Raw genomic sequence first — 72089 nt, 5'->3', positions numbered from 1 at the left:
GCAGAATAAAAACAGGGAGCAGAAAAACAGAGCAAGAGAAGGAAGAAAGAGAAGAGAATACCTGATCAATCTTCGGTAAAGATTATAAAGGGAGAATATCTTGAATATAAATGCAGATTGATCCTAACCCTATCTCCTATTTATAATGATGATCTGCAGGATTGTCACATCTATGACGTAAGGGTTGCAACGGCTAGTTCGAGATTAACGGCTAGTTATCCGAGTCGTTCGTTGCAGATAAGATCAAAGCAAAATATAACTCATTTATTTACAAAATCACTCCTTATATTTTGGGGGCAATTGTTAGGGCTGGATTTTTACAATACATGATCCTTACGTGTGATCCTAACCAGTGATCCTTGTTTCTTTGGCAGATAGTGATCCTCAGCAGAGTTCCAGGATCAGGATCACGGACCATCATAGGATCCTCATGCTAACAGTTGCTTTCGTTGAACTTAATGTCATTTTGCAGGAATGTCTAGCAGGATCCGCTCTTAGCATCACGATCAAAGGACGCGTCTTTACAATTATAGCATGTGCTTAATCGGAGATGAACGTTGCAAAGGATATGGAAACTTGGCATAATTTAAGGGCGACAATTTAGGCTAGATTTGCTTTTATTTCTAAAGGGGTAATGAGCTGATTATTAGTCTTTTTACCTAAAATAGGTCACCTACACTTGTATATATAACACTCTTCCCCATTCGGAAGAACACACAACACATTTCTCACACGCTTAGACACTCGAAAATATAGTGATCCTTGTACTCAGCTCATTATCATCCAAAGTTGTAACCATTTTTCTTATATTGGAGTTTGGTGATCGGTAGTTGCCATCACCCGAGGTTTTTTATGCCGGAGATCATACATTGATCAAGGGCTTTTTCCTCGTATAAATCATTGTGTCTTTGCATACTTCATACTGAAGTGATCCTTTACTTTTTCAATAAACCAAGCATCATACCCCGTTTACATAAAGTTTGGTTGCATTATCTTTGTGTGATTTTTGACCAAAACATATATATATATATATAGAAAGTGTAATGTACAAAAGGGTTAATCATACTTCACGTACGCTAATATGTTGGCCGTCAGATCTGTTTGATTATATCGCAATTAAGATTTAACCATTAAGGGCAAATTAGACATTTTTCATTCTTGACACAGGGTAATTCAGACATTTACTAAGAACAAGGAAATTACACGAGTTCGTTATCTCCAGCATCCCGGTAATTACGATCCGTATCAGTTTCAATTAATTTCCATTTTTCAAATTATCAAATTAGCGGTTATTGGTGGGCGAGTAGGGTTTCATCACTTATTGTTTGTAATGGATCCACAGAGTAGTAATGCTCGAAACATATATGATATCGAATTTGAAGATGCTGAGGTCGATACCGGTCATGATGATGCAGAGCAATATAGGAATCCGACATATAGGAATCCGACATCAGACAACAACGTTCTTTTAGACGATCAGACTAGTAAGTTGTAAATTAAATGGTTTCAATTTTCCACAATTCAACCAAATTATCGTTGTATGATGTGTTGTTTTTGATCTGCATCATTTTGACAATTATTAGTTTTCTTAAATGTATTTTTAATCACGCGTGTTTGTTTGAATTCAAGAGAAGTATACTTTACTGGATGTTTTTTCTTTGTGCGGTATTAGATTTTGAAGCGTTATTATGTTGGATGCGTTATTTATATTTGATGCGTTTTTTTTTTCATGCAAGTTTGTTATTTTTTGTTTCAATTTACGTGATTTTTGTTCTTTCCCTGTATCCTTATAATTTTTTTGTTGTCATTTTTAAAATGTGTAGATGAAAGATTGTATATCCCAGAGGTAGCTTCATCATGTGTTCCTGTTATTGGAATGGAATTCTCTTCCATAGAACAAGCATATGTTTTTTATCAGACATATGCCAAGAAGGCAGGGTTCTCCGCTCGAAAAGGAGGTGAACATCATGTTGGTGGTATTATCAAGACTAAATATTTTGTGTGTTCAAAGGAGGGGCATAAACCACAGGAATTTGACGATCCTTATTCGAAGTTGTCTAAGCCATATAAACGTAGGAACAGACCGACTATTCGAACCGGCTATAAAGCTCAAATTAAGCTTTGTTCGACGGATGGGGTGTTGTATAAGGTTGATAAGTTTGTTCAGTCGCATAATCATTCATTCGTGTGCCCCAAAGATATGCATTTATTACCAGCTTATAGACATCTTTCTGAGACACAAGAAGAGATGATATGGGAGCTTGGTACATTGAATCTTGGGCCAGTGAAAGCCTTTAATATAATGAGACAAAGATACGGAGGGTTTGAAAATGTAGGCGCAACTAAAGACGATTGCAAGAATTTTAGAGCTAGGATACATAGCTATATCGGGGAGTATGATGCAGATATGGTTATCAATAGGTTGACCGATAAAAAGCAGTTTATGGTTGATTATTCATTCTTTCATTCGGTCGATGAAAACAAACGATTAAGTGGCCTGTTTTGGGCCGATGGGTTGTGCAAACGTAACTATGCTGAGTTTGGAGATGTCATATCGTTTGATGCTACACTTAAAACCAATAAGTTATTCATCACTTCAATGTTATTCCTGTTATTTTTTTTATAATCTTCTTGTTTTTTTTATTCATTTTTCAATCCACATTTTGAAGGTATAAAATGGTTTTTGTACCTTTTACTGGTATTGATAATCACTGTCGGAATCTGACGCTTGGAGCCGGGTTGCTAGCATCCGAAAGCATTGAATCATACAAGTGGCTTTTACAATCATTTTTCAACTCTTTTGGTAAGCAGCCGAAGGTGGTTGTCACTGATCAGGATCCCGCGATGAAACAAGCTATCGAAGCAGATAAGAGTAGGCACAGATTATGTATGTGGCACATAATGAAGAAACTTGCTGATAAGGTTAGGTTCAAATACAATCTGCGTGATTATTATTACAACTGGCGTAATAATTATATTGATTTCTTATTTTCATTTGCCCAGAGTAAAAAAAAATTCATCATGCGTTATTATGTTCTACACTCATTTTTTTATTGCCCTTGTTCAATAAATTCCAATTCTTTGTTTTAATAGGTCGGACATGAGTTGTGCAATAACAAAGAGTTTAAGAGACGTATGTGTGACATTGTATGGACATATTCGATTGCGCCAGAAACGTTTGAGAGAGACTGGAAGCTGATAATGATTGAATTCGGTCTAACTGAGAATAAGTGGATTGATGATATGTTTGGCATGAGATCTTCGTGGATTCCAGCTTTCTATCGTCATGAGCCCATGTCTGGGCTTATGCGGACCACTTCTAGATCAGAGAGCGAAAGCCATTTTTTCTGTCAAGTGGCGAATTCTCAACTTACCCTTGTTGAGTTCTTTAACCATTTTGATGGTGCAATGGACATTCAAAGATTCAACCATCGGAAGAATGACCATATATCTAGAAATACAATCCCAGATAACTTTTCTGAATCTACTCTAGAGGATGATGCTATGAAAATTTACACCAGGTCAATTTTCGCTGATCAACAGGCAGAGTTACAAGGAACACTGTCCGAGTGCCTTCCTATGGAGACTAAAATTGAGGAACCTTTTTTGAAGATAAGTATGAAGGATTGGAAAGCTCACGGCGACGGTTTATTAGAGGTAATACTATCTAGACTAGCTAATATGCGTTATTGCTTAACCATGTGTCCTTTTTTATTTTATTTTTATTATTTTTTTGTTTAGGTTTGTTTCAAGAAGGGGGAGGATGTAATTGCATCATGCACTTGTCGTAGGTTTGAACAATATGGATTGTTGTGCAAACATATATATTTTGTGTTCAAGATGTTCAAAGTGAAGGAAATTCCCAACAAGTACGTTATGAGAAGATGGACTAAAGACGTGGTACCGAATGATCTTAATAATACATTTGATATTAGTGTTGACGATAATGATGCGCATAAAAAGGCCAAAGAGGTTGGGTATGAGATTATGCAGACCGGAGAGTATCTTATTGGTAACCTGATGAAAGATTTCGATCATCTACTTATAGTCAGGGATCGGATGAGGGAGATGAAAGAAATGGTTGATGAACTTCGCATAACCAAGCCCATCGACCCTAAGTTTGATAGATATTCAAGGTTAATTGGTTACGAGAAACCAAACACTGACGCTCCACCTACAGTCCATGTGCCAACCGGTATTAGAAACAAAGGACGCGGTTCACATAAGCGGATTAAATCAAAAAAAGAGAAAATTATTAGTCTAAAAGGCAAGAGAAGTCGGACATGCAGTGTTTGCAATATCAAAGGTCATGACATTCGAACCTGCGAGGTGTTAAAGGGTAAAGCTACTGCTGCTGATAAGGATGCCAATAAGGAGGGGAGGAAATGAAGAGCAATTCAGTTAGAGAAGGATCCTGGTTTAGTTGACGAAGAGGACGAGGAGGTTGAAACTGGTGACGAAGAGGAGTATGAGGAGTTTGACGAAGCAGAAGATAGTGATTTTGAATGCGAAGACGAGTAATTTTTGAACAACATAAACATTCCATATTTCATGATTTTGTTAAGACAGAACTTTATGTAATCTATGACATTCACATCATTTTTACCATGATATGCGTGATTAAATATCTCAATTGATTCCTTTTTACCCCTTTTGTGTGATTAATCATAACTATACACAGGACTATTTGAAATGGAGATATCAAGTGACCATTAAACCCCTATCTTTTACAATTTTTTTAGATAACCTGTTTTAACCCTTGTTCACAGCGATCGCCACCCAAAACATACCCAAACACTGATTCTCATCATCATAACTAGCGTCATTAAAAAGGCACATACGTGATAATAATTAACATGCACTTTTTCATATCAATATTGCTAAAACAACATTCAAAAAGTCTGAAATCATGTGATAAATAAGCTCTGGATGGATGATTTACCAAAATATACCCACATATGAGTTCAATACACATAAAACTACCATTGTTCAAAATACCAACAACACATTAGGTCATCCCAAAAATCAACAAAATAGTGTATTAATCAGCCATACCACCTAGTTCGGTGACAATATCTTCCCAACCTCCTTCTCAGACGTCTCCATCTTCTCTTCAACGGTCTCCACTGCATCTTTCAGATATGAGTATACCAAGTTATCTGCAGATGCTTGATCCTGCATCAGTTGTATGCCTTTCTCCCTCAACAAAGGCTTTGGTTCTTCCAGCAGCTTTCCCCACACTTCCTGGTTTTTTTTGTTGTTCTAAGAGCCTTCCCTGCACATCCAGAATACTGTTACAAGAGTTAACATTAGAAGCAAGTTCTGTTAACCTGCGGGTATTCAAGAGCTCCTTGATTGCTTCGCTTGCGGGATCTGTCGACATTGTTGTGTTTGAAGAGAGGTGATATATATATTTTTTTGCATATGTCTAATAGGGGGGGGGGTGGGGGGGTGAATCATATATGTATATAGATTGTTAATTAATTTGGTAGTTGAGAGATATTTTGGTAAGTAAAATTTAAAATTTTACATAATTACTAGTCATATCGAGTTAACAGTCTAGTCTAGTTGTAGGTTTCATTATTTGGAGTAATAAATATATTATATATCAAGTTGTATCCTGATAATGTTGCCTAATTATTTAATTCATGCGTCATTTTTTATTTCATGCGTGATAATTTGTATCATGCGTGATTTTTTGTTACATAACATATGTACTTGTACTGGACCAAGAAAACTACAAAAAAAAAAAAACAGCTGTCATGGTTAATAATTTTAGTTTGTCCTCTTGCTTTGCAATTTCCTTTTATATATCGTTGGAAAACCGTTCAATTATTATCTTAAAAATATGGCAGATTCTTGTAATTCATCCTATGGTTCTTCTTCGTCATCTGGTATGCGTGCTTATCTCAAAAAGAGGATCGAGGATCAAATAGCTGAAGACAAGTCTTGTAAAGACTTGTTGGAAACTAACATTTATAGGGTCAGAGAAAACATGAAAATGAGAGAAGAGATTTTCAATTTGTTGTCTGGTATGTCAGATTCAAGTGTCAAAGAGGTGGCTATGATGTTTATGGTTGATCTTGGCAAGCGGGATGAGAAACAGTTAAAACAGCTTGCGGATGCAATATCCGTCTTAGGATGCTCTATGGACACGAAGATCCAGTTTTTGGAGACTTATTTCTGATGGTTATTATGTATCATCAATCATCTGGGTAGTGAAATCATGTCTATCTAAGTGTTTTATTTTTTGTATGAAATTTGTGTGTTGAATAATTTTAAAAGTGACTCAACCGACTGCATTTCTGCTTCTGTCACTTCATCAGTTTCATCAGCGGATGTGGTCGGAGGCTTTTCTTTACCATAGACGTCAGGGTTTATCTTTACAAGCTCATTTAACATCGACTCGGTTATTGTATTCTGTCTCTGTGCTTGTTGCTGACTGCACTCTGCCAAATTTACAGGTTGGTCCATGTTGTTTACCACATCTGCTTGTGTCACTGTTTTTATGTTCGAGTAGGTTAATTTTTTGTAATCACAAGTTAGAAAACTCTAATTTTTTTTTAGTAATGATCATATTTTTGTTACCTTCTGTCGTCTGCCTGTATACGCCTGGTTCGATGGTTTGTAAGGTAGCTAGGCATGAGTCTGAAATACCCCCATCATCAAATGTCATATTATGAACATCATCACATCCTATAAAATCACAAACGTTTTGGTTATTATTAAACATAAGTTCCTGTAAATATTAATAAATAACACAAATTCTTATCTACCTTTATCGTTTCCTGTGTTTTCATGTTCCAATGTTGCATCTCCATCGCCTCCTAACTCTTGAATTGTTTCGCCACCCTGTCCAACTTTGTTTTGAAACGCCTCATCACCTTCAGAGCTTACTTCATCAGTTCTCGGAACTGTATTTTTAACCGCATCATCCCATCTTTTACACATTTCCATAATTTCAACATCCCAGAAACACTTTTCCTTTACCCCCTTAACGAGATTATTCATTTCCGTAACCAGAGAAATGTATTTATTTATATTCTTGTCCATTGTTTTCAACAACAGCTGCAGAATTGGAGTTTCATCAAGTTCATGCGTGATTATCAGTCTAAGAAGCTAATTTTCATTTTTTTAATAGCATGCGTGATTATCAGGCTATTTGTTACTCCTAATAAATTAGACCAACAGCTTAAACTAGTGGGTAGTAAATACCATTAGAAGCCCATTGCACTTTTTATGGCATCAAGACTTATGCTAATGGGCCTCTTCTGTGCCAGTCATATATATTTTGGGCTTAGTTCAGACTTATGTCAGCCCAAACCAGCAGCAGCATACGTTCATGTTTTGAAACCCCAACTGTTCAAAATTAGAAGCCCCAAACCATGCGTTATTAATTTGTTAAAATAACATGCGTTATTAATTTTTTAAAATTGCGTGATTTTTTATAGATGTGTTTTTTCTAGATGTACATGTACAGTAGTTATTTTTCTAACATCATAAACAAGTATTATAGCATGTGTTATTCATAGTAACACAAACAAAAATCCAGTTTACCTTTTTTTTTTTGAGGCTTCCCACGCAGCATGATCATAGATCACCCCGGTTAGTTGAACCGGAGTGTTGCAGTAGTCAGGCTCTTTTTGCGTTTGTGTCCCTATATCCATTTCATCTAAATTCAAATCTGAAATATGTTCATTAGGATTCCAGCCCTCAAACCAATCTGTAGTTGATGGTATGTAACCTTCGTCAATCGGATCTTCCCCAGCCAGGTTTCCAGCCAGGTTTCTTCTTTTGTAGACCTGTGTGGTATCCACTGGTGGTATTATGAACTCATCCGTATCTGCCATAGGCTGATCTGATGTATCGAATTCGGTGAGGTTTTCTTGTACCGCAGCTGCCTCGTGTAGCGGGATGTTGTCAGCGAAAAGGTCCGTGAATAGCGTCGAAGTGTTTTGTTTTACGATTTCGAATGGTGTTGTCGGAGTCTCTTCATTTTGATGATCATCGCCATTGATGCCCGAGGCAGTAACATGTTGTTGATCCTGGCGATTATCATTTGTTTCTTCGTCTTTCTCAACTTCATCACAATCTTCAACATTTAGCGGCCCATTGTTGTATAAATATTCTTCCACGTCGTCGATCATACCAGATGTTACATACTGTATGACAGGCATTTTGACAGCTTCATCGAAAATTTTGTGTCTTTTGTTGAAATAATGGCTGTATAGAAGCTGCATATTGTTTTTTGAAAAAAACCAAATTACTACTATCAATAGTGTATTTAGCATAAGTTTTAAAGATGTCTACATAACATACCGTTAGAAATGCAACTGGTCCATTGTATTGTGAGTCAAACTTTTTCCAACCTTGTCTAGTTCGTTTCAGCGATTCTAAAACAAAGGAGCACCAATCCAGCTTTGAAATGTCTTCCTCTTTGTCAATTGCAAGTAGAAAACTTTGTTTAACAGTTGTTGACTTTGTTATCTCTACAAACAAAGTGTTCCAGTAGGCTAGGAAATTTAACTTGAATAATCTTCCGCCATTGGTTTGTTTTTTCATAGTTTTTGCAAGTAATGTATGAGTAATTTTGTTGGTGTCTGGCCACTGGTTTTTGAACTCATCAATGGTTGTTTCTGCGCCTTGAGTAGCAGTATTTTTTTCCACTATCGCTCCTTTCCTAGGCTTATTTTTTTCTCGTACTATAACATTCCCCTTTGTAATACCAAACACGTCATGTACTGAATCTCGGGTGATTTCTATCTTTGCTCGTCATAGTTTCGTACGAGCCAATACCCTAAACGTGTGCTTATATGATAAAGCTTTATATCAAGGACATCACCAAATCCAATGCTCTTCACATCCGCTACCTGCGCTTCAGTAAAGTGTTTAACTGTATCCAAGAAACCTGAAAGACTACACCGTAGGCTTATTACATCATGATGATAATCATAGTACGGTCTTGGTTCTGTCCTAATTGGTTCTGCATCGGTAATCTTCTGTTTCCTCTTTCTAGGATCCATCTGCTTTTCGTCTTTCGATGGTTTCTTTTTTACTGGCTCAAAGTCATCATCATCTTGGTCAGTTGAAGTATTTGGCCTTTTTTTTGTGTTTTCACCCCTTTTGACTATCAAGTCTTTAATCGGTACTTCAAAGTCACCATCATCATCATCATCTTGTAGACTTAATTTTGTTTGCTTTTTATTTACCTTTAAATTGCGAGGTTGCTTTGTCATCATCGGCTGAATCAGGGGCTCAAAATCATCATCATCATCAGCAACCCCTACATTCATATTTCAATACAAAAATTAAATCAAGCAAAGATTCATGCTAATGCCGCTTGTTAGCTCAAGTCACAGGATGTGCACTTTACATTTCTTTTCACTGATTTCCCCACAGAATGCATACTACCATTTGCATCTGTTTCCTAATAAAAATTCCTTATTTAAACTAATAAAATCCCTAATTTCACAATTTAACCTAATACCGCTAGTTCATATCAAAGAATCAACATATGTAATATCAATCATGTTAATGCCGCTTGTTAGCTCAAAATCTCCAATTTCACAATTAGATCAGAAGCCCCAATATCAAAAATTCCATATTTTAACTAGTAAAATTCCCAATTTCACAATGTAACCTAATACAAAATTCCTTATTTAAACTAATAAAATCCCCAATTTCACAATTTAACCTAATACCGCTAGTTCATATCAAAGAATCAACATATGTAATATCAATCATGCTAATGCTGCTTGTTAGCTCAAAATCTCCAATTTCACAATTAGATCAGAAGCCCCAATATCAAAAATTCCATATTTTAACTAGTAAAATTCCCATTTTCACAATGTAACCTAATACTGCTAGTTCATTTAAAAGAATCAACATCATCTAATGTCAATCCTGCTAATACCGCTACTACATATCATTGAATCAACAAAAAATTACGCTTCTTCATATCAAATAACGCTAGTTACCCAAACCGGATTTTTTCTAGAAGAAACTTCAATCAACATCAAACCTGGATTTATGCCGCTACTGTGCACCGTCTTCACCAGATCGTTTCTTTTCTTGCTCCGTCTTTCTCGTTTAGCTTGTTCACCATACAATGAAACCGCCGATTAGTTCAACTAAAAAGTTGTGACTGAATAACAAAATAAACGGGATTAGAAGATGATTTAATTGATACCTCTTAATGCCGTATTCGTCATTCTCACTTGAAATCGATGGTTGTTTGTTGTTCACCATTGTCGTTCGTCTTTCTCCGTCGGTCGTAATCGTCTTGAAACTCACCGTAATTTTTGGTGTTCAAATATGGTTTTTTGATTAGATACTGAGATTTAGCCGGGTATATAGGTATAGGAAATTGACCATTTTAACCTTTGGTTACCGTAATTACTAGACCTGGCAAATGGGTCGGGTCGGGTCATGGGTCAAAACGGGTTCGGGTCAAAACAGGTCAATTATAAAAAAGGGTTGATTTGGTTCGGGTCGAAACGGGTCCGGGTCAGAACGGGTTTCGGGTCGGGTCGGGTCCGGGTCAGAACGGGTTTCGGGTCAGATCGGGTCTTTTTTTTTAAATGTTTTATCACTTGTTTCAGCAAATAATCAGCCGCAAACAACCTGTTTTATCACTTGATGCAGACCAAATTAGAACAAAATACACGAAACTCAGATCTGTGCAGTACGGACTGATTTCAAATAACAGCGTATGGACTGAACAACAACAGATCTGCAGTCAACGATTTCTGCAGCGGCTGATTTCGATCAAACAAACAACCAGTTTCAATCCCTTATCGCTGTTTTCGATCAAACAAACCTTGAACAGATAATCAGCGAAACGGATCCGTCGAACAGATTCTGCGGAAAACTGTCGATTCTACAAGTGTAAATGCAGTGTAAATGACTGGATTCTGCGCAAAACGACAAATTTTGGTGAATGAAGGTTCTGTTCAGCAGCTGATGTTTCTAATTCGTGTGAAATGTCACAGATTTGCGCAGACTATCAAAGATTTATCCGTGCCTTCGTTTCAAAAACAATCAGTGCGAATCATGTCTATGTAGATCTGGGAATAATGTGACTTGTCAAACCATGCGAATCAGCAATCAGATTTAATTCAAACTTATGCATATTCTGTATCAGATCTGTGCAGACTCGTTGAACTGATTCATCCAACTGTGCAGACTCAAAACAATTCGAACAGAACTGATCCGTAACAGTACGGGTCGAAACGATACGCGTCGAAACGGTCTGGGTCAAAACGGTACGGGTCGAAACGGTACGGGTCGAAATGGTACGCGTCGAAACAGTACGCGTCGAAACGGTACGGGTCGAAACGGTACGCATCGAAACGGTACGCGTCGAAATGGTACGGGTCGAAACGCTTCTCGTCGAAACGGTACGCGTCGAAACGGTTCGAGTCGAAACGGTACGGGTCGAAACGGTACGCGTCGAAACGGTACGCGTCGAAACGGTACGGGTCGAAACGGTACGCGTCGAAACGGTACGCGTCGAAACGGTTCGCGTCGAAACGCTTCTCGTCGAAACGGTACGCGTCGAAACGGTTCGGGTCGAAACAGTACGGGTCGAAACGGTATGCGTCGAAACGGTTCGGGTCGAAACGGTACGCATCGAAACGGTTCGGGTCGAAACAGTACGGGTCGAAACGGTACGCGTCGAAACGCTTCTCGTCGGAACGGTACGCGTCGAAACGGTAAGCGTCGAAACGGTACGCGTCGAAACAGTACGCGTCGAAACGGTTCGCGTCGAAACCCGTGCGAAAACTCGTGTCGGCCCAAAACTCGTTGCGATCCGAAACCCGTCCCATGCAGAGACCCGTGTCGGCCCGAAACCGACCTGAACCGGCCCCGTTCCGATCTAAAACCTGTGTCATGCCGAAACCCGTCTCGGCCCGAAACTCAATTTTAACTGAACCCGTTCCGATCCATAATCCGTTTCGTGCCGTAACCCGTCTCGTGCGGTGTAACGCTCCGCGTTTTCATAACTTTTCTAATTTGGAAATCGAGTTTTAAAAGTTTATTTTTAGAAGCTTGCCTCTTTCAAAATTTTAATCCGTTGTATCATCGAAAATCTTTTATCGTTATTTTAATTTCGTTATAAATATTGTTATTTATAAATTGTTTAGTTAATTAAATTAAGTAATTTACAATTTAAAGAGTTTATTTTTATAAAAATCTAGTTAGTCTCGTTAAACTTTAAAGTTAGAAAAGATATAAACTAACCTAGTTAGTTAATTGTAAAGTTATATTCTTTTAAAAACATTATGACATAAACTTTAAAGGGACCATTGGGTTAAAACCTAGTATTTAACTTGAGCTAACCCTAATTGCCAGCCGCTCCACACATATTTTCCCTCCTGTTGATCTCGTTGTCTGCTGCTAACACACTCCACTCACACAAAAAATGGAGATCAGAGTCCATCAAACCCACTTAGCATCAACCGATTAATCCCTCCTTCTCTGTCATCTTGTCGGTCACCGGAGCCGACTCTCCGAGGCACTCCGACGACGGTGAACAACCACACTCCACTACACACCTCCCTCCCTCCTCTTTCACACCGGTGAACGAACAACCGGCCACCATCATCGGTGGCGGCGCTCGGTGACGGCAACAGGATCACCACAGCGGTGACGCTGTGGTGGGTGGCATGTAGTTGATGGTCGTGGTTACGGGCAGTGGCATGCGGCGGCGATGGTAGGGAGAGACATGGAGAGAAGGACGCGGAGACGGAGGAACGACGACGGCTTTGGCACCGTCGTCTGCGGCGGCGGCGACAACCGTTCACAGGTTCGAGTCCCGTTCGACTTCCGTCATCTCCGGTCATCATCTGTTCCGGTTCAGGTTAGTTGATTCAGCTTTCGCTTCGATTTTTTTTTGTTCGATTCAGTTTCCGTTCAGTTTATCGCTCAGTTCATCAGGTTCGAGTTCCGGCCGACGCCAAGCAACTCCGGCCGACATCAGTTCGAGTCTCGGCTCAGCTTTGTTCTCGATTCAGTTCAGGTTAGCTTTGGGTTCAAGTTTTGTTTTGAGTTTACTCGTTTCAACTTCCGCTCAGTTTTGATTTGGGGTTGTAATTGGCTCGTGTCTAGGCTCATGGTTCGGTTCAACAAGACAGCTGCGGGTCAGACTCGGTCTCGGGTTCAGTCAACAGCAGCCAGCTTGGTCAACTGCTGGTCAACTGTCGGGCCATCGGGTTCGACGCGAGACTTGAACAAATGTGGCAAAAAATATAAACTGTATGGTTTTGCACTAATTATTATTTTTATAACGTAACCGTGTTAAATGTAAATTGTTTATAAAAATTTTCATAGAAGTACATATAAATACTCATTGTCTTACTATTGTTGAATTTTGACTAGAACATTGACGACTTGTATTGTCGGGATCGTCCAAAAACATAGGAAACTCTGCCCAATTTTCGTTAAAATATATATATCTATACTTTTTAGACGAGCCACTAATGGAAGCGTATCGAATTCAAATAACTTTTATAACTATAATTATAACCGTATATTTATTTGACAATACTTCTTTAATATTTTCGATAGACTTAATTTAAAACTTTTTACATAAACTATAAATAAGATACATACGTGTATAAATATATATTTATATCAACTGGCTATACTTCGTGTCTCACTTCCAACCCTCCGTCATAATTCCTTTTACTCATGTACCATCGTTTGCCCTTATAGGGTTACCTTGGTGTTCCATCCTCTTAATCTCATACACTCGCCAACGATTGGATAATCGGAAGACTTAGCAATTATGTGAGTATACTCGTATTTTTCCCTTTTTACTTTTACCACTTTTGGGGTGTAACATGTTTACTTATCAAAAACTTAAACATGAACATTTTGCTTAAACACATGAACATTCCTATAACATGCTTGTATACGTGATGGCTTGATACTTTAAACTTGGGTGATTCTTATGTGTTGAACTTATCATTAACTTCGTACGAGCCTAACCGTGACATATGTAGCGCTATAGGATTAACGACCCGCCCTTTATCATCGGTAATGTCATGAGCATATTGCATTTCCTTGGTTTGATATGTTAGACACATGCCATATTTAAATGTTTATCTTGAATCACATGCTTGCTATGAGGAATCGTTTAAAACTTATCTTTTGCTATGTATGTATCAAACTTGTATACTCGCCTTTGCTTTTGCATTGAAGTATTTTAAACATGTTACAGGTTGATGAGGATGATGCTAAGAAAAGAAGTAGCGTTGATGCCTAGATACACATATAGACGTTAGGGTTTAATATGTTGTATCAATTTTGTTATGTTGTCATGTTATTTTTGTTAAACTTGTTGTATTTGAATTTCTTGTAATGTTGACAATTTATCTTATGAAATGAAATCGGATTATTTAAATACTTGTCACAATTATTAGCGTTATGATGTCTCGAGCAATCTTCACACTTCGTCTCATCCCGATGTTTCCGCCATTGGTTGGGGTGTGACATGCGGATACTTGTGCCGGCTCGAAACCCATTCCGACCCTAAACCTACCGCGTTTCTTTAAGACACTAACCCACATTGACCCAATTTTTTAATGTTGTCGACCCGTTTTGACCCGAAAATAACAAGATGGAATTTCAAGTGACCCATTGTGACCCATTTAGTTAAAATATCTTACCCAAACCAACCCATAAAATTTTAGAAGCAACCCAAACTGACTCACTTGAAAGGCTTTGGGTCAAGATTGCCCCCTCTAGTAATTACGCTTTAAACCGGCTTTTAAACTTTTATTTAATCACGCTTTTAATCCCTTGATCCTACGGTCAGGATTGTCACGTATGTAATGTACGATTACTAATAATGTAGGTTAACCGCTCTCTCTCTCTCTCTCTCTCTCTATATATATATATATATATATATATATATATATATATATATATATATATATAGTGGAGAGTTCAAATGAGAAGAAATTACAAATTAAGAATAAAAAGAATAAAGGGTACAAAGGTAATTTGAACAAATCATTTAATGAGTCTATCATTTATTTATGTTATTCAAATTAATGAACCTTAATTATTTAATTAGATATCCTACAAAATAGTTTTGCACCTTACACAATAAAAACAATCATGCACATGATCCTACATATTCAACGTCTCCTACACCATAAAAACAATGTTTCCTACACCATAAAGATAATGTTTTGGTGTAAGGTACAAAATGTGTAGGACCCCAACATTTTTAAATAATTTTGCGACTATAATAAATATGTGTAGGACACAACACTTTTAAATAGTTTTGTCATTTCTAATAAAATTGGTGTATTAATGGTGATGAAGGAGAAAATTATGGTGGCATTAATAAGATTTGAGTAACTCTTTATAATATTTATTAATATTCTACATAAAAATGTCTATCCTACCCTTATTAATTAAAGCATTAATTAAAAATAGATAAAAATTATATCTTGATTCACAACCATTGATCAAAAAAATATAGGGCCTAGATTAATTTATTTTTCTTCTTATAAGAAGATTCTTCTCAAATGAAACTCCCCATATATATATATATATATATATATATATATATATATATAATTTACTTGACCCATAACCATAATAAATAACATAAAATCAGTTACTCTGAGATGATTCACAGTAATAACTTCATTTTATTGTTTGTTTATCAAGTAGTAAAACAAACTGATTTATTCATTTACTATAAAATAGGTAAACATGATAAGTAAGAGTTTTTAAATGATAAATAAACTGAGTCCGCGCTTGCCTAAGCTCAAGCTTGGCTCATTTCAAGCTGTATATCTAAAGTCTCGAGCTCGACTCGTTTATTATTTATTAAGTATTTAATTATATTTATCTTATATGTTATGAGTAACTAACATATATTATTTAGAAACTGATAATAATGTGATGGGTGGAATATTAGGCCTTCACTTTAGGTTTGCTTTGTATTTGTAGTTTAAAGATCTGGACAACTGAGTGTTGTCATGGGCGGATCTAGACCACTTTTGTGGGTTCCTAGGAACCCATTCGATTTAGAAAAAATTGGGAAAATTTAGTGAGAACCTCATATGATTTGGAAAAAATAGTTAGAATCTCTATCAAAAGGAACCTAGTGAAAAAAGTTCTTAGATCCGCCACTGAGTGTTGTGTAACAATGGGTCTAGCTAGATGTTTTTTTTTTTCCTTTTTGTAATGTGGTTATGCATGCATGGTGATTTTTATGTAATAGCTTAAAAAGATTTATACATCATATATGATAAGAATAACATATAATTGGGCAATATCACATAGATGATAAATCATAATATTGGTATATAGCCAAATTAACACAGTAAAAATTTAAGTTCAGATTTTAATTTCAGCGCATTCCGCGAATCAAACGCACATTTAGAGCTTCTAATTTACAAAGCATCATCTAAACAAATTAGTGTTTAACTTGTTTTTAGTCAACTAATTTGAGGATTCTAGTAAATATAATTAGATTTCTAAGGGACTTAATTAAATTTTATAACTTCTTTAACGGTGAGTGAGAGGCTTAAAAATTACTAGGTAATTATGTGGAAATAATATTGGAGGAAGTCAAGCATGTAAATTGGTCACTTTGTACATATTTGCAAATTGTGACCAAGTTCATGTAAGGTTTTTGTACTTGAATATTAATAACTCTCATGAAGGTCAAAACACAACAAAACATTGACACATGTAACAATATGAAGGAAAATGGGAGATGTGATAAAGTCTAAACCTTTATTTCTTCTAACTTCTGGGAATGATCCTGATTAACTGGATCTGTCTTTCTGTTTATGTGTATACCTAATCTAATCCAACACATAGAACATTGTTCAAACATCATCATTAATGTTGGATCCCACATTTCTTGAACAAGTACAAACTACTAATGAGTTTTAGTAAAACAAATGTCTTCTTGATGATATTGTTAGTGTTACTTTAGGTGTGTTAGAATGGCTAAGGAACATGTCGGATCGCCAAAGTATCACTTAATGGAAGCAAGAAAGGGTCATGTCACGCGTTTGTTAGCCGTTAGTGGACTCTTCACCTTATTCTACATATTGGGGGCTTGGCAAAGCAGTACTATCTCCCCTACAACGCATACGGAATTCACAAACAAAGTTGGATGTGAAAAAACATCTGATAAAGCCGCTGGTTCGTTATCATCAAGAACATCATCACCATCTTCTGACTCGTTGGATTTTGATAGTCATCATCAATTAATAGTTGAGGATCCACGTTTACCCGAGTTCCCACCGTGTAACATGTCCTATAGTGAATACACTCCATGCCAAGACACTTCGCGTGGTAACGAATTCGATAGAGAAATGTTGAAGTATAGAGAGAGACATTGTCCGAGTAAAGAAGAACTCCTGCGTTGCCTCATACCCGCACCACCAAAGTATAAACTACCCTTTAAATGGCCAAAAAGTCGAGACTATGCGTGGTATGATAACATTCCCCATAAAGAACTTAGCATCGAGAAAGATCGCCAAAACTGGATTAAAGTTGAAGGCGACCGGTTTAGATTTCCTGGAGGTGGTACTATGTTTCGCTATGGAGCCGATTCTTACATTGATGATATCAATGAACTTATACCTCTCTCAAACGGGACCATTCGAACCGCAATAGATACAGGGTGTGGAGTAAGTATAGCTTTTCACTTCTTCATACATTGAATTGTAAAAAATTAATATTCAAGTTTTTGAGTGTTGTGATGTGGTTAATTCTGTATAAGTTGTGTGAAGGTTGCAAGTTGGGGTGCATACCTGCTCAAGAGAGACATAATCACAATGTCTTTTGCTCCAAGGGACACACATGAAGCCCAAGTATGGTTTGCGTTAGAACGTGGGGTTCCCGCTATGATTGGCATTATGGGATCACAAAGACTTCCTTACCCGTCCCGGGCATTTGACATGGCTCATTGCGCTCGTTGCCTAATTCCATGGAGTAAATATGGTAAGGTTGTATATATGTAGAGTAGAGTCTGAAAAGTGCGCCTAGGCACGCGCCTGGATGAGCCTTAACAACAAAGTTTTAAATATTATCAGACTTAACAACATACTTGTAACTTGCATGCAGGTGGATTGTATTTAATTGAAGTAGACAGAGTTCTAAGACCTGGTGGTTATTGGATACTTTCTGGACCTCCTATTCAGTTTAGGAAGTTGTGGAGAGGATGGGACAGAAGTAGAGAAGATTTGAAACATGAACAAGAAGATATCGAGGATGTCGCGAAGCGTCTTTGTTGGAAAAAAGTCATAGAAAAGGATGCTTTAGCTGTATGGCAAAAACCAATCAACCACATTGATTGCATCAAAATCAAAAAGAAGCATCACAAGCCACTTATATGCAAATCGGGCAATGCTGACGAAGCATGGTACTTTTCATTTTCTTTCTCGTCGTAATCTTGAAGTTGTTATAACATTATTCTAACACAATTTAATTCCTTTTTGGTGTGTTTAAGGTATAAAGACCTTGAAGGTTGCATTACCCCCTTGCCAGAAGTAAGCAGCCAGGATGAAGTCTCGGGTGGAGCTATAGAAAAATGGCCCGCACGCGCAATGGCAGTGCCGCCTAGAATTAGCAACAATTTTGTAAGAGAAATCACAGAAGAGAAATTTCAAAAGGATAACGAAATATGGAAAAAGCGTGTGACACAATATAACCGCATAGTTACTGCTTTACCTCAAGGAAGATACCGTAACATATTGGACATGAATGCTTACCTTGGTGGATTTTCTGCAGCCTTGATGAAATATCCGGTATGGGTAATGAATGTGGTTCCGGTCAATATCCAACCTGACACGCTAGGAATTATTTATGAACGTGGATTCGTCGGGGTATACCATGATTGGTGTGAGGCATTCTCAACTTATCCAAGAACATATGATCTCATCCATGCAAATGGTGTGTTCAGCATGTATCAAGATAGGTATATGAAAATGATCTTTTTGCATGTTTCTTCATTATGATTAACATTATAAATTGGAATATTATTAGGGCGATGCCATATATACACCACTTTGAGATCTACACAACCTGTCTGCCACATCATATGGGTCGTATGAGGTTATACACGATGTATAACTTTTGCGGACCACAGACCTATCACATCATAGAGGCAGTATAACTTCTGACACAACACACCATTGTCACATTAATGTGTTTCAGTAAAGTTATGCAGACCCGTTTAAGGTGTATAATACATTTTTGCCATTTCATACAGGTCATATATACAATTCATATTATTAGTGGTGTTTCCTTTGCCCTGCACTATTATTATCTTTGATGGTTATGATGTTAATTTGTACATTTCGATTCTAGGTGTGATATCACGGACATTCTATTGGAAATGGACCGAATCTTGCGGCCTGAAGGGACCGTAGTGTTTAGAGATGAGCCGGATCTGATAAGAAAGATTAAAAGTATAGCCGAACGTATGAGGTGGAATACCAAGACAGTTGACCCTGAAAGTGAACCACACAACGGAGAAAAAATACTTGTTGCTATTAAGACCTACTGGACTGGTGAAGCTAATGAGGAGCGAAACCACACTAAACCGAACTAGCAAGTGTTTTAGGCTGAAGATGCTTGCTTATTCTCCGGCCTGCAGGTTGCAAACGAGCGGGTTGTGAAGCTTGTTTAACCGGTCAAAACATATATAGGTTGCACCGAGTTGTTTTGTCGCAATAGGCTATAGCGACGAAACTTTGTCTCAACAAGTTCGTCACTATTGCTCCGGCGTAACAGGTCAAGTTTTTTGTCGCTATAACGTTGTCGCAATAGATAGGCCATTGGCAACTAAATCTAGTCGCAATAGGTGTGTTGCTAAAAATATTACATCTATTAAAATTAATCTTAAATGTTTTAAATGGAGACTCTTAGAGACCAATTCTCGTCGCAATAAGGTTTTTTTTTTTTTTTTTTTTTTAGTTGTCGCCTATATCAACAAAAACACTCTCAAGTCACTTATAACGTGTTATTTTTTCTTTAAAAAGAAATTAGCGTGTTAAATATCATGGCAACAGTAATTTGAAACTCAAAATATGATCTACGATGTTTTACGTACCAACAATATAGTTTAAAAACTTTCAACGTGTTTCTCTCGTAGCTTACATTAAGTTTTACCCTTTTAACTTAAAGATAACCCGAAATTGACCAATTTATAAGTAATGGTATGAACTTGCCACGTGTACTCTAAGCGTAACATTTTGTGTTGTAGTTAACTGTTTATTGAGTCTAATTACTAATTTATCTAAATCGTAAAGTGACTAAACGGGGTTGAGACTATTCTGATCCATGCAATCCATTACGTTTTTCTTTCTTCATATTCATTTAGAAAAAAAAAATGTTTGCGAATCAACCCAACCCAATTTGTTTTGACTCGTACTAAAGTATTACCCTTTCCGACTTGGAATTCGTTTTCATATAAACCCGACCCATCCATTTTTCAAGCTTAGTTAATTTATCTATAAAAAAGAAAGAAAATAGACAACATTTGCATGGGTTAATTTGCTGCAATTTTGCAATCCAGAAGGCATTAAAAGAGCCTAACGAAAACGAAGAGAATGATAGGATACAATATATATTTTCTATAATCTAATTATACACCAAAATCCCTCAAAATTGTTTATAGTATATCAAATAGATCATAAATTGATGAGATGACATTTCAAATGTTTAAAGTCTTGACTGATTTAAGAATTATCTAATCAAGGGTTCTATTTGAAACCCGATCATTCAGTGTGGTATTGAAGGTACCAAACCAGATAGTATGAGCAATAGTAAGATGTTAGTATTATTGATAGCGCTTTGACCGTAATAGTAAAAACGGAAACGGACAAAGATCGCTCTAAAGTTCTTTTACGATTTTAGCTATTTCGCTTTTAATCATCCTTTCAGATGGTCAGATTTAACCATTACAACAGGGGTGGGTTGTCCTTGTCTTCTTTGAGTCCCTGGCAATTGACACATTTCAACAGCAAAATCAATATGATCAGTTACAAGTTACAATATACAAACTACAAATATCACTGTCAATTAGGGGGTGCTACACGGGTCATGTTCGCGGGTTGGCAGGTTCAACCCAACCCGGGCCCGAAAATTTTAAACAAACCCGAACATGACCCGAACTTGAAAATCGTGTCATACAATATGAACCCGAACATGACCCGAACTTGAAAATCGTGTCATACATATGAACCCGAACACGACCCATGTATTCTTGGGTTGACCCGAACATGATGTGTTCAACCTGAACTTTTTTATGTTTTTCCGCAGATTAATATATTAAAATTAAAATTACTACAAAAAACACAAATGTATATATTACAATTACATTTAAATTAAAAAAGTTTATGTCAAATCTTTTTTAGGTTATAATTATGGCATAAAATACACATTCAATTTAATTTATAACATAAAACATATTGTAAAAAAATATAACAAATAGTATAAATGGGTTAAACGGGTCAACCCGCCAACCCGACCGGTTTGACCCAAACCCGACCCGTTTAGCTAAACGGGTACACGGGTTCAACCTGAAACTGACCCGAACCCGTTTAGACTAAACCCAAACCCACGAATTTTGTGTTAGGTTCGTGTCGTGTTTTTTGGTCGTGTCAGAAATTCACAACCCTATTGTCAATTACCTCCATGCTCAAAAAAGGATGTATTTGAAATGAAATGGGATAAAATTGGGGAATTGGCAAAACTTGGTGGGTTGAACTGAGTGAGTAATGGGTCAACCCGGACTCGGGCTGAAACAAGTTTCTTTTAGGGGGTGTTTGGGGTTGAGTTTTGAAAATAGATTATGCGTTTTCAATAATCAGAATCAGATAATTAGCTGTAACAAAACGTGCTGCAGAAAGATAGTGTTTGGATTTGATTATGTTGTTTGATATCACAATAATCAGATAATCAACATTGTTTGGATTTGATTATGTTGTTTGATATCACAATAATCAGATAATCAACTATTTGAGTGTTTGGCAAGTATATATATTTTAAAAAAATACATAAGTGAAAACGTAAAAAATCAGTTTTTGGATTATCACGTTTTCCTGCAGCAAGGGGTGACCTACTTATGGATTATCACGTTTTGAACTCTACAAAACGTAAAAAATCACTTTTTATTAATTTTTTACCAAACACTCAAAATAGATTTTTTGCGATTTCAAAACACAATAATCAAATAATCAGGTTGAAAACGCAATCCCAAACACCCCCTTAGTATGGGTTCAAATGGGCTGAGTGGTTGGGTTGACCCGTTGACGCGTTTTCATCCAAATTTGTTCTTTTTTAATTCATTATTAATGTGCTAATTATGATCACATGCATAATATTATCACATTAATAATCGAAAAACTAAAACTTAACTAAGTTGAGAAGTTGTTAGGCTTTAAAAAACAAATATTATTGAAATTGTAATAGATTGTTTTTATAATGATTCACGCGTTGGGTCAAACTAGCAAAACTGATAAACTTAATTAAAAGAAGCATGATACCTGTAGGCCTCTAAATTAATTTATTAGAAAAACTGGATCTTTATTGTAATAATAGTTTTATTATCATATTTCATATATTAATTATTTCAAAATCCAGAAAAAAAATTCTTTATTTTAATAATAGTTTCATAACTTAATTATTAATCATATTTAAGTTAAACTGCTTCTGAAAGATGCATGAGTTATGCATTATGAAACATAAGCGAGATGGGATGGCAACTTAACTACTTACTACTTTTAAGCAGGAATTAAGCAGATGTATAACAAAATTAATGAGCTTGATCCGCACAATATGATAAAAACATACCAGGGATCTTTGAGTGGCTAGCCTTCTTGTAGAAGGAGCTCGGGCCACATATGAAGCAGCAGCAGCAGCCGCCACCCGTATTCTACAACAATTTATAAAATATGTTCAAGCAAAGTGAGTCTGCATTTAGTTTTAGTAGAAATGTCAAAGCAACAATTGAAATAAGATGTACACACACCTTTTATGTACGTCTATATACACATCAGTTTCATCAACAATTTCCTCCTGCATCATAAAAGAAAACTGTTTTAGCAAAACTTGTACCAAAATATAAAGGAAAAAAGGATAACTGACCTATATCCTTCTTAAATTCTAATTTTCATATATAACCTTTTATATTCACAATATCATATTTACCCTTCCAAAACAAAAAAGAATAAAAATTTACTTGACCCATAGTAAATAACATAAGATCAGTTACTCTGAGAGATTCACAGTAATACCTTTATTTTATTTTTTGTTTATCAAGTAGTAAAACAAAACGACTTATTTATTTACTATAAAATAGGTAAACATGATAATTAAGAGTTTTAAAATGATAAATAATAGGGGTGTAAGCCTAAGCTCGAGCTTGGCTCATTTCAAGCTGTATATCTAAAGTTCGAGCTCGACTCTTTTATTATTATTAAATATTTAATATTTTTATAGTATATATATTAATAATTAACATATATTATGTAATATATTTAATTATATTAAATATAAATATAATTTATTTAAATAAATTATAGACTCGTTTAAGCTTGGCTCGATTTGAGCTTTCAGCAAGCCGATCTCGAGTAGCTCAGTAGCGACTCAGCTCGCAATTACACTCCAAATAAATATGATATTATGAAATTTTAAACATTTAAAAAGACACGAGTAAGTTATACCTGTAAAAGCTCTTCAAAAACATCTTCTAGGGTAATAATCCCAATGACCTCACCATCTTCAACACCATCAGTAAAATCTTTTGACCATTTTGGTGTGAGGCCTGTGGTTGACTTTGAAGTCTTGTCAATGTTGACCACAAAATCTGATTCTTCTTCAAGCTTGGGCAACAATGGTTTAGTTAGTTGTGAATGTTTATTTGGATTTTTGCCTACTAATTTCAGATCACCAACATCAGCAGGCGGATGATTCTTGTTTTGTACTTTAACCACTGCTGCCATATGACTGCCACCCTTTTGAAACTCATTAAGGATGTCATATAATGGCATATTTGCTGGAACCCTGAAACATAAAGTTATAGAATTAGTCAAATTATATGATTAAGAAGAATTTATTTTTGAATTTAAACAACTAACTTTCCCCAATTAGCCAATTTACACTTTACAGATGTTGATTGCAGTTTTAAAAGAACATAGTTTACTTACTAAAGTCTATTTTTCCTATTCAAACATATAAATCCCTAGACTTCATTTATGCATGATTAAGTCCTATACAACTTAAAAAAAACCCATGAGATGGCCATTTATATAAATTTTAGAGACTCAATCATGCAAAAAAGGCCATGTTTACTGTTTTTTATTGTCATTATAATTAAGCACTTAAACGTGCAAAAAGGACATACTTGTAACAATAAATTCATGAGGATTCTTTTCATCGAGTTCTTATACTTTTAACCGATTTATTATGTAAAACTAAAGTCCAAATACTTATGTGATATATTAACAGAAGGTTATTAGAGTTTTCTCAACATTTCCCCTTTTATATATGATTGAATATAACAAAAAAAGAAAAAAAAATGAAACTTTAGGGACTTAATCGATTAATCACAGAAAGTCAGTTTGTTAAATACACCATAAACCCTCAAGAAGATTTTTATAACAAAAAAAAAGCCAATAAACACTTGAGTAGAGAACAAACTTGCCTGGGGATTTTCCTAATAGAAACATCACTAACTGGAGTCTCTGTTTCTGGCCTAACTGTAAGAAGGCTTTTCACCTACAAGGTGGATATACAGAGAAAATCCAACTTTACAAAAAATAATGCTCATTTAAGAAGTTGAATATTAGAAAAAGTTGAGATACTATGTAGATCTTCCAAACATACGAGTAAAAGTCCGATGATGTTTTTTAGGTTCCCAGAATACACAGGAACACGGCTATGGCCTTTGCCAAGGATTTTTCCAAATGCTTCCCTACACAATATCAGGTACACATAAATACACAGTGTGTTCATAATGGTCAAATATTGCAGAGCACCAAAGATTAACACTGACAAAAGGTTAAAAAATGTCTACCCTGATAAAAGATATGATTAAATTATTATGTGAACACTATAAGGACATGTACTTTCGTTTATTATTATGTACTTAGAAATTGATAACAATGTGAAGGGTGGATTTTTAGGCCTTTAAATTGGGTTTGCTTTGTATTTGTAGTTTAAAAATTGGGAAAAAAGTGTGTTTGATGCTTATGGTGTAACAATGGGTCTAGATTTTTTTCCCTTTCTACAACGTAACGAGGTTTTGTCATCTGTGTGTTGCTCAAGGAGAAAAAGGACGGTGCTAGTAGAAGAAAGTCACACACACACAAACACACACACACATATATATATATATAGAGAGAGAGAGGCGACTATTTAAGAATCAATAATATGTTGAGAAGAACCACATAATGCATTTGTACCTACCACTTTGAATGTGATACACAAGACGGGAACTGCCTCTGTTTCTCTCTCCCACTACTTTCCGTTAATATTTATGCACTATGTACAAGTGCATCATGCGGTTCTCGCGATTCTCATCATATTTTAGGTGATCCTAATAATGTGGTTATGCATGCATGGTGATTAGTTTGTGATAGCTTAAAAAAATATTTTTACAACATATATAATAAGTATATGATAAATTTGGGCTATATCATATAAGTGATAGATCATTATACTGGTATATAGGAGCCTATCGCTTCGCTATCACTATGTTGATTGATAAAAATAAGAAAAAAAACAAAAGCAGTGGAACTCACCAGTTCAATTTTGAATTCACATCCAGAGAGAACGTTGATTCAATAGGAGTCATGGCCTCCTCTGCAGTCTGCACAGATTTCCAGATGTTATATAAATGTCATCACCATATTTATAAAAAGATATAGATAAACACAACCGAAAAGCAACTATTTAGGGTGTTATTGTAATAGGAGAAAGCTCATTTGAGAACCACACAACAAGATAACCAAACTGGATCGTTCAATTAAAAAGTTAAAGGGCAAAGATTGAGTAATCACACGTAACGGTGTGAGTGGATTGTAATCAAAAAGAAGGAAAAAGATCGGATATATTTGGCTAAAAAGAAATATACCAGAACCGAATTGATTAAAAGAACAATTACTAAGATATTGTTTAACTATAAGCCTTCTCTAAAGAAATTGCCTTTCTACAGGAAACATTAGTGAAAGAAATTTTACAATGATATATTTAGTTATTTACTGCGGAGTATACCTTTTCTGTCAAGTCAAGCGCTCCACTTATGATTGTAATCTCATCATGTGTAAGTTCACCTCCTTTACCAGCCTGTCATGATTTTTTTGAATAAAGACAACAAAAGGATAATACAAATTAGTGCAAAACAAACAAAAGGATAATATAACTTTAGAGGTAGTAAGAAGGGCAGGTCGGGCAGTTAAGTGACGGTCAAAATAGGTTCAGGTTGGAACGGGTCACTTATAGTACGTCATAATCGAGTTGGGCTGACCTCCAAACACTTCTTGGGCATCTCTTTAGCTTATTATGATAATCAGTTTGCTACTTTTATGATTACAAAAAAACATATGTTATTACCATGGCCTTGGCTGACTTTCAGCCCGTGTCACCAGTCCAACCCATTAAAGTTTCTTGATTTGAACCATTTGAGATAAAACATAACCCAAATTGACCCATTTATAATTTATAATTGAACGGTTTGAACTTGCCACCTCTAGTCAATTCATAGCTTTACACCATAAACAACTAAACAAGAATGTAGAATATTTACCTCTTGGCTGTGAATGGAGACGAGTGCTTTCAACTGGGCACGCCGAAACATAGTATCATTATGCCCGATTAAAGCATCTAAAATCTGCATATTTTGTGAACTTTAATATTAGATGCTGGTAAACCTTCTCCAAAGTAGTTATATATATAAAAATCGAGAGATATTAAGTTAGTAAAAATTTCTTAGATAAAAAACTATACGAACAATTCAATTAGACAGAATTTTCTAACATGGACGCTTAGTCATATAAATGGTCTATACTTAAAAAAGTTGCACATAGCACATGAAATAATTGCCTAGTTGTGATATGCTTAAATAAAAGCCACGTGAGTGGTTGTGTTCATGTTTAGCTAAAAAGACTTATAAATCACAAAAATAAGCAATCAAAACTTTGAATATTAACTATTTAGGCATTCACAAGTTAGCAAAAACAAGTAGGTGGTGACACATTCAACTATTCAAGAAGCTTTTACTCTTCCCATAAGCTAAAAAGCAAAGAGCCAAGGATAAATTATCTATTAAAGAAACATGCTTGAAATCACCTTTCCAACAGGATAAGCAATCGGATAGCAAATGACCATTAAAAGCCGAACAAGCCCTACAAAATTAGCACCCACAGCAAGTCCATATCTTGTTGATATTGCTTGTGGAATTACCTGGTATGGTACATACTTTTAGTCTTAAGCATGCAAATATATTTACCGTATCAAGAGAGACTATCAAACTACACCATTAAATACCTCTCCAAAAGCCAGTACAAAAGTCACAGACAACAACACCGCAACAGCTGGATGAAAAATCTTTTCCAGGTAAATAGGCAGAGCCTGTAAACAATTAAAATGGGAACTTAGTGAGTATTAATACAAAGAGGTACAACACCACAATACAAGTGAAGTTTATAAGCCGTATATTCCATAACATATACAACCGAAAAGTTCTATTGTATCTAACAACAAGAAATGCAATAGCTCATATGGAAGTCACAACAAGATAAAAATGCTAGTATAGCCTATAAGTACCGATGCTACCATATAAAACGATTCAAATCAAACTTGTTATCAACAAACATAACCAAAAATACGTTGAACCGACCTCCATGGCCGCAGCATTACACAACAGCAATGTTACAAGAAGCTGATGTGGCCTTTGAACAATTGGTAGGATAACAGCTGTATCGAAAGCAGATTACCGTCATTAATCGCAAAGTATTAATCCAAAAAACACAAGAATAACATAGTAATCATACAAATTTGAAATGCAGAGACTAATTATCACATGCTATTAATAGAATAATCATCAAATTAGAAGCTACCATACTATTTAACTTCCCATACTCTACATATCGAATTAAAATAAATTTCTCGAAAACCTAAAATTCAATATCGAATAAAAAAAAATCAAATCCTACCTAACACATAGCCGTGTGTTAGGTAGACGCTTAATACAACAAATTAACAAATACTGCAATACAGATTCGTGTAAAACTTTCAACAGTTGGATACAAAACAAATGAATCAAATTCGATAACATAACGACGAAATGCTACCTGCTTGCTTCTTCTCTCTGTCCGTACCACTCCGCTGAAGAATCTCGAGCTCAACAACTCCTAGAGACATCAACCCTAGGGTAAGACCGGACATAATTCCGGCGAATAGCACAAGAACACACGAAACGCCGGCGTAAATGAACCACGTAGGGTTTCCGAACGCGATAGTGTTCGAATCGATGACTGTAAAACTCGCCGGAGCGCCGGCGACACTACCGGAGCCGGCAGCTAGGGTTAGTAGATTCATTTTTTGCAAGTGTGTTGAATTAAGACGCAAGTTAGACAAGTAGTTGAAGATGTAAGAATGTGGAAAATTGTGTAGAGAATGGAAGCAAGTAAACAAGTTGCCGCTCATGTAAGGGTATAAGGAGTGGTTAAACACTTTAAAGTGGCAAACCAAAAAACCGACCAATGAGAGCGCGCCATGTCAATTAGGCAAAAGTGTTTAAACTTTGGTGAAAAATGTTGGCAATGGTTTAAACATTTGGTGGAGTGGTAAACTTTTTAAATAAAAAAAAGGAAAAAAGATGTGATTGGTTGAGATTGGAATGGACCCCACCCTACACCCCTCTCTCTCTCCTCTTCTTCCCTTTGCCGCAGCGGTGTTGGCTCACCGGTTTCTCACCATTTTCGGCAAACATGAATGTGGCAAATGGGTTGGCAATGGTTTGCCACCCATTGCCGATCGGTAAACTCCTTTTGCCGCCCACCACTCCGCATCCCCTAACGACGTCGTTGCCTCTTAACTGCCAAAGGGTCCCACTAGCTTTCTTTTTCACAGTTTCCACTTACGCAACTAGAAACAAGCTACGTCATATCTTACGCAACTAGTTGAAAGTGTAACTGAAAACGGTATGTTGGTGGCTAGAGAAATTTTGATTATTGTAAATTAACCGAACATTTATGAAATCCAAATTAACCAAATGTTCATGAGATATTTGAAAAAAAAAAAAAAAAAAAAAACTTCATGTTCATTTAGTAAAACAAATTCACTAAATGATAATGAACACGTACTTTTTTCATTCATGAACTTTCGGTTATGTTCATTCATATGTGATCCTTAATATACGTTCGCTTGTGTTCATTTATGTTTGTTTGGTTAATTTATATTCATGAAGTGTTCGTTTAGCTTATAATTTAGGTTTGAGGCGGATAAACCCAAAGACACTTAGGGTTGGTGGCCTAACCCTAAGTGTGGCATTAGGCGGGAGTTATCATTAGGGTTGGTGGCCCAACTAGAGAAACAAAACTTCTAGAAACACCTTAGTTGGGGAGATTATGGGTTCAAGTTCCACAAGAAATAAAAATTAAATTTGTTGTTAAAAAATTAGGCGGAGTCACAGTTATTCGAATCCTTTCGAGAAAGATGGGAAACCTTCGAGAATGGAGTGAGGAGACGAAGAGTTTTTTTTTTCTTTTTCCATTTTTATTTTTTATTATAAAGATTACTTTAGTTATTCATATATATATGTATTAATTTCTAATACAATGAGAAATAGTAATGTTGTTTGCTTTTTGTTTTAGCCACAAAACTTTTTCAAACTCTTTTTTTTTTTGTTTTGTTTTGTTTGTTTTTTTTTTTTTTAACAAAGTAAACTTTAGAGTTTTTTTTTTAGTTTTGTAACAACAATTTGATTCTATTATATATTTGCCATAAAAGTCAAACGAGTTTAGTTTTTTTATTAGTTTTCGTTCTATACTTTTTCGTGAATTTGGTTATCGTTTGGTTGCAACTTAACATGTTTTTTTAGTGGTCATATTTGGTCCCTCAGGCTTTCTGTTCTTTCGTTCAATTACTATTTAGCACGGTGTTTGATAGTCACATTTAGTCCCTCAGTTTTTTTTTACCCCATCGGCTTTCTAATAATGTCGGTATAAATTCGAATTCGTCTACTTTTTACGTCACATGGTGTTAAAAATTGTGTTTTTATTTTATCTTTTTTCCCGGTTTTGGTCATTGTTGGGTTGTTACTTAGCACGATTTTACACCCCTGCAACGCTGAGAGCATAATACTAGTTTTACATTAATTTATGTTGGTGCACTTTATCTGTTGATTTCGTCTTGGATCAAGTCTTAGTATTAGAATGATATCTTAGGGCTCATTGTACTAGAAAACAGGAGATTGTACGTGTTTAGAGTGTTAGGTTCGCTCATATGTACATAGTGGTGTAGGTCCGCTTATGTGTACACATGAGGTTCGCTTATATGGACATGTCCATATAAGCGAATCATCCAGGTCGTATAAGCGAACCATACATGTCGTATAAGCGGATCCAGGAGCTTATAAATAGGTAGCTTGAGCGAATCTGTATGGAGGGAGTGGTTGGTCTTGTTCGGTTAGGCGAAGCCCTGCCAATTTGTCTCCAGAGCTTGTAACCAGTTGATTAATCAATAAACGATACGTTAAATAGTGAAATCAAGCTATACGAAGACCGAATCAATGAATTCCGCCTCTGATTCAGTCTAAGCGCTCTTCTGATCGACTCGTCAGGTCTCGAAACGGTCCTACAAGTGGTATCAGAGCTCAGGAGGAAGAGTTCTTACCGTTTAGCTCGATTTTCGCTCAAAATTCTGATTTCTACACCTTCTTTCATCATTTCAGACACTTTCAACGGTAAAAAACGGCTCAAAATTTCAAGGATTGTGCGCAATAGCACAGTGACAAACCCTGGAATGTTTCGGACCAAAATACGGACAAAAATTGGATAAAATGACCTTCGAACTTAGATTCGCTTTTACGGCATCATATTAGGTTCGCTCTAAAGGTTCGCTTTTAGGGACATTATTTTGGTCTGGTCCGCTCCAAAATTTACATCAGATCCGCTTTTAGATACATTTTGAGTATAGGCCCGCTCCAAAATCAGATTGGTCCGCTCGAAACTGTATTAGGTTCGCTTTTAGGGTCCGCTCGAACAGGCATAATTGTGGTTCGCTCATAAGGTTGTTCTGGTTCGCTCATAGTTACTGATCAGGTCCGCTTATAGAACTGATTGTGGTTCGCTTTTGTGAACAAACCAGTTTCGCTTACTTGAACCAAGTGGGTCCGCTCGGGTGAACATTCTGGTCCGCTTTTAGGAACAACTGAGGGTCCGCTTTTCTATCATCCTTGGTGGTTCGCTTTTGTGTTCACATAAGATTTGTCGGGATTATCGATAAAATGACAATGAGGTTTGATGAGCAGGAAAACAATGATCTTGAATGTTTAAATAGTTGGTATATGAGAACTGTGGATAACAATTTTAGGAATGTGAGTAAGGACATTTGGACTAAAAGTTTTGAACTTTTCATATGTCAAAAGGATGAAACGTTGAATGAGATGGAAACACGTTTTAAAATTTTAACGGACAATTTGTGGAGAACAGGTATTAGAATGACAAATGATGAGCATATATCGAAATTGACAACTGCATTACCTGCTAAATGGGATGAGTTTATGGTTGAGCTAAAACAGAAATATTTTTTTCAAGAGCTTTATCCACATCAGTTCTTTAATGAGGTTAAAGCAGAGGTTCGTAAGGAAGATAAGAAAAGGAGAGACTTTGTGAACGAAATGGAAAAGAATTTAAATAAATTGGAGTTGGATGTACTTACTGAAATTGATGAAAGAGTTAGTGGGTTTCTTGCAACAAAGAATATTCTGAAATATGATATCAAAAGGAAATGTTATATTGATGATAGTATGAATCCTATTGATTTTGTTAAACTCTTTCGTGCAGGAACATACAAGATGGAAACAAAGGATACCCCGAAGGGAGAAGAATCTGTGGAGAATGAATCTTCAAGTTCTGAATCAGTGTGCCTCAAATGTGTCAACTTTAAGACTGACAATGACAAACTTGTCAAAGATGCGGAAAGATTGGCATTAGAGGTCAAGAAGTTGAAAGATGAGAAGCAGACTGATGACAAGCAAATTCTTATTCTGAAAGACAATTGTGAGAAACTGAAAGATGAAAATGACAAACTGTTAAGTAATTTGAACAGTTTGACATTTGAAAAACCAAGAAGTGAAAAAGAATTTCAAAATCAAATGAAAATTCTTGAAGATGGGAGAAATGTTTTTAGTCAAAACAACATTGAAAAGCAAAAATTGATTAATTCCCATCTTCAGAAAATTATTAAACTTGAAAAAGCATGTGAATGTGCTAGAAAGAAAATTGAAGAGTTGGAAAAAGAGCTTGAAAGCAAAAAGAAATCTTTAGAAGATGAGGATTTCTGGATTAAGCTAGAAAACAAGAATTTGAAAGCAAATGAATCAAAATTCCAAGAACAGATAAAAATTTTGGAAAATGAAAAGTTTGTTCTTGAAAATTTGAAGAATGAGAATGAAGAAACAATCAAGACTCATTTTGGGAGAATATCTCGGCTTGAAAGTGAAGCTGAGAATTCGAGGAACAAAATTGAGGAACTTGAAAAGAAATTGAAAGGTTTTGTGACTTCATCTGAGTTTTTGAATATCCCCTGTCCAAAACCGATCAATTCAGTTCCAATAAGTGACGATGTCACAAACTTTGACAATGTCAAAGTTGAAGATTGCGATGAAAAATCTGATGATGTAAATGAAAAAATTGAAAAACAAAAATTGTTTTTAAATTTAAAAGAAAAATTTCAGAAAACTGTTCTACAATCAACTGAAAAAGGTGAATGTTCTAAACAGAAACCTTTGAAGAAGAAAGTGGAACAGAAACAAAAAGATAATAAAAGTTCATCAGATCGATCATCCAATCAAAAGAAAAAATTACAAAAAGTAAAAAATGAAAATTCAAAAATTGTTGGTAATAAGTGGTGCAGGTCGGACCACAGTGCTTCAAAGCCAAATTCAGCAAATTTGAGAAAGGAATATCACCAAGCCAAACAATGCTTTGATCTGAGCGTTTGGACTCAAAATGGTGATTGGTACGATAACAGAGTGTGTTACAGTTGCGGATATCACAGACACATTGCTGTTAACTGCCAGTATCGGAGTTATGAGACCAGGAGGTGCTTTAACTGCAACATCAAATGTCACATTGCCAGAGATTGCCTAAGGAAATCAAGTGAAAGATTGAGGGTTAATTCTCAGAAAGTGGCAAAGATTCCAGTCAAAGTCAAGCCCCAGGAACAGAAGGTTCTGAAACCTAAAGTTCAAGAACAGTCAATTCAAGAAAAGAAAGTTAAACTTTCACAGGGGCAGAAAGACAGACTGAGGAAGAAAAGAAAGAAAGCAAGAGAGTATCTTGAGAAGATTTTGTCTTCGGGTTCATCCGTTGGAAAGAATAAGAGTTCTGATGAATCAACTTCTTCGGCTGCAAAGTCAAACGAGATGAATTCATCAGATACAAATCTGAGGATAAAAGAGGAAAAGAGGAAGAAGAAAATGGTAGGCGATGAATGTGACAGGTCAAAGTCAGACAAGCCACCTACGGGCAATGATTCTGGTTCGTCAAAACCAGAGGAGCCAATGGTTGAGGTAAAAAAGGAGAATTCTGGTTTAACTATGGATGAGAAAAATTTTCCACCGCTGTTGAATAAGAATTCGAAATCACCCAAGGACCGTCAGGCTTGGGTGAATCTGTTTAAATAGAAAAACCTGACTTGCCGGAGTTCCCAGGTTGGTAAAAGTGGAACATGAATCGGCATATTTCTTGAGAAATTTCACTTTGATGATTTTTCGCCTCAAATGTGGTAAATTAGGGACATTAAGTTGTACTTGATTTTCTACAAATGTTGTTTGAATTTTGAAACTGGAAATGATAAATTTTTAAAAATGTTTGAAGAAAATAAGATGATGAGATAACCCCGAACCTACAAATGGTTGGTAAACAAACTAATTTTTCTGGCAAAACCATTTTGATTGAAACAAACTTAAGTGTTTTGAAATCATAATGGGAAAATAGTTTGTTGTGAGGGGAGTTCTGATTGTTTTTGCATGAGATTGGTGAATTGAGGTAATTCACATAATGTTGTCAATTTTCTTGTATAGTTTGTTTTCAATTTTTCCTCGGAAAATCAAAATTGAAACATATTTTGATTTTAGGGGGAGTAATAAAATTTTGAAAAATTTAAAAAAAAAAATTGAAAAATGAAAATGAGTTTTGTTGCAAAAAGAGGAGATGATAGTACATCGGTGGACTATCACAGCATGCTAGAGATTTGTAAAGTCAAAAATGGTTTTAAACAAGTCTTACTAATGATGTGTCAGTAGACTTCACATTGTTAGTAAATTGTATTCGAGATATAAACCTAAATTCAAACTTGGTTATTTTGTGGGGAACTCTACTTGGATATATAGGTAACCCCTGAAATCTCGTTTGAAAGGTTTCTTATTCTGATATACTAGGTGTTTTACTCAATGATGTCTGGGGTATTATCACGGGACTTCTGCTGAATGGAAGTTCTGACCTAGTCCCCGGATAATACTTGCTGCAATATGCTTGAAACATAGCATAAAGCCCTCAGCTGATTAGACAATAAAATTGATAATCAGTTGTTGTAGCTAAAAGATCTCCTAAAGGGGACACACCTTGAAGTCGAAACTGATATCTCTCTACGCATACAGAAGTATCGACCTGAGATCCCTCAGTTTTCGCATATCACCTAATTTATATACAGATATCATTCGTAGTATATTCTTACCTGTAAATCAGAATATTGGGATCTGGATACGGGAGTATATTCAAGTGGTGGGACACGCAAATAAGTTTAAGTTCTAAAAACATTAAATACGTATCTTGAATCAATTGAAAATTTGTGTAGAGGTTTAAGTGGACCACAATACTGACAATCAGAAGTGAATTTGTTTTTAACATATACTGATTAATCAAGATCAACGGTGTTAGTGATATGTCTCAAAATCTGATATGATCCTCTTACACAATCTCTCAAAAATAGTGTTTGTTTGTTGTTTTGTTTTGGTTTTTCATCTTATTCAAAAATTCAAAAATATTGTGTTTTTATTTTGAAATTTTGAAAATTCCAAAAAGATTTTCGACAACAGAGTGTGAAGAGCTGATTTTCTTCATTTCAAGTGCTAAACATGTTGAACTTGTGGTTTGGGAGAGAGAGTGTGAAAACTTGAAGATTTTAAAACGAATAAATGGTTCATTAAACTTGAAGTTTAGGTTGAATGTTAACCTACTTTTAAATCTTCATAGGTTTGTTTAATGATAAATCTGAAAATGTTCTTATAAGTGTTTGAGGTTTTTGTAGATATTTGAGCTGATCAGAGAAAAGCCAGGAGTTGATTTCAATGGTGGTAACAAATCCCAGACGGCGATCCCAGCATGATGATAGGGGAAGTCTGATGAAAGTTATAGCCAGAGAAAGATTCAGGCACATTATTCCAGGCAGAAGTTCCTGAAGTTCAAATGATTCCAGGAGAATTTCCTGAAGAAGACCAAAGTTGAAGAGCCTAGAGATTGATCAAGACTAAAAAAAGTACAGATAGGAAGCAGCCAAAGACTTGATAAACGACTCCATCAACATCTGAGGGGGAGTCTGTTGGTACACTTCATCTGTTGATTTCGTCTTGGATCAAGTCTTAGTATTAGAATGATATATTAGGGCTCATTGTACGAGAAAACAGGAGATTGTACGTGTTTAGAGTGTTAGGTTCGCTCATATGTACATAGTGGTGTAGGTCCGCTTATGTGTACACATGAGGTTCGCTTATATGGACATGTCCATATAAGCGAACCATCCAGGTCATATAAGCGAACCATACATGTCGTATAAGCGGATCCAGGAGCCTATAAATAGGTAGCTTGAGCGAATCTGTATGGAGGGAGTGGTTGGTCTTGTTCGGTTAGGCGAAGCCCTGCCAATTTGTCTCCAGAGCTTGTAACCAGTTGATTAATCAATAAACGAGACGTTAAATAGTGAAATCAAGCTATACGAAGACCGAATCAATGAATTCCGCCTCTGATTCAGTCTAAGCGCTCTTCTGATCGACTCGTCAGGTCTCGAAACGGTCCTACAATTTAACATAATGCTTAACGGGGGTGTCGATCTCTTATAGTTAAAAATTGTAACTAAAACATACAATTTTAAAAACTTAGACCTCAAACATTTAACCAAATCCAATCCATATAGACTACTTATGTAACTAATCTTATATTAATTTAACACAATAAATAGGATAGTTCGTTAAGGGAAGCTTCATTGGGAAAACTAAAAAAGTGGGGAATAATGTGGAAACGACTTAAACGAAGTTTGATTAGACTCATTCCAGCGGCGTTGGAACTGGCTCGTCGAATCTTAATTAGGATCTCTTAACCCTAAACCATAAACCCTAAACCCCAAACCCCAAACCTTAAAGCTAAACAAAGAGGCTACCGTAAAATCTAAACTATAAACCCTAAAAGCTAAACCCCAAAGCTAAACCTTAAACCCTAAATAATAATGATTAACCCTAAAATGCTAAACCCTAAAGCAAAACCCTAATACAAAACCCTAAAAGCCAAACCCTAATATATTTAGGTTTTAGGGTTAAGGGATCCTAGTTAGAGATCGACGAGCCGATTCCAACCAGGGCCGGCCCGTAAGGTTTATCAACCTAGGTTAAGGCCTAGGGCCACCCAAAAACAAGGCCAATATTTAGGATTTTACACAAGGGGTCCGCACTGTCCACGTAAGCAACACATCAACCCTCGTTGGCGTCTTTTGAGTAAGCAATGTGAAATTGATTGCGGATTGAGCGAAATTAGGGCCGATATTAGATAAAATCATCGCTCTGGTTATTCAATGTCTCAAATCTCAATCTCAATTCATTTATACCAACAATAAGGCCCTGACTTTGTAGCTCGCTTAGGGCCTCCAAAAATGTTGGAATGGCCCTGATTCCTACGTACTAAAATGAGTCTAATCAGAATTCGTTTGAGTCGGTTCCCCACCGTCACCACTTTTTAGTGAACCCAATGATCTTCAGTTTGTTAAAACTATAAACTTTGTATTCTTTAAATTAAGAATTCAATGTTTATCAATAAAGTGATAAACTTACGATCCAAATAGGATTGCATCTCCACCTGTAATTAAAAAAAACAGGTCGGTTTTAATGAAAAAGATGGCTCCATCCACTTGTAATAAGAAAATGTCGGTTTTAATGAAAGAGATTGTTCGAAAATTAAAAAATGGCATCACGTGAGGCTTGGGACATGAGAACTAACGACCAAATCGTTGACAAAATTATACACAAGGGTCGGTGGGAGATTTTGATATTTAATTTATTTATAACTACACCCTCATAATTTATTTACTTGGACATATTTAAACAAAAGAGTTATTGCATATTAGGCTTGTCGGGGCGGTCACGTTATACAAAAGTATAACGCGTGGTAGATTGAAAATTCCTACCGCCGCCGTATAATTAACGCGTGATGGCATTTTCTAAAGTATAACGCGTGGAAAAATTAACGCCGTGATGGTTTGGTTTTGTGAGTGGAATTGTTGGTTGGGGGGAAATTGTTGGGTGTGGTGATAAGTGATGATCACCCCCACTAAAAAAGGTTGTGAGTGATAGAAAAATGGTTGCTGACATGGTGGAATTTGATTGGTGCTTGTGAGTGATAGAAACTATCACCAGTGAACCACCCCTCCTCCCCTTAGTCCCTCAGCTCTTGATTATTAAAGAAAATGCTCCAAAGTTATAGTTCAACATTTTGCATCATATTCAAGTCTTTTTGAGTTCTTGTTGCATGAAAGAAGTAAATAAACTAGGTGTTTTCTTTTTTATATCATGATTGTCACTAAAACTATCTTGATGTTGGATAATAAGATTACTTCCATCCATTATACTTTGTTGACCATCTAATACTACATGTTTTCCATCAAAAATATTGAAATTCAGTTTTACCAGGCAGGCTTGTGGATTCATTAATTTCAATTTCGTATAGTGCTCGCATTCGTTCTTTCACCCTAGGTTAATAACTTGTGGTTAGAGCATTTAAGCACTTAACCATCCTTTACAATGTTGCTTGATAAGGTGACGTCTAAATCACCGTTTCAAACACTACACGTCAGGGCTCGAACGAACATGTTCCGGCCACAAAAGGCCTCCGGCTCAAAGAATCTTCTATAACTAACTAGGGACTCACAATCCCAACCGCCTGACAACGACTGGTCCGGTCATAACATCCCGGGCCACGTCAGCATACCCACAAGTATAAATACCTCACTTAAATCTCCAAAGAGGGGTAATTTGTACTTTCCCTCTTTAATCTCCAACCCTCTCACTGAACACTTTCTGTACTACCCGGTACTTATTCTCACACCCGAGCTTGGTCACAAAGAGGCCCCCTCCCTGTGACGAGGCTAACGTTTTTTTCTCTTTCTGTGTTCTCTTACAGGTTGCAGATCTTCATTCTGAGACTCTTCCTCCATTCGGCTCGAGCAGCTGATATTTGAGTCTTCAGTGGCGACATCCTCTCGGATTCACTAAACCTTTCTTTCAAATCAATTTTTCTACATCATGGCATCGTCTTTTCCGTCTTTTGACGATCTAATAGCTGGAAATACCACATCTACATCAATTCCTTCTACAGCAACATGGTAGGCAATTCCAAATAGTGCATGTTATGTACTGTCAGATTTACATTTGCTATTGAAATTAATGAATTAAACACATTTGAGTAGTTGTTATTCAGGAATGTAACTAGATGAATGATACTAAATATGATTTAGATCAGTGGCGGACCCAGGAATTTTTCCATGGGGGTGCGGAACATTTTTAAAAATTTTAGGTCCCTAGGTATATGAGTAAAAAAATCGGTTCGTATCGGGTCGGGTCGGGTATGGTCATGTAAAACAAACGAATGTTTCAATTTTAATTTTCAACTATTCAAGCCTAGAAATCATAACGTTAGTTGTAATCACCCTAAAAATATATAAACAACATAATCACCCTAAAAATATATAAACAACATAATCACCCTAAAAATCATCTAAAAAACAATAAACAACGTCAAAACACACAAAATTTCAAACCTATTTAACAACTTTATTACCTTTTTTTCTCCTATAATATCAACCAAAATCATCAAAATAACAAAGAAACTTACCCGTGTTCGGATTCCGGTTAGATTTGGTGTCAAACGACGGTGGTATGGTGACTGATTACGGTGGTCGCCGGCTGCTGGACTGTTGTCGCTGGGTGATGTTGTTCGTTGGCAGTGCAGGGACGCAAGAGAGAGAGAGAGAGCGAAAGATAATTTCTAAAGGTTTTGGGCTTTAATTATTTTATTATAGTTTGAAATATTGTTGGGTTTGGTTAATGGGCTAAGACTTAGTGGGCTAGCTAGTTAGGAATTATAAGTGGGTAAATGTATGGGTATTTGGGTTTAGTTAGTTAGGTATTAAAAGTTACATAATTTAGGTAGTATTTTTTTTTAAATAAGAGTTTGCCAAAAAAAAATTAAAATATAAATTGATAACACTTTTTACCTAAGGGGTGCGTTCAAGGGTGCGGTCGAAAAATCCAAGGGTGCGGACGAAAAATTCCAAGGGGTGCGGACGAAAAATTCCAAGGGGTGCGGACGGGATTTTCGACGGGATTTAACACTAATTTTTTTTTCCCCGGGGGTGCGCCCGCCCACCTTGAAGTGGGCTTGGGTCCGCCCCTGATTTAGATAAGTGATATAAGTTTCTATATATTTTTTTAAAATGTTGATACTTTATCAGTGACTATACTAAGTCTGTGTTATGGGGGGGGGGGGGTGGTTTATTGAAAAAAAGTGTTATCACGTGCACCATGCATGCACACTTTTTTTCACCTTCACACCACCAAAAGAATGTTATGTGGGGGCTACATTGGGGCTTTATCACGCGCCCACGTGGCACCCTTGGCGCCCCATAACACATAGTCTAATGTTAGTGAAGACATGGATGATGGGTCAAACTTTCACACCAGGTAAATCATAGCTATTTCCAAGGAGAATAGATTGGAAAAACAAAATCTTAAAATTGATTATTATATGAAAGTATAGACATATAAGGGTTATTGCTTCTACATTGGCTGCCTTGTGTAGACCAGATCTAGCCTTTTCCGAGTTTGAGATGGATTTGCAAAATGAAGAAAACCCGTTAGAAGGGGTCATAACCAAACACGTAAAGATCTATGTTAGACTATGTGTTATGGTGATGGGAAAGGTGAAATAAAAAGTGTTGTCACGTAGGCACCATGCAGGCAGGGGTGTTTCACAGTTCACTAAGATGTGTTATGGTAATATATGACGTGGTAAGGTGAGTAATAAAAAAATGAAAAAAGAAATGGTAAGGTGGAGAGATAAACACCCCCTTTCACATTCCTCAACACACGACCTTAGTATGTGTATATATATAGTCCTTGAGATGTGGGATAGTTAGGTTTCCTTATATGGGTGAGCACTTGGGTTGGGTTAGGCCTAATGGGCTGGATCTCATCAGGGCCTAAGCCCAAATATAGACCCAATCCAGATATACGTCGTTAATTATCATATATTAATTTTTCTAAATTCACCCTTCATGTGTTATGCATATGTGGTTTTCACTTAAACAATTGGAGCAAGATAAGTAAGTTGGACAGATGAATGGAACCTGCAGAGGGACATTTTCATTGTTCACAATTGTTATTACTATTGTTATTATTATCCACCTTTTGATTCTTTAAAATTAAAAAAAAAAAAAAAAACACTCTGCACAAATGGACTCTAATAGTTTGAGGCCTCTTTCTTGCTACCACCTAAATTATGGATGCAATTTCTTGGCAACTTGCAATTGTGGTAGGAATAGGTTGGGCCTGTGGGAAGTAAACAATGCTTCAACAAACACTATCTACCCGAAATTCATGCAAAGAAAATGAATATGGACGACAAACACAATTACAACTTTAACCTTGATCTTAACCATTTCTAGTTCCACACACCCCACAAGAAAACATACCCAAGAACACACAAAGTTTGTGCTTATACTTGTATATAAATGTATGCATTTGCATATATATATAGGTGGAGGCAATCATTAGAAAAAAAAAGCGCTTTTTAATTATACAGAAACTATGATTAGATCCACCATTCTTAAAGCCGTTATCTTCGTGTTCGTTCTCTTTCTTCATCCCCACACCGAAGGCCAGGTAGTCCCCATAGTACCACTTACCCCTTTTGCTCCTCGCCCGCTTTGTAATTACCAAATGGCCCTTGCTAATCAAGCATGTGCATATCTACCGTTCGTACAAATCCCTCCACCAGCGCCCCGAGCCCCATATGATCCACCAGCACCACCATCTGACGATGAGGACACACCCGAGCCTGAACACATGGATTTGCATGCTCACAGGCACGTACATAATGAGGACCATGACAATGACACTGACGCTGACAATGACAATGGTAATGATCAAGACCATGACCATGACCATGATCGTGATCATGGCCACAAGCGTGGTCATGGGCGTAAACAACAACGACAACATCCACATCATCATCGTCATCATCATAGGCATAGAGCCACACCCGTGGAAGAACAATGTTGTAAATGGTTGTCTCAAGTTGATGATCAATGTGTTTGTGAGCTCCTTCTTCATATGCCCCCTTTTCTTGCTAGACCTGTTCATAGATATTCTGTAATAGTTGGTAAAGCTTGCAACATAACTTATTCATGCGGAAGTCGAATAAGGAACTAATTTCTATACTAAACCTACAATTATTATGCTTCTTTAGCTTACATGTCATTCTAATTAGACACTTCCTCTTTATTTTTGCATCAACTATTTCATCTAGTTAAATATCATAACATTTGGTTGTGTACTTGTGTATCGCGATATATGTCAAATTTTAACCTTTGGTTTCTATTCTTTATGGTGTATCATGTTATTGTATAAAGAGATTTAACACATGAATGACTAGAATCGAATAGATTCAAAGTGTGTAGCTTTTTGTATCTTGGACTTGTGCTTTACAGCAATGATAAAAGTCGATGCCTAAGATACTGATTGATTTATCAAGAGAATTATTCTATGCTTATCTTCGCGTTTTTCTTTTTTATTTTCTATACATGTAAAACGGCCAACCGAGAGTGGACATGTTGCTTTTATCCAAGTCAGATTGTTCGGTATTTGCATTATAATGTTTTATGGTATAATATAGCGTGTTTATGTTACACAGTACGATCCAACCCCGACTATACTGCTGCTTTCTAGGATTTTTTTTTTTTTTTTTTTTTTTTTTTTTTTTTTTTTTTTAATAAATCACATTTCTATCTATGCATACAGCTGGTGCTACTTTGTTACATGCTCAAGTGAGTTTCCAAAAATGATGTTTAAAGTGTGTGTACCCTTTATAGGGGATGCCCACTCTTTCTTGTTACTGCAATGACAGTATATGAGGGTATTTTCATTGATAGGTTACCAGTTTAGACATATTAAGCTTTTTTGAGTATCAAAACAGCTTATGGCTTAACAACATATTTGGTTGAATAAATTGTTTTCATAATGCTACTTTTGAGTTGTTTTTCTAAAAGAGTCCAAGCATAAGCACACACTAATTTGTATAACTCAATCCAAATACCTCCTTTTTCATTTTATATAGAATTTAAATTTAAATTATCGTTAGAATAATCTATCTTTTGTATAACAACAATTATATATAATCCTTTTGGTGTAGAGGGGCGAACGAGAACTTCGTGGAGAGCGGTTTTGCTTTTCTGCTTGATATGATCGATAACTAGTTGTTCATCGGGTCGGGTAGGTTCAAAATCAGGTTGATTCGAAAAACCTATTCGTGTTCGAAATTCATATTACCTTTAAATTTAGGTTGATCCGGATAAACTAACTTGTTAGAGAAAAACAAATAACATATTTATAATAAGAAAAAGGTACATATTTTTTTTTGAGATATTGGATTTAAATAATCTTAATTTTCACCATTTGGCCGATAACACTCACAACTTTCGATTTGTACAATACCACTCTCAACTTTCAACTTATTTTCCGATATCACTCCCGAACTAACCCAACACTAACCCAGTTTGTCGATGTCAAATGCCACATCACCAAACCGGTGCCACATCAGCTGCCACATCATAAAAAAGCCAAGTCAGATGCCATGTCAGATGTCATGTCACCACACAAGTGCCACATTAACAAAAAACTAACTGTGTTAGGGTTCAGTTAGTTTGGGAGTAATATCGGAAAATAAGTTGAAAGTGTTAGAAATAACCCGTCGATGTGGCCTTAGGGATCATTTGGTAACATTACCAATATGACATAACTAGTCCCCGACAATTACTTGATGGTAGTAATTGTAATTATTGATTAGTCTTAAGGGGCAATTATGATTTCCCTTTAGGTACCATTAATAGAGAAAACATAGAGTTTTATAACGGATCACCATTCATGACCATTATTCATTGATCTTTATATATTGATAACAAGTGGTGATCAAAACTCTAGAGTAGAACACCAATACTAAGAATTCTCTCTAAGGTGATCCATCAACCCAAGGTACCATAACGGGAATCATGGCCTTATCTTCATCTTCAAAGATGACCACTCCCACAAGTAAGTGTCTCTAACTTGGTATCTATATTTACGTTATGATTGAATAAACATGATTAGGTTCTATATTTTGACCCATGTTTATAGATATAATCAACATGTGGTATCAGAGCAGTGTTGATTATGTCAATTCAATCAAGAAATTTGATGTTGATGATTTGTTCTTGATGATCGTTTTAAGTTCCTTAATCGTAACAAAAAAAAGGAATAAAATTACCACTGCCATAAACATATGTTTCCTAATTATCAATTCATATTGTTTTCTGGTTTTAGTAATATAATATATGATGATGGAATCTTACATTATCTGAAGTAATTTTTGATCGTCCGTTATATAAATCAATTTCATAATATCATAGGTAAACTTAGATGGAACATTTTAGTTTCCTGAATTCATTATTGATGAAACAATGGTTAACCGGGCAGGGTTAACTCACTGGTCTCGTCAAGAAGGGTTAATCCCTTCCTCTCGAGGATCGCTGGCTGGATCACCGGTGGGTTGATCTCCTGCACAAGGAAACAAACCGTGACTCGTAACAAGGAGGATAGGGTGGGGGGTGCTCCTTGTTACCACTCTCCGGCGTGAGAATCAGTAGTTTGCTTGGGAAGCAAAGTAAGATAGTAGTAGTAGTGAGAGAGTTGTGAAGAAATACCTCAAACCTGGTTTGGGGTTGGTATTTATAGCCGAGGAGTGAAGGAGGAGGTGGATGGATAGACTGACGTCATGCTGCACCTTTGCAGGTGTGTCAGACATGTCGGCCGGGGAGACGACGCCACGTCAGTCTGTCGCTTACGTAGACCTGACAGGTGACTGCCATTGGTTCCACTTGCACTGTGGTGTCAGTCCCACTTGTTGAGCGTATAGGATGCGGTGCTGGCCGCATCGCTGCCTGCGGTAACATCTGATGTTATCGCGTCTCTTGCTTGTGATCAAGAAATACGCGAGATGTGGTGCTGGCCGCATCGTCGCCTGTGGTGACTGTTGCTGTTATCCAGCTTCCTTGTGGTCGTGGGTTCGAGCCCCACGGTGGGCGCCAATGATGAAACAATGGTTAACCGGGCAGGGTTAACTCACTGGTCTCCTCAAGAAGGGTTAATCCCTTCCTCTCGAGGATCGCTGGCTGGATCACCGGTGGGTTGATCTCCTGCACAAGGAAACAAACCGTGACTCGTAACAAGGAGGATGGGGTGGTGGGTGCTCCTTGTTACCACTCTCCGGCGTGAGAATCAGTAGTTTGCTTGGGAAGCAAAGTAAGATAGTAGTAGTAGTGAGAGAGTTGTGAAGAGATACCTCAAACCTGGTTTGGGGTTGGTATTTATAGCCGAGGAGTGAAGGAGGAGATGGATGGATAGACTGACGGCATGCTGCACCTTTGCAGGTGTGTCAGACATGTCGGCCGGGGAGACGACGCCACGTCAGTCTGTCGCTTACGTAACCCTGCCCGGTTAACCATTGTTTCATCAATTATGTGGATTCATGAATGTTTTATTTGAGTTATTTTACAACTAATTCCATTGATTTGACATGAGAGTTTTATGTAATATTGGATTAATGAAAGTAATGCAATTTAAAATCTTTTGCAACGAGGATGAACTTATAATTAATAATTTTTCAATGCACTTGATTATGTATTCATGCATTCTTGAATTAATCGGTTACAAAGTCCTCATGAATTAATGTTTGAATTTAATTATTGCAATTAATGAATTGATTATAGAAATTCTAGACTATAATCCATGAACTGAATAGTTGATTTTGTGCCTAAATGTTTGTACACTTAAAGCCCTTTATATGCAACTTTTATGTGAGATTCTTATTTTGCGAATGGCCCAACTTTAATTTATACCATTTTATGTGATTATGTATATTGTTGGATAATGAAACCAATAACGAATTGTTTGATGATGCACATAATAAATTATCAGCCTAATTTACATAAATATTTCATTTCTGGCCCAAAGGTGTTATGTTATATTTATGTGCTTTACTTTATTATTTATGTGTGTTCATGATACATGAATTTTGGTCAAAGCCAAAGCGAAGCTAGAGTTCATGTAGAACATTGAGACAGTCTATATTTATGTGTGTTCATAATATGTGAATTATGGTCAAAGCCAAAGCGAAGACAGAGTTCATGTAGAACACTAAAGACGGTCTATTATTTATATCGTTCATAATGCTGAATTTTGGTCAAAGCCAAAGCGAAGTCAAAATTTAGGTAGAACATTAAGCCGAGGTTTATTATTTTTTTATCGTTCATAATGCGTGAATTTTGGTCAAAGCCAAAGCGAAGCCAAAATTCAGGCAGAACATTAAGTTGGTTTTATTTATTTATGTTCATAATACATGAAATTTGGTCAAAGCCAAAGCGAAGCCAAATTTCATGTAGAACAATAAGTCAGTTTATTATGTATGTTCATAATGCATAAATTTTGGTCAAAGCCAAAGCGAAGCCAGATTTATTATAGAACATCAAGACAATTTGTTATTTATGTACGTTCTCTGAATTTTGGTCAAAGCCAAAGCGAAGCCAAAATTCAGGTAGAATCTTAAATTAGTCTGTTATTTTGGTGTTATAGTAGACTATATCTTCAATATAATAATTTGTGTATGCCTTACTTGATTACCTCATAATGTAAATCACTCCAAGCTTCTTCTTAGGTTTGTATCTCATCTATTTCATCCACTCTATTTTCAAAACCTAAAATGTTTTGCTTACTAAAGAGTTTCTACAAAATTTGCTCTTGTTGAATTGTTGATTATTTCTTAAGATATGATAATCCTACTGCTCTTTTCTGATAAAAAGTATTACAGAAGAAAACTAGAGCATGACTAGTGGGATAAGTCAACCATTATATCTCTTATGATAATCAAGAACTCATTTCATTATTGCTATCATGGGAGCTATTCTAGATTCTAAATTTCCTAAGACTAATTTGTTTTTTTTTGGAAAAATCAAAATAACTCCTAAGCCGCATACATTACTCTAGATTCTTACTATAAAGTTTGTGGCATATGTGAATACATCATAATGTACAATACCATCACCCATAATTTAAAGGTTTACACATGGAAATCATTACACTTTTCCGGTGCATTACATATAACTTTTCCATTAATACCATAAGTTTTCTTAAGAATCAACTATAACACTCAAGAATACCTAAGGAAAATGAGTGTGTTGATTAGCAGCATATGTACAGGAAAAGGAATGCATGAAACTGGAAAATTAGATGATGTTCATCTCACCGCCACTAAACCTGAAAGGATGATACTTTTAAGATTCAGAGATAGTGTACAACTACTACTTTTAGCTATAAGTTTCTTCAAAGGAAAGTCTCACAGCAGGTTTATGCCATTAAACTAGGCATGAGCATCGAGACTATCCATAATTCAATGAAACAGCTGGCTAAGATAAGTAGTAAGATATTTATGATATTTAAGTCTGCTAATGGTAATATTCTAACCAACATATGACCGGTTGATTCTAGTTCTATGTGTTTCCTTACCAGAAATCAACAATAATTAATATGAGAGTTAGTGGCAAAATTTTATGTTAAGACTATAAGAACCATAAACTGTTTTATAATTGGGCTTAATGGTACCTTATATATTCTGTAGATTATTCAGAATTTAGTATCAATATAAAAGCTGCATTATGACAGTTGTGAGGTTTGCATGGTTAAAACAAAGTCACTTTTACCTTAAATTCTCATATTATTCGTTATCTCAATCTGGATAGAAACCTTATAAGATAGAACTTGATGATGCTACATTTTTCACAACCTTTGTTATCATGAAAATGAAAATTTAACAAAAGAAAAATGAGACTTACAAATTCCATCCATTAAGACCAAATTTCATGAGAAATCATGACTAGGTTAATGAAGGATGAAATATTATCAAATCTCATTCTTAGTGACTTATGAGCATGTGTTATAAGCCTTAATATTTAAATGGCTAAGGGAATAAATTAAGTTCCATTAGAAGTTATATTTCATTGGAACTTATCCCAAAATGGAATATTCAGACATAATTCATTTATCATAATATTTACTTGTATTGTCTTATATGAATTAAGGTATTAAAGAAATTAATTCATATATACTATGATTCCTTCTAAATATGTCCCCAAAATTTTTTATAACATATGGACATTAAGGAAATCAAGTCTAACATATATGACATGTTCCCACAGCACATACATCATTGAAACTTATCTTGTAGCATTCCTACAGATCTAAAAGGTTAGTGGGAGTATTAAGTGTCTTAATCTTAATTTGCGAGAGTTGCAAGAGGTGGGGGAGTGAAAACTTGTTATTACCTCAATTTGCACCTGTTGTACAAGACATTGCTCCTTCACAACTTTTCTCTTTAAGAATATACTGCTACTCTAACAAAAGTTTCATTGTTGCTTAAACGTGGGCACACTCAGATTTCTTGCCAAAATTGTAATCCTCAAACAGAGAAACTACAACATTTGTTTCTTTATTAGAATTTATTGGTCTTTTAATGTTGACCATAAGCATGCTAAATTGTTAAAGATTTCTAAGTCAGTGGAAGCAGTAAAAGTCCTTATCAGGACTTGCCAGAAGTGCAAGAGGCGGGGGGAAGAGACCTATTAAATTTTACTCCGATTACACCTCTTCCACACTATACTGCACCAACTCTTACACACTTAGAATCTTGAAAGTGATAGCAACTTAATCAAGAGTTAATCCATAAAACTGAAACTCATAATACAACCCAATAATCAACTACGGAGGTCATCTAGGTTTAACTTTGATGATTATGTATCCTCATTGACTTAAGTTGAAATGGATATTGGAAAGTTTATTGGTCCTACTTCCTCTAATTAAGCCATTAGCATCAATCAATTTTCTAAATGGAATAAGAATTGTTATTAGCAAATTTGATTTTAACATTTAGGATTTGGTTGAATTACTTAAGGGTGTTCGTCACTAAACAAAATCTGAATGCGTTACCTTTCTTACAAAATGTTTCTTTGAGAATCATTGTTGTTCTAGTGGCTTATAATCATTTAGAGCTACATTATATGAACATTAAAACAACTTTCCTTAAACAAAGACTTACATATTCATAAAACAACCTGAAAGTTCTAAAATGAAGGCCAAGAACACTTACTTTGTAAGTCAATTAATTCCATGTATGGGTTTAAGGCAAACATCAAAAATGTGATGAAACCTTAATGCATTTTTTCATCAAGAATTAAGTGGATTTATGTACCTACCTCAAGATGAGTGGGGGCAACTAATGTAAACTTGTCCTTATATAGATAGCACTTTTTGGATAAGTATATGTTGCACAAGTCAAATAATTTCTCACACACATTTTGATATAATGAATCTCGGAGATATCACTTACGCGAGAGATATCAAAATATACCGAGATAGACTCAACGGGACATTAGTTTCGTCCCATAAGATTTACTCTAAAGCGGGCTCTTACACGTGTAACAAAAAATATAGCTCTCCTTTAGAAGATAAAATGATAAAAGATATTACTTCCTTATGCTTCATTAATTAGAAGCCTTACGAAGGTTTAAGTCTATACTCGTTTAAATATTGCTCACATTGATGAACATTAAACCACTCTAGATTATTGTGAAGCATCTTACGATATCTTTAAGAAACGAGAAAGACTATAAAGAAGAGGTTGATTATTCTTACCTTGATTTTGTAATATTCACAAGAACCTAAAAGTCAATTTGGGGTAATCCTTATGTTTGCAGACAAATTTATCTTATGGAGGAGTCATAAGAAACTGTTAACAACAACCTAAATTATAATGACATAATATGTTGTTAATTAACAACGCAATTGTCACTAAATGTTGTTGAAATTTTATCAGTAGACTCATAAACTTATTAACTCCATATAAATACTATATTGAAGACTTAGTGTGAAAAGTCAGCTACCTTATTTCCTCGAACAGTAACAGTTCGAGAGGTGCTGCATTAAACTTCGATACAAAATTATTGTTCGTTTATGAACAAGAAGAGGAAACTAATTATTTGTATCGAATACATTACATTCATGATATGCTTGCGGATCCGATAACTAAGGTCTACACCCAAAGTCTTTTTAAGAGCTCATAATAAAGACGAGTTTTACTAAAGGCCTTACATAATAGCATATCGTACATATGAATGATTAGTTATTATTTTCCTCAATTACACAATTTGTTTGTCTATAAATACGTATGTGCACCTGATGACGTATAGACAAGAATTATACAAATTAATTTCAAAGGGCTTACCTCAGTCATTTTGGTCTTAAATTTACGTATGTTTTGATTTGGGGTTGTAACATGATTAATGGGGGTCTTGAGTTGACAGTAACTCAATGACTGTATTTTTCTGTTGCAATTTCAATTTGAAACATTGATTAATGTTTTAACTTGGCCAAACTTACTTATACTTATCACAAATGATCACTCGGCCAAGTGGGAGAATGTTAGAAATAACCCGTTGATGTGGCCTTAGGGATCATTTGGTAACATTACCAATATGACATAACTAGTCCCCGACAATTACTTGATGGTAGTAATTGTAGTTATTGATTAGTCTTAAGGGGCAATTATGATTTCCCTTTAGGTACCATTAATAGAGAAAACATAGAGTTTTATAACGGATCACCATTCATGACCATTATTCATTGATCTTTATATATTGATAACAAGTGGCGATCAAAACTCTAGAGTAGAACACCAATACTAAGAATTCTCTCTAAAGTGATCCATCAACCCAAGGTACCATAACGGGAATCATGGCCTTATCTTTATCTTCAAAGATGACCACTCCCACAAGTAAGTGTCTCTAACTTGGTATCTATATTTACGTTATGATTGAATAAACATGATTAGGTTCTATATTTTGACCCATGTTTATAGATATAATCAACAGAAAGTTGGCCGGGAGGGGTGTTGTATATATCGAAAGTTGGGAGTGCTTGGCGTTATTTAAATCCAATTTCCCTATTTTTTTTTGTACAAAATAGAAATTATATAACTTGAATTTGAATATTGGGGTCGGATCAGTGATTCTTTCTTGGAGGTTTACTTGTGATCTTAAGAGTGGAGGTCGGGGTCATGACTCGAAGGATAAATGCTCTCATTCATTCACTCGAACATAGGTGGTGTTTAGGGCTGTAAACGAACCAAACGTTCAGCGAACAGTTCGTGAACCGTTCGGCGGGAAGTTCGTTTATGTTCGTTCGTTTAATAAACGAACGAACATGAACTAGAAATTCTGTTCGATTAGTTAAATGAACGAACATGAACAAAGGTCTCGTTCGTTCAGTTGTGTTCGTGAACGTTCGGTAAGGTGTTCGTGAACGTTCGGTAAGGTGTTCGTGAACATTCGTTCATTTGCGTTCGTTTATGTTCGTATGTTCATGTTTTAATTAAAGATTTTTATACTTTCATATATTTTATCTATACTTTTTATACTATTAAACTTTTATTTATATCATTACCCTAATAATTAAACTAGGAAACCTTCGTTCACCTTGTTTATGCACAATTTCCCTTTTTTCTCACTATTTACATCGACGTATATGATCTACATCCGTTCCACAATAAGGGATTCAAGTTCTAGTGCTACTCTCTGGGCCATCAACCTTTATCCTTCATCGCGTTCGCCAAATTTATTTGTGTTCGCTTGTGTTTGTGAACCGTTCGTGAACACACTCATTTTCTTAATGAACGAACACGAACATAAAATCTCGTTCGGTAAGTGTTCATGAACCGTTCGTGAACACATTTATTTCCTTAACGAACGAACACGAACAAGGCCTTGTTCGTGTTCGTTCGGTTCGTTTACAGCCCTAGTGGTGTTGGAATTTATGCAATCAACAATCGTACCGTATGAACTTCGCAAGTGTACCTTTCCTTGGCTCGATTAGTCGATTTCCATCCCAAGGCATTTTTGATGTGATTCATTAAGTGATATGACATTAATCATGTTATTCTTGGATGTAACGGATGAGACAAAGTACCAACTGAAATATGGACTGAATAAGATACCATCTACTCAACATCAAAGCGAATGGGACTTTTGTAAACAGTTATGCTAACACACTTCTATAGACTATACCTACCAACGTAACTTAACTTTTAACCATATTTTAGTTTTTAGTTTGTTTGATGAAACTTCTCTTCCACAGTGACATTTTCTTTATCAATTCAAAATATGTCATTATGTTGTATTCATCTATAAATACCGGTAGATAGCAATATTTTTACCAGTAAATACAAAAAATATTATTAGAAGAAAGGTCTTCATCAAACAGATTGGATGATGATATAGTAAAAAAAAAAATGATTCTTAAATCTTGGCTCTCACTATCTGCACACCCAGTTTGCCTATCTACACACTTAGGGTTTACATACGCTGCGTATTGGTCAATACGCAGCATATAGGGTTTCCCCAATACGCTGCGTATAGGCCTCTACGCAGCGTATGTAAGAGGTAGGTACACGACCAGACAGCCAAACCTAGTACCATGTCAAATCAGTCTGACATATGGTGCGTATGGGTCAATACGCAGCGTATGTCAGAGTGATTTGACACCGATTCGATGTTGTCCAGGCACGTGAATAAAGTAATACGGGGAGTAGAGAGCAATACGCTGCCTATTGAAGTGTCACATGAAAGTCTATTTATCCATCCATTCTGTTCACAATTCGAATTCACTCTCTGCTTTCTTTTTCATCTTCTTCTTCAGTAAACCAAAATCATTTGTTATGTGTTTTGTTCAATCTTGTTAAAATGTCATCATTTTGGAACGATAATTATTTCGGTAATCGATATTCTAACGACACATGGGGAGCAAATGCTGCCAATGAGGAGGAGGAGGTTGTGTCTGGAGTCCCTGTTGATCAAAAAACACAGTTGCCAGACTTGAACAAGACTCCCACTCCACCTGTTGATGAACCAAATTACCCGACACATCAAGTGTATCAAGATTACGGATACGGGTATGAATCTCCGTACGTGCAACAAAGTGGATACGGTGCTGAGAATGCACCTGTTGATGTACCATATTACCTGAAGCAGCAATCGTATCCGGGTTACTGGGTATACGGGGATGAAGGTGGATACGGAAGTTACAGTGGATACGGCGGTGAAGGTGGATACGGGGGTGAAGGTGGCTGCAGTGGATACGGGGGTGAAGGTGGATACTTTGGATACGATAGATATGGGGGTGAAGGTGGTTACAGTGGATACGGGGGTGAAGGTGGATACAGTGGATACGGAGGCTACGGTGGATACGAAGAACATGGTGGATATGGTTAAGGCGTTGCGGTTCTAAACGATAGGTCACGAGTTCGATCCATGCAAGGGCCGGTTCTTTAAGGAAGACCCCCTTTTATACAGATTTTAGATATATTTACACTTTGGTCCCTGAAGTTTCATTTTTTACACAAATGGTCCCTGAAGTTTCGTAAATTGACAAAAACGGTCCCTGAAGTTTCATAAATTTACAAAAATGGTCCCTGATGTTTCCAGGATTTACAAAAATGGTCCCCGAAGTTTCAAAAATTGACACAAACGGTCCCTGAACTGTTCAGTTAAGTATGCTAACGGAGTTAGTGTCTAAAGAAGAAATCTTTATATGAAAGTTAACCTGGCTAAAACATTCAGTTAAAATAGTTTCAATAATGACCATATTAGTCCCTGAAGTATGAGTTTCATAAAATGACCAAATATTAACGTAACTTTTTTTTAGCGTTTCATGTCTCTAACTAATTTGAAGAATTGGGTACAAGAAACGGAAAAGAAGTATAGTTACGTAATTGTTACCCGCTACGTAGCGTATATAAAACAACTGCAAATTTGGGGTCATTTTGGTAGGTTTGAAGTTACAAATTTTTGCCAGGTTTGTATACACTGCGTATAGGTCAATACGCAGCATATACAAACCTGACAAAAATTTGACACTTCAAACCTACCAAAATGACCCCCAATAAGCAGCTGTTTTATATACGCTGCGTATTGACCAATACGCAGCGTATACGAACCTTGTTTTCTGTGCAATGATTGGTTATCAGGCACTGAGATCTATGGTCTATCTACGTTGTGTATTGGTCAATACGCAGCGTATAGGGTTAACCCTATACGCTGCGTATTGACCAATACGCAGCGTAAATAAACCCTAATTTTGCTAGGGTTTGGTGTGCCAATAGGCACTTTAGTGTGACAATAGGCACACTCTAAATCTTTTGTAATTGTGTATATATATTATACAAAGAGCACATCAAAGTCTTGTATGTTTGTTAGCTACATGAATGTCATATAAATGCATGAATGTTTTCAAAAGTCTTCTTATGTGCATGCTAATAAAATTTTATGTTTTGTTTACAACAAAGCTTTATTAAGTTAATATATAATGTGTGGCTAATCTATTTGGTATAGGTATATGCATTTTAAAGGAGTGGTTAAAAAAGTGGATTGTTTATAAATTCGTAAATAATGTCATATTCCTTTCTAGTATTGTGGTACAAATTGGTCCATAGGTTATTTATAATGAATTTAATCACTATTCACACAACTATAGTTTTAAATACCAAATTAATTTCAAAGGTTCTTTAAGATATCTTATAAATAATAAAATATATAAAGATTAGTACACCTTTTATAGTGGCTCAAACTTTTCTCTAAAATAATTTATACACTTCTAAAACTGATGAATACAATTCTTTTTAGCTTAAAGATTTTATTTTGAATTTATAGCGGTTCTTTAAAAATAGGTTAAAGATGTTTTTAAATTAAAATGCCCCTTTTTCCTTTTCTTAGAAAGGAAAACTAGCATGGTAATAGGTTTAAACCTCTCTGGTAATGACCTTAAGATCGAATCCAACTTTAACTTGTTTTCTGATGTTAACCTATTTATCAAGGTATAAGTCGGACCAATGAGTTTTTTCTAATTACGGGTTCTCCTGATTTAGAAAAACGATCATAATTCTAATAGGACGATACAAATAATAAGTATCTTTTATAAAAATGAATATTAATGGAGATATTACAAGCTATAAATAATAACATATAGACATTAACTTTAGTAGTGCACAAATCATAACATAACATATAAATATAATTATATAGAGAATAGATATAATTATATAGAAAATATAATTATATAGAGAATAGATATAATTATATAGAGAATAATTTTATTAGTTTACAAATCACTTCACTTTCTAAAACCTAAAGACCAAGATTTGACCATGAAGGTCAATGACTTCCAATGATTAGAAGCCCCCTTCTTTTAACTAAAACCTAAAGAGCAAGATTTGAGCATGGAGGTCAATGACTTCCAATGATTAGAAGCCCCCTTCTTTTAAAATTTATATAGTGCAAGCAAATTCTAGCCATACAAAAACATTACATAGATGTATATATTTATTATTTATTATACTTTAGTATTTGAAATAAACATAAACATTAATTTTATTTTATTTATTATTCATTTATATTAAAAACACTTTATAGGTATGCATTTAATAACTAGCATTATATCAAATCTATCTTTCGAATAACAACTTTACATCGATCACACATTTTGAGTTGGGCTCAACCCCAAAACAAACTTATATTATTATTAATAAAGGTGAAAATACAAAAAATTTCCAGTGTTCACAATGATTTTACCCAAAAATCAGATGAACATGCATCTTTACTTGTACCGGACAATATAACAATAAATGTCTTGTCCGGGGCAAAACAACATTACTTGGTACACGATTGTGTTGTTGCATGGGTCATCTACATGACTATATAAGTATAACACACTCGACCCATCTGGCGACTTTCCCAGTTATTCACGCAAAAAATTGTCCATATATGTCCGTCAACTCAATCATGAAACGTTATTTCTTCTACACTACGGCGACCATCTCTGCGGCTCTTATAGTCGTTCTCCGGCCATCATCAACAACTCTTTTAGGCGTCCTCCGACCATCGTCTACGACTTTAACAAAGCTCTGGGAATGACCAATATTAAACAAGAACTGATTCACAATCACCGACCCCGGTGTAGCGACCATCTTCGTCCATGGCTCATCGGCTTCTGCACCCCTTTTTTGGAAAGCGGGGGTAGCATCAAGCCGATGAAGTTTCCACCCTTTAACCTTTCTTAGCCGCTCAATTTTCTCAAGTTGCCGGCAAGCGAGCATACAAGAATTTATTTTCGTTTCCTCGATCGCTTCTTCTAATAACCTAGCGCGAGTTTTATCATCCACCGAAGATGAATATTCAGCCCGAAAATACAAATCAAATTCTGGCACTCCAATAGCTCGTCGAATTCCTTTCGTATAATCCGCATTAGGATTATACAACTTTCTAACTTCTTCCACCATTCCATCAGCCACCATCCGATCAACCCTATCGGAAACAAAACCATGCAGCACATGCATGGCTACGTCAACCCACAAGAAACACACGTCGTAACATGTTCGAAACTCATGGTTTTGATCATCAATCAATGCTTCGATAAAAGAATTCGATCCACCAGCTATGATCGGAAGCTTACCTCTTCCTACAATCGACTTCATTGTTTGCGACGCTTTGGTAACGAAATCACCCGCAGTAAAATCCGCCTCAGGATCAACTATTCCGAACAAGTGGTGCGGGACACCCGCGCATTCTTCTTGGGTGATTTTATTTGTAGCTATGTTTAAACCTTCATATACCTGAATCTTATCAGAATTTATAATCTCGGCGGGGTATCGTGCGGCTAGGTCCAATGAGAGTCTTGATTTTCCGGCACCGGTGGCACCCAAAACCACCACTACTTTATCCTTCTGTGGACGGCAGTTGACGACTGATAAATTGCTCCGGCCAGTGGGTATTTGAAGTAAAGATGGTTGAGTATGTGGGCTCAACATCATGCTCATCTTCATTGTTGAAACCCTGCCTGAAAAGTATGAAAGTTTGTTTTTCAAGTGAATGAATAATAAAAATGCACAGTGAAATGAGTTAGTTAGTTGTATATGCGGCAACTTGACAACGTTTGTGAGTTGGGGGCAACTGAGGTTGTTAATTAAGTTTTCATGATGAGCACACATTCACATATGTTAGTATTTATAGTGGGGAGCCTTGCACACTTGACCTTGACTTGACACTTGACCACCTTTTTTAATTCTAAATTATATATCACTATCCATACTTCCATATAGTTCAATAGCCAACCTTATAATAGTGAATTACAAGCAATTTTAGCATTTGGGGTACAAGCAAGGTTTTTTTTTTCTAAAAGTTTATATGATACTAGTTTACATATAACTAGAATTGAGACCCGCCGCAACGCGACGGAAATTCTTTAGTTATAACTAAGTCGATCTAGAACTCGCACGTTATGTTAAACCTGTCAAATGGGAAAAAATAGACGATTTAAAAACGTTCACCCACACACGCACGTTGTGTCGTGTTAACTCGCGAAATTTAAAACGAAACGTAAAAACGTTAAACCAAAGACGCATGTTGTGATGTGTTAAGTCACAAAATTTTGCAATTTAACCACACAACTTTTTTACTTTCAACTTTGATTGTCACACCCCAACCGATGGCGGAATCTTCGGGGCGCGGCACTGAGCGAAACAGATTGTCCAGAAGTTTCCACAACAACTATAAATATAAATTCAGTTTAAAATGATACTTCCCATACCGTATCCCGAATAAATAACAAGTTATTACAGGTAACATCCAAACAATTAATCCTGTTCCGACAACTCAGATTTAAATTAAACATAAATATAAATTGTCTTGGTTCCTAGACTCTTTCCTAGCCTCGATTTCACAGTAGATAGAGCAAGTAAGCATCCTAAACACCTGTCACATACGTTAAAATAAAGTCAATACATAAAATGTATAGGTGAGTATACAAGTTTGATAATAGCATATAGAGTTCGAATAGTTTACGCATAACCAGCACGTACACAGAGGGAAATGATGCATGTTAATTATCGACATGGACCTATCGATACCAACGACTGCGGGTTGACTGTCCGAGACAGTTCGCAATACATGATTACCACCGTAATCCATGCAAGTAATTGTCCTTAACAACCCCCGTGTGAACGGGTGCTGAGTCCAAACTATAGTACTACGTTGCTAAGGCAGGTAGACAGCTTTCCACGTGTAAACATAACAATAATCATACATTTAGTCACGTAATACATGCAATCGGTTAGCGTGCAAATAGTTTGAATAGTGTGTTCGATTGTGATTTTGATAGGTAACGTATGTAACACCCAAAAGTGCTAAAGGAAAAAGGGTTCGAGTATACTCACAGTGATTGGTTATGGATTGAAGGGAGCGCTGAGAGTAGGGTTAGCCTGAATAGTTCGATGACGCAACAATGAGTAACGCGGAAATGCAAACAAGTGTAAATGGATCGAATAGCCTGGTCGATCGAACAACAGGTTCGATCGAACGGGTTGTTCGTTCGGCTAGAAAGTCCGTTTGAACAGTCCTGTTCGATCGGCCGGTAGGCTCGATCGGCTGGTCCATTCGAGTGGATTGTTTCTTCCTTAGATGTGTTTTTGTATGATGGTTTGAACTTTTGAAGTTTTTGTTGTAGCATTTGAGAACACTGAAGCGTTCTTACCTTTCAGGTCGATCGATCGAATGGTCTGTTCGATCGGCCGGCTTAACCGATCGGTTAGGAACTTCAGCAGTAGTTCTCAGCAGGATGTCACTCGATCGAACAGCCTCTTCGATCGGCTGGCATTCCATACTACGAACGAGTTGCAAAATCGATTAAGTGTTGAAGCATAGTATCTCATGATCCGAAGAGTAATGTTTACCAATCGAGTGAACATCACTTCGTCAATAGCATACTTCATGAAATTTTGAAAAGTGAACCATGTGCTAGCCGATCGGCTGGCCCGGCCGATCGGCTGGTATGTTCGATCGACTGGGCTGTTCGTTCGAACAGCCTAGCCGTTCGGCTAGCAGTTCTGACCTGGTCGGCCTTTCGTCTAACACTTGGCTGTTTGGTTATTTGTCATGATTTTAAGGTGTTTCGACAGCGAGTTAAACCATTATAACGTGGGTCCTTACTTGCTTCACCGGTTCGGACAGGAATCACCCAAGTCCGGCTGGTGAACTGTTCGGAACGGTAGTTTGGTGTTTAACCCGAAATCGGTGAACCTTGTAGATAGTAACCGAATCTTGAACCTTTTAACCGTTAGAATGATTAGTTAGTTGGTTCGAGCTCCGTTTCTATCGGTTTTAAGGTTTTGAGTGTAAAATGTTGAAGAAAAGTTGGAAATCTTTCCATGAATATGTTAAGATTCTTACAAACCTTAGTTTGTTTATGTGGAAATCGGTCAGATCTAAGCCTTTCATGGTTGTATGAGGCCAAAGTTTGATGTTCTTCAAGAACACCATGATGACATCACCCAAGAACACTTAGATCTTGGTGATTTCACGGTTAGAAATCGAGTTTTGAAAGATAGAAGAGTGTAGAATCATGTAATGATAAAAAAACGTACAAGAATTAGAGTGAAAACTTACCGGAGTTGAGAGAAATCTGAGAAAAGATGAAGAACAAGGCTGGTTCGGTCAGAGCTTTCCAAAAATAGTAAGGGTGACAATGACAGGGCTATTTATAGGCTCCAAAAGAGGAAAGTGTCGGCCGATCGGCCAGGAGCTCCGATCGAATGGGCTGCTCGATCGGCTAGGAACATGCTAGCCGATCGGCCGGCCTGTTCGATCAGGATGCCTCCTGTTCGATCCGCGACCCCTCTTCAGTATTTTGCGACGGTTTTCGATGTTTCGATGATGATACGAATACGCTAGAGTTCCTAGTCAAATTACTTTCAGTCCCAACTACTATATCTAACATACAATCTTCTATAAGTCATGTTTCGATGTCGGTTTCGATTGAGTTCGATTGCCTTTCGAGTTTCTATTCGATTTTCGATTGATTCGCTTGAATACCACACCAAACATAAAGTAAACACGCACAAGTAACACATAAGGCACACACACACGTATATCCATACCAAAATTCGCATAATTCGAGCCTCGAGTTCGATTGATGAACCGATTAACTTGATTATTGATTGATTAACTTTATTGCATTGTTACTTCCTACTATTCACAGTCGTAAATCGGTCGCATTGATTAAACACTCGATCATTTTATTTAGACAGCACTTACTCCACATAATACAAATAAAAACAAAAAATCGACTAATTACAGTCAAGGAGTCAAAGTTGACTTGGACTTTGACTTTGACTTTGGCATTCGAAAACACGGGGTGTTACATTGATCCCCTATATTTTTCATCTTTCGCAAATTTTCGTTTTACGTTTCGTACTAAATTTGCAAGTTAATACGACGCACAGTGCGTAAATATTGAATGGATTAGTCCAAACGTTATATGATGCATTAATCATATGAAAACAAACATTTCGATGTATTCAGTTGAACTCAGTGTAACCAGTATAAGCATTGTGATTGGATCAAACTTAAAGTAAATGGAATTCATATCGAACAATCATAACGTATTATATGTGACCCAACTTATACAAAGAAACGTAGCGAGTATGAAGGAAAATATGCACATGTAATCGGAAGGGATTAATTAGAGCTTTCGAAAAAAGGGGAGAAAAAGAAACCATAATTTGACTCCACTCGATTCGAAACAAACTTTACGAAACATACATAAAATAAACACGAAAACATATTATATTTGGCCTGAATCATTTCACAAAAAAGTTTACGTCGAAACGTAGAACAACTTGAACTTATACGAAAACTGCAAATATGCACGTAAAAATGGTTTCTTTAAACGAAAACGTATTATATTTGACCTGACTCGTCTATAAAAAAGTTTACGTCGGAATGTAGAAGAAATCATATTTACAGATACCCGTACATAAAATATGCACGTAAAAATAGTTTTTAAGAAAGGAAGTATAGGGGTAAACCGAAACAAAAAATTAGTAAAAAAATTAATAGGTTAAAAACGTTCGTAAAACCGTGCCAAGTAGCACTAATGCCACAACCACATCGACTATCAACATCGTAAAAATAAAATAGATAAAATGGCAAAAATTACACTGAACGAAAAGCAGACTAAAATCATTGAACCACGCACACCCGTTATAGTGTCTTAATGCGAAGAAATTAAACTGAAACGTAAAACGTAGAAAATAATAACTTAGTTGATGTTAGGAAACTTTATTTGTAAGTATTGAAGAAAATCTCAATCAACTGGATCTCTGAAGAAGATAACAGTCCTGAAGATCAAAGCAAGATGAAGAAAATCAGATAGGACAATTGAAATGCAAAGCATCTACTACAAAGAATCACAAGTTGATCAAGAGTTGATTTGGATTATCAGAGAAGGTCATTTCTGATGGATCTGAAATATCATCAGTTTCTGACAATTCTGATCATCAGACTTTCTGATGATTTGTTCACCAGAATTTCTGATGAAGTGGTTTATCAGAAATTCTGATGAAAGCCCCACTTGTCTAAAAATCACAACTCTATCATGCCACCCATGACCGAAGCATAACATTATTGGTTATCATGATTACAAATGCAACTTGAACGATGGATTCAATGAATATGTCAAATTGCTACTTTACGCAGGACTTATTTCATGAATAAACAATTGTTTATTCATGTCCACAGCCGTCTATAAATAGAAGGCTCGAGAGGCAGAAGATACTTGAGTTTGAAGCTTAGCATTCATATACAAACACCCAAACTCCACTGCTCTTCTCACCCACAGAAATCAAGATTCATTTGTATTAGATAATAATCTTACAATCACCTTGTTAAACTAATTTGTTTCAAAGTGATATAAACTTGATAATTCTGTAGGTCTTGTTTCTTGAAAGTCTGATTTCCATTTCCGCACATCTTTTTCTGTTAGAAAACCTGTATCAAAGAATTGAACAGAAACTGGACAGAATGTAATAAAAGTGAAGAAACAGTAAACGAGTGAACCGGGCTTGTGTTTGACACAATTCCCTTAAACAGATTCGTCGTCTGTTCCCAGGGTACGCCGGTTCTAAGCAGCACCGCGCACTGCCGGACTTGAGCACTTGCCTGAAACGAAAAGAAGCCGTGTTGCAGAAACTGAGATTGAGAGAGAAGCTGTTAAGGTGTGTTTAAACAGGTCGTCTGCAGTGGGTTTTATAGGCACAGATCATAACTGATTATGGCCTCATCATTGCAGAGAATTAAAGCTAGTCGGTTTCAAAACTTATGCCTCATCATTGCAGAGAATTAACTCACATAATGGCTCAGCAGTTTCGAAACTGAATAATATAATGATTCTCATTAAAACTGAAAATCATTTCAGTTAAAGACCCATTAAGACCAACCGTTTTAAAGACTAATTAATAAAAAATAATTAGTCAGTCTCGAGTGCAAAAACTGTCTCCCGCGAGCCCGGGTTTTCGGAGCTGCATTTGTGTCCGCAGGACGTGCGGGCATACGCGAGTTCAACTAAATCCGGTTCCATTTTTTGCACCCCCCCTGCGCGCGCGCGGGTAGGACTTGTGGTAAAACATGTCATAAGACTTCAAAGGCTTCATTAAGGTTTCACCTTATAAATAGCCTATCTTTTTGTTCCCACACCAATGTGGGACAAGGTGAATTACCAACTTGAGACTTTCATTCACACTAAACTTCCAACAATCCCCCACATGAATGGAGGTCGATCTCAGAAACAACATAATTCCTTATTACATTTCAGCACTTGAGTTTTGCATACGATAGGTAGGTGTTACCCTTTGAACCTTCGCTCATGAAATGCACTTAGCCTACTAGCTTTGAGTAGAACTCGATGTCTTTGAACTCGTCTGCCGTTTGTGTAGACGACAATGCACTTCACACAAGACTCTCCCTGACAAAGTCAAGTCCTCATAGTTATGTTCGTTATGGTCATGAACACGATGCCTGGTTCTGCGAGAGCCATTAGGTATTGTGCCCCAAAAATACCCTTCGAAGCGACCCCACTTCTCTCTCACATAGGTGATTCACTATTTTTAGTCGAATCATTAAAAGCCATAGGCTTAGCCTCACACTTGTCACTTTTAGGAATGGACTAGGAAGTTTACTAATCTTTGCAATAAACTCCCTTATATATATACGTAGGGTTATCCCCCCACAGTGACCTTACTAATTCATACAATTAGGTTTTCCTATTGAACTCAGCTCTTGGGATCTCCAGTCTACTGAGTTAGGTTTCCATCATATGAACTTATATTTTCAAGGGCTTCAGTCCCATTCCCATGGATGACTTCTGTACTAACTCTCTACTTAGGCCTTTTGTTAGCGGATCCGCAATATTATCCTTTGACCTCACGTAGTCAACAGTGATAATTCCTGTAGAGATTAGTTGTCGTATCGTATTATGTCTACGTCTGATATGTCTGTTCCTACCATTATACGTTGTGCTACGAGCTCTGCCAAGTGCCGATTGGCTAACACAATGTATACAAATGGCCGTTGCCGGCTTAGGCCATCTTGGTATATCCTCAACAAATTGACGCAGCCATTCTGCCTCTTCACCTGCTTTATCTAAAGCGATGAACTCAGATTCCATCGTGGATCTAGCAATAACCGTTTGTTTTGATGATTTCCATGATATCGCTGCACCTCCAAGTGTGAATACATACCCACTTGTTGCTCTGGAATCATTCGTGTCAGATATCCAATTTGCATCACAGTGTCCTTCTATAACTGCTGGATATCTGTTATAATGCAACCCGTATTCCCGAGTGTATCTTAAGTAACGAAGCAACCGAGTGATACAGTTCCAATGCATTGAACTTGGGTTGCTAGTGTATCTACTTAGCTTGCTCACAGCAAATGCTATGTCTGGTCGAGTACAACTCATAAGACACATCAAGCTACCAATAATTCTTGAGTATTCCAACTGGTTTACGGGTTCACCTCTATTCTTGGCTAGATGTTGACTTGTGTCAAGTGGAGTTCTAGCTTCATTAGAGTCATTTGCATTGAACTTCTCAAGAATTTTATCCACATAGTGGGATTGACTTAAAACGAGTCCATTTTGGGTTCGCGTGATTTTGACCCCCAAAATCACATCCGCCAGACCCATGTCTTTCATGTCAAATCTTGCTTTTAGCATGTTCTTTGTAGATTTTATGATTTTGTCATCGCTTCCAGCAATGAGCATATCATCTACATATAGACACAAAATGACATATCCATCAGATGTGTCCTTCACATACACACACTTGTCACATTCATTGATTTTGAACCCAGCATCAAGCATGACATGATCAAACTTTTGATGCCATTGTTTTGGAGCTTGTTTCAATCCATACAAGGATTTCACAAGTTTACACACTTTCTTTTCTTGCCCAATAGCTGTGAAGCCTTCGGGTTGCTCCATGTAGATTTCTTCCTCTAGAATTCCATTCAAGAAAGCTGTTTTCACATCCATTTGGTGAACTTCCAAATTTCTAATGGCGGCAATGGCAAGCACCAACCTGATGGATGTTATTCGCGTAACTGGCGAATATGTATCAAAGTAATCTAAACATTCTCGTTGTTTATATCCTTTGATCACCAACCTTGCTTTGTACTTATCGATGGTTCCATCTGGTTTCATCTTCTTCTTGAAGATCCATCGATATCCTAGTGGTTTACATCCTTGGGGAAGATCCACTAGTTCCCAAGTATGATTCTGTAAGATAGAGTCTATCTCACTTTTGATTGCCTCCCTCCATTGAGGTCCTTCTGAGGAATGCACCGCTTGTTGGTACGTTTGAGGTTCATCTTCTACCATATAGGTAAGAAACTCAGGACCAAAGGATTTTTCAGTCCTTTGCCGTTTACTTTTCCTGACTTCAACTTCCTCATTCTTAGATTTTTCTCGAGGTTCATCGTTTTCAACTTCACCCTCGGGAACAATTTCCTCAACCGGTCTAGAAGAACTCGGTTCACTTCTATCTAAGCATGGGAACACATGTTCAAACCATGTTGCATCCTTAGATTCGATTATGGTGCCTTTGCATATTCCAGGGTTCTTGGAATCATGCACAATAAAACGATAAGGACCATAAGGACGGGTGTATCCTATAAGTACACAGTCCACCGTTTTGGGACCTATTAGTAGGCGCTTAGGTGGTGTGACCACCACCTTAGCTAGACACCCCCACACTTTCAAGGATTTATATGGTGCTTTCTTTCCCGTCCATAATTCGTAAGGCGTTACATTCTTTTTCTTATTGGGTATCATGTTCAACACATAATTTGCCGATAAGATTGCTTCCCCCCACATGTTTTGGTTTACACCAGAACTTATCATCATGGCATTCATCATTTCTTTCAAGGTACGATTTTTCCGTTCCGCTATGCCATTTGATTGAGGGGAGTAAGGAGCCGTGAGTTCGTGGATGATTCCACTTTTTGCACATACGTCAATAAAAGGTGAAACATATTCACCTCCTCGATCGCTCCTTACGATTTTGATTTTCCGATTTAGTTGATTCTCAACTTCGGCTTTGAACAAGATAAACTTGTCAACAGGCTCGTCCTTACTCTTAAGTAAGTACACATAGCAAAACCTTGTACTATCATCAATAAACGTGATGAAGTACTTGTTCCCACCACGAGTAGGAATTGCTTTTAGATCACACACATCAGTGTGGATCATCTCGAGGGGTTCGGTGATTCGTTCAACCTTTTTGAATGACGATTTTGTTTGTTTTGCTTCTACGCAAGTTTCACATTTATTAATTGAGTCTATATCGAATGTTGGTATGCAATCAAGTTTGATTAAATGACGAATGGAATTATAATTTACGTGACCTAGTCTACCATGCCAAAGAGTAGAAGACTCAATCAAGTAAGTAGAACTAGTAGCGTTTTCTTTCATTGCATTCACGACAATTACATTGAGTTTAAACATTCCATTTAGGGCATAGCCCTTACCAACATACACACCATTTTTGGTCAACACGACCTTATCCGACTCAATCACCATTTTGAACCCAAACTTGTTCAATTGCCACCCTGAAACAAGGTTCTTACGAATTTCTGGAACATACAACACATTGGACAATGTGAGCTCTTTTCCAGACGTCATCTTCAAGACCACGTTACCCTCGCCTTTAATTTCTGTCGTGGCAAAATTTCCCATGAAAACCTTTCTCCATTAGTCACCTCCTTGAAGGTGTTGAAAAGGCTTTTGTCAAAGCACACATGTCGGGTAGCCCCCGTATCGACCCACCAATCCTTGTTATTTTGCCCAACTATATTCACTTCCGTGACCAAAATCGAGAGGTCCGTGACCATGGCAACAAGCTTATCGACTTCATCTACCATGTTCACTTGTTGAGCATTTTCCTTCTTCTTGGGAAGCTTGCATTCGCTAGCCTTGTGGCCTTGTTTTTGACAATTATAACAAGTTCCTTGGAACTTCTTTTTCCCAACTCCTCCTTTAGGACCAAGGTTGGAGCGTTTCCCATGACCTTTCTTTCCACCTTTTCCACTGTTTTTTCCTTTTGAAGATTGGCCATGTTCAACAAGATTGGCCTTCACTGTTTCAGGACCATCAATCCGTTTCAAAGCCAATTTGTTATCTTCTTCAATACAAAGACGAACAACGAGATCTTCAATGGTCATCTCCTTTCGCTTATGCTTGAGATAGTTCTTGAAATCAACCCAACTTGGTGGCAGTTTTTCAATCATTGCCGCAACTTGGAATGTCTTGCTGAGGACCATTCCTTCCGCATGAATATCATGAAGAATAACTTGCAATTCTTGGACTTGGCTCATGACAGTTTTAGCATCTATCATTTTAAAGTCCAAGAACTTAGCCACCACGAATTTCTTAGTGCCCGCATCTTCTGTTTTGTATTTGCGATCCAACGACTCCCATAATTCTTTGGCAGTCTTGGCTTTGCAATACACATTATACAATGTGTCCACCAAACCATTCAAGATAAAGCTGCGGCACAGGAAATCCGAATGATTCCAAGCATGCATCGCGCTCACAGTTTGAGCATCCATTTCCCCTTCATCAACATGGGGTTTAGGTTCAGTCAAGAACCTTGCCAGATTCAGCGTGGTCAGATAAAAGAACATCTTTTGCTGCCACTGTTTGAAATTCACACCATTGAATTTCTCTGGTTTTTCTGCATGCGAAACTGCATTAGGCAGCGGTGCAACCAGACCAGTAGTGACAGAAACAGCGGAAGTCATGACCGCAGAAACAGCACTGGTCATGACAGCAGAAACAGCAGTAGTCATCGGCGGGGATTCCATTCTGAAACGAAAAGAATGCAGGAACAAATCAGTAATATAATCTGTCTAAGTTTGTTAGAAAACCTGTATCAAAGAATTGAACAGAAACTGGACAGAATGTAATAAAAGTAAAGAAACAGTAAACGAGTGAACCGGGCTTGTGTTTGACACAATTCCCTTAAACAGATTCGTCGTCTGTTCCCAGGGTACGCCGGTTCTAAGCAGCACCGCGCACTGCCGGACTTGAGCACTTGCCTGAAACGAAAAGAAGCCGTGTTGCAGAAACTGAGATTGAGAGAGAAGCTGTTAAGGTGTGTTTAAACAGGTCGTCTGCAGTGGGTTTTATAGGCACAGATCATAACTGATTATGGCCTCATCATTGCAGAGAATTAAAGCTAGTCGGTTTCAAAACTTATGCCTCATCATTGCAGAGAATTAACTCACATAATGGCTCAGCAGTTTCGAAACTGAATAATATAATGATTCTCATTAAAACTGAAAATCATTTCAGTTAAAGACCCATTAAGACCAACCGTTTTAAAGACTAATTAATAAAAAATAATTAGTCAGTCTCGAGTGCAAAAACTGTCTCCCGCGAGCCCGGGTTTTCGGAGCTGCATTCGTGTCCGCAGGACATGCGGGCATACGCGAGTTCAACTAAATCCGCTTCCATTTTTTGCACCCCCCTGCGCGCGCGCGGGTAGGACTTGTGGTAAAACATGTCATAAGACTTCAAAGGCTTCATTAAGGTTTCACCTTATAAATAGCCTATCTTTTTGTTCCCACACCAATGTGGGACAAGGTGAATTACCAACTTGAGACTTTCATTCACACTAAACTTCCAACATTTTTCACATATACTGAAATCACTTACCATATTACGTAAAAAGAAGTTGTTAAGGCCATACTGGGTCCAACAATTGGTATCAGAGCAGATTGAATAAATTATTTTCAAACGATCAATCGCTCTTCTTCTTTTTTTTTCTAAATATGGCCAGCTTTCAAACCTGGAATAATGCTTTCAATATTGGTTCTATGTCCAAACCTCCGACTCTGGTCAGAGAGGAATACCCCCAATGGAAAATCAGGATGGTCAATTTCCTTAATGGTCATGACCGAGCTCTGTTTCGATCCATTGAAAGGGGTCCACATATACCAATGACTGAAATACCAACAATTCCAGCAACTGACCAACTACCTGCTATCCCTGCCTCCCGAGCTACCAAAAGTGAAATACTTTAGAGTGAGTAAGACAAGGAACTGGTAGGAGGGGATGACAGAGCAAAATCACTCTTAATAATGGCCATCCCCAATGACATATTTTCACAAGTTGATGCTTGTGCATCAGCCAAGGAAATATGGGATCAGTTGGAAAATCTTTGTGAAGGAGGAGAGAGGATGAAAAAAAACAAGAGAACAAACAACGTCTTATCCTATGAAAGGTTTAAAAGTTTACCTAATGAAAGGTTAAATGACACATATCAAAGGTTCACAAAACTTTTAAACGAGCTAAAGAAATTTGGAATAACTAAATCAAATGATGAAAGAAACATAAAATTTCTTGATGCTTTGCCTAGAGAATGGAGAAGTCTCACAATGACTTTGTCCTCAACCTTAGAACTAGGAAACATGAGTCTTCATGACTTATATAGCACCTTGATCCCCAGAGAGGAAGAAATATTTGAAGAAACCATTCAAAGAGGGGGATCTTTAGCTCTTATTTCAAACTCACAACGACAAACAACTTCTAATGATCCACAATCATCAAACAGCCAGGGTTTTGAAACTTCTGATTCATCATCAGATTTTTCAGCTTTTGCTGATGCAATAGCACTGCTCACCAAAACATTTGAGCAGAGGTTGAGAGGAGGAGGCCAGAGATACCAGAGGAGTGATAGAAGGAGGATGGATGATAGATCTAAAGAAGAAGTTAGATCTAAGGATAAAGGAAAGACTGAGGTGGTGTGTTACAAGTGCAAGTAAAAAGATCATTATGCATCTGAGTGTAAGACCAAGAAGCTGAAAGATGTTGCTTACTATGAAAAGAAGCTTGAGGAAGCTAAGAAGCAACAACAGCAAGTCAGCTTAATTGTTGGAACAGATACATGGCTATCTGATGATTCTTCTGATGATGAAGAAGAAGAAATGGCCAACTTCTGTCTCATGGAACTTTCTGATGACATACCAGAGACTTCAGGACAACAGGTAACTTTAGACAACTTGATCTTGAACACAAGCTAAATGAGCTCATGTCAGATTTTTTAAACTTGCAAGTTAAACATCAATCAGATGGTAAAAAATCTGATGAGTTGCAGAGGACCTTGAATAAAATCATTCTTGAAAACCAATTACTTATAGAACAAAGTTTAGATCAAAGAGCTAAAATTGAGTTCTATGAAAATGAAAGAATAGATCTTTACAAGAAAATCAATGATAAAGAAATTAATGTAAGAGGTTTTCAAGAAGCAAAAGAATTCATAAATTTCATAGAGTCCACTCCAAAGAACAAAGGAGAAGGTTTGGGTTATATGAGAACAAATAATAACAAACCAACTGTCTTTGTAAAAGCAACTCAACAGATTTCTGATAAATTCTTATCAGAATCTGATTCTGAAACTTGCAAATCAACATATTCTGAATACTCCTTTGATAAGCCAAATTTTGAACCAAAAAGAAGTGAATGCAATCAAGAGTTTGTAAAAACTCCAGAAGCAGTTCACTCATCTTTTCAAAATTATACCTTCATTCCATCACAAGAAGAAAAATCAGAAATTTCTGATGATTCTTGTATGTGTGTTGAAATACTGAAGCTTGTTCAACACCATCTCCAAAAGAAAAAGAAAAATTTTGTTAATGGCTCAGCATTTAATAGAAATTCTGATGAAATGTCATTTAGAAGAAATAATAGAACCAGAATATCATCAGAAAGTGTACCCAAGCATGCTTGGGTACCTAAAACCCTCTAATCATTTCATTTCAGGACCATCATGTGCAACAGATCTGGTACTGCGACTCAGGAAGCTCCAAGCACATGACTGGAGATAGGAGCTTACTCAGCAACTTTGTCTCAAAGCTGGGTAAAATGGTGAACTTTGGAAATGGAGTGAAAGGAAGGATAATGGGATACGGATGTATCAGATATGGATGTTTGACCATTGAGGAAAGTAGCCTATATAGGCTTAAGGTATGTTCTGCTAAATCATGGTCAAAATTGTGATAAAGCTCTCTTTAACTTGTAACTTGTTTAAATAAAAGAATCATAAGAAGAAAAAGTGCATTTCTGATAAAACACCAGAAAATCTGATAAATTATAAGAAAATATGATACATCATCAGAAAATCTAACAAATCGTCAGAATTTATGGTAACAAATCAGAAAACTTCTTGAAACAAAATTATTGAATGATTATTTGAACAAGTTCATACATTTCATCACCTTTATCCATAACTCAAATTGACAAATTCATAATTCGTAATTATGTATTCTCTTAATTTTTATTTTTATTTTATTATTATTATTATTTTTCCTTTAGTTACTACAATTGAAAACGGCATATGACAGAAGATTTTCTGGGGATTGTTAGTAGGTGTGGAGATTTTTTTTCTTCTTCATTAAATACATTGAAATGACAACAATAGGCAATCATGATAGAAAACTGAAAAATAGCCGCCTAAATCATTTAATGAAGAGAGTTCTATCTGGGTTATTCTTAATGTCACCTGATAAAACAATTAAATAACCAAGATTGTGGTAGACAAGATACAGTGGATAGATACCATTTATGGCAGTTCTTAAATTTACTATATATGTTTACCACATTAAGCAAAGACAGTCACCTTCACTTAGAAATTCACCAGAAAAACTTCCTCATCTTCTTCTACATACATTCAAGAACACACACACAAAATGCTTAAAATTAGAGCTGATTGTTTTCCACTCACTCAACATCCATACCACAACCTCAAGCTCAGAACCAGCTTTGAGGGTCCTCTCTGGGATGGGTGTCAAACAGTGGTAAACATGCTAATGGCAAGCAACATAGGATATGCTCTCACTACCAACATAACGATATTCCCTGAAGTCCTTCAAATCTTCTGGCAAAACGCAACTTTGTCAGAAAATCAGGATAGAGGGAGAATATATATTGAAAGTGAGGTGCTCAATCAAAGAATCCGAATAACTGAAAGTAACATCAGAATGGCTCTTCAACTGAATGATGACAACGATGTACTTATGTTCTCACACTCTGAGATTCAAGAAACATTGAAGCACATGGGGTACAATCCTGAAAATGATCCCAGAGCAATCAACAAAAATGGCTTTATCAAGCCATGGCAGTTTCTAATTACCCAACTAGGTGCATGCTTCTCAAAGAAAGCCATAAATCATCATGAAGCATCTAATAAGTTGTTAGAAATTTGCCGAGCTGTCACATTAAACATTCCCTACAATTTCTCTTATTATTTAATGAGAGACTTTGCAAGCAACATGTGGTCAAGCAAGCCATTTTTGATGTATCCTCGTTTTCTGATGAAGATAATCACAAGCCAACTAGGCTTTGGTGGAATCCCTGCTGGCTATCAGAGAGCAGAGCTGTATCTTCAACAGAATGCAAGCATAAGTTTACTAAGACCAACAAATAAAAATTCTGGTTTAGTAACTGAACAATGGGTACTTCTTGAAATTGAGCATGGAGAGGGAATAGATATTGATTAGAACTCTTCATGAGTGGATTTTATGTGTGTAGATGGTATGTTATATATATATATATATATATATATATATATATATATATATATATATATATGTTTATATAAAATGCTACATGTTTTGCTTTAAGATAAATTTTGCTTTATGCTGTTAAGTGGGAAATGGATAAATAAGAATGATCATCGAAAAATCTAATTTTCTGATAACCAAAAACAAAATCTGGTAAAAGAATTTGTTTTTCTGTTAGAACAAGAAAATATCAG

The 72089-nt window shown here is 36.5% G+C and overlaps 6 protein-coding genes across 6 annotated transcripts; 3 read left to right on the top strand and 3 right to left on the bottom strand.

The window, feature by feature from the left end:
- The first annotated feature begins 1330 nt into the window (after positions 1-1330).
- Positions 1331-4389, top strand: LOC110880729 (protein FAR1-RELATED SEQUENCE 5-like). Its single transcript, XM_022129196.1, has 5 exons — positions 1331-1484; positions 1824-2610; positions 2670-2922; positions 3094-3657; positions 3742-4389. The coding sequence occupies exons 1-5, from the start codon at positions 1331-1333 to the stop codon at positions 4387-4389; spliced, it is 2406 nt and encodes an 801-aa protein (XP_021984888.1).
- Positions 4390-6243: 1854 nt separating this feature from the next.
- LOC118482601 lies at positions 6244-7063 on the bottom strand. Its single transcript, XM_035978147.1, has 3 exons — positions 6777-7063; positions 6589-6696; positions 6244-6500 (listed from the first exon to the last, which is right to left on the bottom strand). The coding sequence occupies exons 1-3, from the start codon at positions 7051-7053 to the stop codon at positions 6244-6246; spliced, it is 642 nt and encodes a 213-aa protein (XP_035834040.1). The 5' UTR covers positions 7054-7063.
- Positions 7064-16979: 9916 nt separating this feature from the next.
- On the top strand, positions 16980-19913 carry LOC110884140 (probable methyltransferase PMT17). The gene is made up of 5 exons (XM_022131819.2): positions 16980-17672; positions 17775-17985; positions 18109-18406; positions 18494-18961; positions 19354-19913. Exons 1-5 carry the CDS (start codon positions 16980-16982, stop codon positions 19595-19597), a joined length of 1914 nt encoding a protein of 637 aa, XP_021987511.1. The 3' UTR covers positions 19598-19913.
- Positions 19914-20645: 732 nt separating this feature from the next.
- On the bottom strand, positions 20646-28674 carry LOC110884139 (DUF21 domain-containing protein At4g14240). Its single transcript, XM_022131818.2, has 13 exons — positions 28344-28674; positions 27890-27966; positions 27538-27621; positions 27340-27453; positions 26798-26881; positions 26266-26337; positions 25794-25861; positions 24877-24964; positions 24695-24768; positions 23715-24054; positions 23021-23067; positions 22843-22924; positions 20646-20987 (listed from the first exon to the last, which is right to left on the bottom strand). The coding sequence occupies exons 1-13, from the start codon at positions 28588-28590 to the stop codon at positions 20949-20951; spliced, it is 1416 nt and encodes a 471-aa protein (XP_021987510.1). The 5' UTR covers positions 28591-28674; the 3' UTR covers positions 20646-20948.
- A 12805-nt stretch (positions 28675-41479) lies between these two features.
- LOC110880728 (uncharacterized histidine-rich protein DDB_G0274557-like) lies at positions 41480-41971 on the top strand. The gene has a single exon (XM_022129195.1). The coding sequence runs from the start codon at positions 41480-41482 to the stop codon at positions 41969-41971; it is 492 nt and encodes a 163-aa protein (XP_021984887.1).
- Positions 41972-55447: 13476 nt separating this feature from the next.
- On the bottom strand, positions 55448-56903 carry LOC110884138 (adenylate isopentenyltransferase 3, chloroplastic). The gene has a single exon (XM_022131817.2). The coding sequence runs from the start codon at positions 56766-56768 to the stop codon at positions 55746-55748; it is 1023 nt and encodes a 340-aa protein (XP_021987509.1). The 5' UTR covers positions 56769-56903; the 3' UTR covers positions 55448-55745.
- Between the last annotated feature and the right edge of the window lie 15186 nt (positions 56904-72089).

Source organism: Helianthus annuus, chromosome 10 (genome assembly GCF_002127325.2).
Source record: "Helianthus annuus cultivar XRQ/B chromosome 10, HanXRQr2.0-SUNRISE, whole genome shotgun sequence".
In the NCBI taxonomy this organism is placed as follows: domain Eukaryota; kingdom Viridiplantae; phylum Streptophyta; class Magnoliopsida; order Asterales; family Asteraceae; genus Helianthus; species Helianthus annuus.
Note: the sequence above shows the minus strand (reverse complement) of the source record. Positions and strands in the feature narration are given on the sequence as shown.

Bases quoted from the DNA above. Each gene is read 5' to 3' on its own strand.
- LOC110880729 (XM_022129196.1), top strand. From the start codon at position 1,331: ATGGATCCACAGAGTAGTAATGCTCGAAACATATATGATATCGAATTT. The intron at 2,611-2,669 runs GTTATTTTTTTT...CACATTTTGAAG, and splicing joins ATCACTTCAATGTTATTCCT to GTATAAAATGGTTTTTGTAC. The intron at 3,658-3,741 runs GTAATACTATCT...TTTTTTGTTTAG, and splicing joins ACGGCGACGGTTTATTAGAG to GTTTGTTTCAAGAAGGGGGA.
- LOC118482601 (XM_035978147.1), bottom strand. From the start codon at position 7,053: ATGGACAAGAATATAAATAAATACATTTCTCTGGTTACGGAAATGAAT. The intron at 6,697-6,776 runs GTAGATAAGAAT...GTGATTTTATAG, and splicing joins AAACACAGGAAACGATAAAG to GATGTGATGATGTTCATAAT. The intron at 6,501-6,588 runs GTAACAAAAATA...ACATAAAAACAG, and splicing joins ATACAGGCAGACGACAGAAG to TGACACAAGCAGATGTGGTA.
- LOC110884140 (XM_022131819.2), top strand. From the start codon at position 16,980: ATGGCTAAGGAACATGTCGGATCGCCAAAGTATCACTTAATGGAAGCA. The intron at 17,986-18,108 runs GTAAGGTTGTAT...ACTTGCATGCAG, and splicing joins AATTCCATGGAGTAAATATG to GTGGATTGTATTTAATTGAA. The intron at 18,962-19,353 runs GTATATGAAAAT...TTTCGATTCTAG, and splicing joins TTCAGCATGTATCAAGATAG to GTGTGATATCACGGACATTC.
- LOC110884139 (XM_022131818.2), bottom strand. From the start codon at position 28,590: ATGAATCTACTAACCCTAGCTGCCGGCTCCGGTAGTGTCGCCGGCGCT. The intron at 22,925-23,020 runs GTGTGTGTACAT...AAATTGTTGTAG, and splicing joins TATATAGACGTACATAAAAG to AATACGGGTGGCGGCTGCTG. The intron at 20,988-22,842 runs GTATGTTTTTAT...GTCAATTGCCAG, and splicing joins TAGCCACTCAAAGATCCCTG to GGACTCAAAGAAGACAAGGA.
- LOC110880728 (XM_022129195.1), top strand. From the start codon at position 41,480: ATGGCCCTTGCTAATCAAGCATGTGCATATCTACCGTTCGTACAAATC.
- LOC110884138 (XM_022131817.2), bottom strand. From the start codon at position 56,768: ATGAAGATGAGCATGATGTTGAGCCCACATACTCAACCATCTTTACTT.